The sequence below is a fragment of the Impatiens glandulifera genome, chromosome 5, assembly GCF_907164915.1.
Source record: "Impatiens glandulifera chromosome 5, dImpGla2.1, whole genome shotgun sequence".
Taxonomy (NCBI): Eukaryota; Viridiplantae; Streptophyta; class Magnoliopsida; order Ericales; family Balsaminaceae; genus Impatiens; species Impatiens glandulifera.
In genome coordinates this window covers 38,057,629-38,112,571 of record NC_061866.1, presented here as the reverse complement: position 1 = coordinate 38,112,571, position 54,943 = coordinate 38,057,629, and the positions used below count along the sequence as shown (strand labels likewise).

General features: G+C 32.9%; 4 protein-coding genes and 3 long non-coding RNA genes across 8 annotated transcripts in view; 3 read left to right on the top strand and 4 right to left on the bottom strand.

Annotated features, from left to right (window-relative positions):
* Window positions 1-10,701: 10,701 nt before the first annotated feature.
* LOC124939300 lies at window positions 10,702-11,301 on the bottom strand. The gene has a single exon (XM_047479785.1). The coding sequence runs from the start codon at window positions 11,299-11,301 to the stop codon at window positions 10,702-10,704; it is 600 nt and encodes a 199-aa protein (XP_047335741.1).
* An 879-nt stretch (window positions 11,302-12,180) lies between these two features.
* Window positions 12,181-13,038, top strand: LOC124937672. Of its 2 annotated transcripts, none has more exons than XR_007099388.1 (3): window positions 12,181-12,323; window positions 12,682-12,714; window positions 13,000-13,038. It is a non-coding gene; the product is annotated as an uncharacterized LOC124937672 (long non-coding RNA). The 2 variants fall into 2 exon arrangements; XR_007099389.1 differs by lacking the exon at window positions 13,000-13,038 and adding an exon at window positions 12,848-12,947.
* Window positions 13,039-13,957: 919 nt separating this feature from the next.
* Window positions 13,958-14,990, top strand: LOC124937639. Its single transcript, XR_007099382.1, has 3 exons — window positions 13,958-14,018; window positions 14,154-14,319; window positions 14,951-14,990. It is a non-coding gene; the product is annotated as an uncharacterized LOC124937639 (long non-coding RNA).
* Window positions 14,991-15,476: 486 nt separating this feature from the next.
* On the top strand, window positions 15,477-16,565 carry LOC124937629. Its single transcript, XR_007099380.1, has 4 exons — window positions 15,477-15,547; window positions 15,624-15,691; window positions 16,244-16,329; window positions 16,450-16,565. It is a non-coding gene; the product is annotated as an uncharacterized LOC124937629 (long non-coding RNA).
* An 11,297-nt stretch (window positions 16,566-27,862) lies between these two features.
* Window positions 27,863-28,462, bottom strand: LOC124939299. The gene has a single exon (XM_047479784.1). It carries the CDS (start codon window positions 28,460-28,462, stop codon window positions 27,863-27,865), a length of 600 nt encoding a protein of 199 aa, XP_047335740.1.
* Window positions 28,463-32,633: 4,171 nt separating this feature from the next.
* Window positions 32,634-33,233, bottom strand: LOC124939298. The gene has a single exon (XM_047479783.1). The coding sequence runs from the start codon at window positions 33,231-33,233 to the stop codon at window positions 32,634-32,636; it is 600 nt and encodes a 199-aa protein (XP_047335739.1).
* A 21,489-nt stretch (window positions 33,234-54,722) lies between these two features.
* LOC124939297 overlaps window positions 54,723-54,943 on the bottom strand; it is a 600-nt gene continuing 379 nt past the window's right edge. The window contains exon 1 of the mRNA XM_047479782.1: window positions 54,723-54,943. This exon is cut by the window's right edge and continues 379 nt beyond it. Coding sequence (XP_047335738.1) covers window positions 54,723-54,943 — 221 coding nt within the window.

Here is a 54,943-nt window from a genome sequence, read left to right as displayed (position 1 = left end):
ATGAATGATGTGTGATGATTTTGAGGAGGTAATGGTTTTTTTTAAATTTTTTTTAAAAGGTATTGATATATAAATAAAATAAATAATAATAATTTAAAATAAAGGGTATTTTAGTATTTTGGTTAATGTATTGAGTGATGTGATTGATGAGAGGGAAGTGAGATAATGTTTGATTTTTATTGGGTTATTTGAAAAACCCATACCGAACAAAGCTCTTGTAAGAGTCCATCAAATGTACATCTCGCAAGAATTTCTTGTCAACCACCAGCCAATCAATCTCTGCTTTTGATGTCTAATTGACGACCATAATAATTCGTCCTTCTAATTTTATCAATACCAGCTGACCCTTGAGTTTCTTTTATCACACTTATTCCATATCTTATTTTAAATGTTAATTTATTTTATTTATTTCTGTTATGATCTTGATGAGTAGGTGTTTGAAGTGTATTTATTCATAATGCTATTATTATAATTTTTTTTCTAAATTTCGTTTGGGAAAGTTGGTGAAGTCGGTTAGAGAGTTAATCGTTTTATCAAAGAGATATGAGCTCGATAACCTAGTGTGAAACGTGTTTGTATTCTTTTCATGTTTTACAATTTTGTAAATTTTATATTTATTATTTTATTTTTAATGTCATTTTTTTATCGTTGTGTTTAAATGATTTTTTAATAAAATTTGAGTATTTGAAATAAATATATTTGAAAAAAATAGAATTAATATGATTTAAACCTGTTATTCTATTAAAAAAAAAACTAATATCACTTGAAATAAAGCTTATATTTGTCTAGCTTGTACAAAATCACAATTTATTTTATTCTTAAAAATAATATTTCAATGAATCATATTTTTTTTAAAAGAAAATTCACAAGCATTATCTATCGATTGAATGCATCATAACCAAGCCTCAAAGTGTTACCATCAAGATGTAACATGTGCGTGCAATGGTGTCGTTTCACTCTATATTTTCCTCAATGAATGCAAATTCAAAGAGAAAAATAAATGGTTGAAACCGACATCATAATCCATTTTTCTAAAAAGAAAAAAATTCTCAACAATTCCAACCAACAAAACAAATAAACTTATCCGAAAACTTACATATAATACATATGGAACAAAAAACACTCTTACATGTAACCACAAAATACATTTGGGAGACTAAATGTCTAGAAGAAATATTTCTCAATCACTAATTCATCCTCTTGTTTTGCAATAACCTTCTTAAATAAAGAGAGGTGATTGTTTTGCAACATCTTGAAACAATACTGTCTCAAGAAACATAACATCTTAATTATAATAATGTTTTTGCCACACATATAATAATGTTTTTGCCACACATATATAGTGTCGGCAGTTTTTGTTGTTTGTTCATAAAGTAATAATGCATTATTAGCACAACCTCCAATGAGGGAACCGAAAACAAATATCTAAGATTATTCATTCATTTGATTTTTAACTTTGTTTCCTCTTTTACTTTATTTTTCCCTTTCACTTGGATGTAAGTGAATTGACTAAACTAATTAATTAATTAAGATGTTTGTAATGGAGGAAAATGTAATGTAGATCCTACATAGCTTGTTATTGCTATATTATAGAGTTAAACACGTGAGTGAATACTCTAGTTAGGATATTTAGAATTAAATAAACTCTTTCAAATTTCTTAATCTCCCTTTGAATAAGGGATGCGATCCACGAATAACTAGTTTGCGTTTCAATTTAATTTATTTAAATAGCGTCGAATTAATAATGTTTGTGGGCACATCAACCTCAAAATTCATATTATGGATGCTTCATTCTATTCTAGAATTTCACTTTATTCATATATTCATATGGTAGATAAAATGATTTTCTATCTCTAATAATACAAAATGACTAAAAATTTAGTTTATACATAATAACTGGAAGAATCGAAACCATTATGCTTTACTACTTTTTGAAGACTAAACATTTTGAGGAGGTATAAGGGATCTCTCAACTAGAAACATTGATTTTTTCTTTCATGAAATGGGTTTTTGGTTATCCTATTATGCAATACTTAGGGTTTCTGGTGTACCATGTTTTTTAATTTCTCTTCTTTATTGTTGTGTTTTGTTCTTCATTAAAATGGGAAGAAAAAAAAGTAATAAGGATAAGTAAATAAAAAAATCTGTGATAAAAAATTTAAGGGAGACAACTGAAAAAGAAATTATTCGGGAAAAACTTGAACACAATAAAGGTAAGGAACCAATTGCTGTTAAAAATTCTAACGAAAATGCAACAAAAAAACAGGAAAAAAAAGGAATTTGGAAGATTGATTACAATAAAAAACAAATCTCTTTGAACTGAAAAATCAAATAACAAAGCTCTTGATGCATGCAAAGAAATGAGAGATTGTGCTCAACAAAGATAAAATACAGTAAACAACCATCCAATTGAATGTACACTATCTTAAGGACTGTAATTTACTAAAGAAAGAAGAGTATGAAAAGATAGTAAATTGGTTAGTTGAAATAATGAGAGAACTGATGAAGTCCCTCTAAATTAAAGATTTATACTATTATTATCAATTCCAGTTGGAGAGTAAACAAAGTCTGAAAAAATAATGCAGGGAAGAAAGCAAATGATCATGTTTATAAATGAAAAATCTACTTGGACGATATTAAAATAAAAGTGGAGGTACTCAATTCTCCTTTTGAATTTAAACTACCAACTAATGTAGAGGAAAAATGTATTAAGGAATGAGAAAATATAGTGGTTGAAAACTACATAGGGAAGAACATAGTATCATTCTCAATCACCAAGAAAGCCTTAATGAAACAATGAGACCAAAAGAGACTAGAGAAGGTTTTTGCAAACATACATGATCTCTATTTTCTGCAATTTAAGAAGGGATCAAACTTACATGATATTCTGAAACATTGACATACTTATATTGGATCAAATTGTATGAAACTAGAGAGATGGTATGAAGAATTGGACCTACTAAGTAAACCAAAGGAAACAATCCAGATATGGTTTAAGCTTTGTAACATCCCAACACACATTTACAATGCAGAAACTCTAAGTCACTTTACAAGTTTATTGGGAAATCATTATACATTGACCCAATTATAGAAAAGGAGAGCAACCTACCTTTTCTAGAATAAGCATTGAAATGCATCCTCTAAATATGCTACCAAAGAGCATGACAATAGTTGATAGGAAAGGAAAGTCCACATTCATATAAATCTCATATGAATGGAGGCCACACAAGTGTGCTTTCTACAATATTTTCTAATATTCTAGCACTAAATATGAAAAAGCCTTGAAGTGCATCCTCGAAGTACGCTGCCAAAGAACATGACAATAGTTGATAGGAAAGGAAAGTCTACAGTCATAGAAATCTCATATGAATGGAGGCCACACATATGTGCTTTTTGCAATAATTTCTAACATGCTAGCACTAAATGTGCAAAAGCAATTGAGGAAGTGTAAAAAATCCTGAAAGCCCAAGAAGAAGGAAAGTAGAAAAATAAAATGAAAGAATCAAGGATCAAAGAGTATATTGAGAAAGTTATAGGCAATCAACAAGAAAAAAATGCAGAGAAAGAAATTAAGGAAGAATCAGAGAAGAAAGAAAGCAATGATATAGAGGAAGAAAACATAGTATAATTAGATAATGAAGAAAGCAATGAAATTGATGAAACATGCAATGCTGAAGAAGATAAATCTAAAGACAATGAAGAGGAAGATGCAGAAGATGAAAGAAAAGATATAAAAGGAGAGAAAATTGAAGAGGAAACTAAGGTTGTTGATCCTCAAATACGTAAAACTGAAGTAGAGAAAACAATGACAAAAGTTCTAAATTCCTAAAGAAGAATACATTTTATCATATTAGTACGGATTCATACAAAGAAAGATTAAACAATGGAAGCAAACATGCATCATCATCCGCTATAATTAAATTTCCCTTCATAAAGAACGAGAGAAGAATGGGACGTGGAAGAAGACAATATGGTCACAAAGACGGACAAGGAGACATCACAAGTTGGAATATATAATTGTACTCTTTGTTCATTGTAATATGTGTTTGTAATATGGTTTGACTGTTACCATTCAAAATTTTTTGGATCATTTGTTTGTTATCTTACCATCAAAATATAATTTGTTTAGTTTTAATATAATAATGTTTAGCCGTTTTCCCAATAAATAATAATAATAATAATTTAAAAATATAATAAAGTTTATTTACTTGTTAATTAATATTAATTTTATTTTTCTTGGCTAACTAAAAAGTGAGAAGACAAAAGTTGTTTATAAAAGATCACATCCATTCGATTTTCACTTCAAAAAGTTAGAACGCTTAAATGTGATAATGTTGCTTCTTATCTTACCCACACAAAGAAATAAAATAATAATAATAAAAATGAAAATGGCCACTAATAAGAGCACCGCAATAAGAAAAGAGTTCACAATTATTGACTATATAATTAATGAGCTCTATCATGATTCCAATTTGGAGGATCGTAGAAATTGTATATATTGATGTTGACAACAACTTGCTAAAGATGAAATTGGCTCCTAAACTATTATAAAGTTGAAAAATCAGGTCTTCAGGACTAAATGTGTAAACATTTTGCTGCCTTTTCCGTGATAGAAAAAAAGGGACCAAACTCGACCAAATAAAAAATTTAAAACTTGTCCATATTTGACATCCATTTAGTCACAAACAATGAGTGTTCTATATTTTTTTTCATACAATTTAATATATATTTTTTAAAATACCTAAAATAATATATATATATACCCACCCTCGATAAAATAATATTCGATAAAATTATAACCTTGATAAAGTAATAAATTTTTACTGTCCAATCTCGGGCCGAATAGTTAAAGTAATAATTTCAATAAATTTATTAAGTAATATAATTTTTTGGCGCATATAGATCCCAACCGATATATAAAGTAATATACTATTTTTTAAATAATTCAGAGTGGTTTAGTGAAATACGAGTTCACCGTTGTCTACTTTGTATACAAATTTATATCCATTTGAATCTTACCCCTCATTTTTTGCAAAGCTTTATGAAATTGTGGAGTGCTTCTATAATATTGTAGGAGAAAATCACTAAATTTCATTGGTGCTCTAATTGCTTCTTTGCGAGAAACAGACTTCAAAACACGACTATCATGCTCATTGTCTTCATCTTGATTGTTTTCTCTAAAACCCTCAATGATTTCTTCATCAGTTAAAATCTCGGTCGTGTCGTTTTCACCCGGATAATCCAAGAGTTCACAACGTATTTAATACAACATGAAAGAAGAGAGTATTATAAGATTGATTAGAGAAGAAAAGTAGTAGAAGATTGTATATTATATGTATGTACTTGGAATTGAATATTTTGAGATGAAAATCATCTTACAACATATGATATTACACAATTTTATTATTATACATATAAAACAATAAAATTATTATTTATCGATTAAATAATATGTTGATAATATAATATTTTTTATCTGGCCCAATGTTATTACTTTATAGAGAGTATATTGTATATATAGTTTTTTTTAATTAAAGGGTCATTTTATACTCATTAAAATAGGCAAAGAGAAAGTACCATAAAATAAAAAAAAAGAGTGATAGAAGAGAGAATTTAGGAGAAAGAATGAGGAAGAGAATGACATGTTATCATCATTGACTTGGAAAAAGATAAAGTGTGAGGAGAGAGAAAAAAAAGAAAATTTGTTATTTTTTCAGCGAATTAAATTGCGCAACATTATTTCTCTTTTCAAAACTCATTCTTCAATCATTTCTCAGATAAAAATATATAAAATATTAAAGTTTAAACAAAAGAAGTGAAGTGCCTATCAACATTTAAAGGTGACTCATAGATTTGAAGATATCCAAAGAGCACCATGTTGAGTTATGGAGCCTACACTTATAATAAACTCTACATTGTTAATTAGAGTTTACTGGGTTTATATTTTTTGGTTTTGGGCTTGGGCCTGACCAAAGTTATTTAGGTTTATTACCTGAATGTTTACCCTATAAATATGTGATTATTAAGGGTTTACATTTATAGACAAAATTCTAGAGAGATAAAGTGTGAGGCAAAAACTCTGTATTCCTTCTTCTTCTTCATAGTAAATCTGGTGGTGGCTGAAGTGGATGTAGCTCAATTTGAGTGAACCACTATAAATCTGTGTGTTCTTGTGTTCTTCTTTCTTGTGTTTTTACAGATTGTTTTCAAGCTGGTAGGATTTGGGAGATACAAATCCTAACAACTGGTATCAGAGCAGCTAGGCTAGATCTGAGATTTGGAAACAATGGCAAGTGAGAACAGTATAGGATATAGGATTGGAAGATTTGATGGGACAGATTATGCCTTCTGGAGAATGCAGATTGAAGATTATCTCTATGGAAAGAAGCTTCATGTTCCTTTGAGTGAGAAACCAGAGAAGATGGATGAAGCTGAATGGAAACTCCTTGATAGACAGGTTTTGAGAGTTGTTCGATTGACGCTAGCCAAGACGGTTGCTCACAATGTAGCAAAGGAGAAGACCACCATGGGTCTGATGAAAGCTCTTTCTGATATGTATGAGAAACCATCTACTAACAACAATGTACACTTAATGAAAAGACTCTTTTACTTAAGAATGGTTGATGGTACTTCTGTCACTACTCATTTGAATGAATTCAATACAATTGTGAATCAATTGCTATCTGTTGAGATTGATTTTGGGGATGAAGTTAGTGCCCTGATTTTGTTAGCATCTCTACCAAATAGTTGGGAACCTATGAGGGCAGCAATTAGTAATTTAGTTGGAAATACTAAACTGAAATTTGTTGAAGTTAGAGATCGTATTCTTGCTGAAGAGGTTCGTAAAATTGATTCTGGTGAAACATTTAAAGGTTCTGCTCTGAATGTGGAAAACAGGGGAAGAGGTAATGATAGAAATTTCAACCGAGGTAAGAGCAGATCTATGTCAAGGAGCAAGAGGAGTCAGTCCAAGTCTGGGAGGACATTTGAGTGCTGGAATTGTGGTAAATAGGGTCATCTGAAGAGAAACTGCAAAGCACCGAAGAAAAATGGTGATGATAAAAATGATGCAGCCAACGTAGTTTCAGAATCTTTCACTGATGCGTTACTTCTGTCTGTTGATAGTCCGATAGATTCATGGGTTTTAGACTCAGGAGCGTCTTTCCACACCACTGCTCACAAAGAATTAATGGAGAATTATGTGGCTGGAAACTGTGGGAAAGTATATCTTGCAGATGGTGAGCCACTGAATATTGTTGGCATGGGGGACATCAAATTGAAGATGGCAAATGGTTCCGTTTGGAAGATTAATAAGGTGAGACACATTCCAGGTTTAATGCGCAATTTGATCTCTGTTACACAACTTGATGAAGAAGGTCACAATTTCAGTTGTGGAAATGGTGCATGGAAGGTGACTAAAGAAGCAATTGTTGTTGCTCGAGGTCACAAAACTGGAACGTTATATACGACTTCAACTTGCAGAGAAACAGTTGCTGCTGTAGTTGATGACTCGAAAAACAGTGAATTGTGGCATTGTAGGTTGGGCCATATGAGCGAAAAAGGGATGAAAATTCTTTTGAAGAATGGACAGATTCCAGAACTGAAGTCTGTTGAACATCAGTTATGTGAAAATTGCATTCTTGGAAAACAGAAACGGGTGAGTTTCTTAAAGATTGAGAAGGAGCTCAAGAAAGAAAAACTAGAGTTGGTACACACTGATGTGTGGGGACCTGCACCTGTTTCTTCTATTGGCGGATCATACTACTATGTGACTTTTATAGATGATTCAACAAGAAAAGTATGGGTTTATTTTATGAAGCACAAATCTGAAGTATTTGTTATTTTCAAGAAGTGGAAGGCTTTGGTTGAAAATGAAACAAATCAGAAAGTTAAGTGCTTGAGATCCGACAACGGAGGTTAATATATCAATTCAGATTTCAAAGAGTATTGTGCTGTGAATGGGATCAGTATGGTGAAGACTGTTCCCCGAACGCCTCAAGAGAATGGAGTAGCTGAACGAATGAATCGAACACTGAACGAGCGTGCTAGAAGCATGAGATTGCATGCAGGGCTGCCTAAAACTTTCTGGGCAGAAACTATTAATACTGCTGCCTATTTGATAAACAGGGGACCCTCTGTTCCTCTTGAATTCAGAATTCCTGAAGAAGTTTGGAGCAATAAAAAGGTAAACCTTTCTTATTTGAAAGTGTTTGGATGTTTATCATATGTTCATATTAATGAATGTGATAGGAACAAACTTGATCCAAAGTCTAATAAATGTTTATCGGAAGATCATTCATAGCAGAAATGTTATCTTCAATGAACAGGTTCTCTACAAAGATTGTGTTGGGAAGACATCAGATGGTGATTCCAAGTTGGAAGAGACTGGTACGGTCGATTTGAGAGAATTTTCTGCTGAATATATACCGGTTGTCGAAGAAGAACAATGTGTTGTTGAAGATGAAATCGTTGAGAACGTGGCCCCAGAGGTAAATCAGCAAACACCGGTTATACAGTTGAGAAGATCATCAAGGAATCGAAAACCAGTTGAGAGGTGGTCTCCATCTCTAAACTATATCTTGTTGACAGATAGAGGTGAACCTGAATGCTATGAGGAAGCAATACAATCTGATGAATCGGTTAAGTGGGAGTCTGCGATGAAAGATGAGATGGACTCTTTGATGTTAAATCAGACTTGGGAGCTCACTGAGCTACCAAAGGGAAAGAAAATACTTCACAATAAATGGGTGTTCAGGATTAAAGAAGAATATGATAAAACCATGAGGTACAAGGCAAGATTGGTTGTGAAAGGATTTCAACAGAAAGAAGGTATTGACTACAATGAGATCTTCTCTCCAGTAGTTAAATTGATGACAATCAGAGCTATTTTGAGTTTGGTTGTGAAAGAAGACCTTCATCTTCAACAAATGGATGTCAAAACTGCTTTTCTTCATGGTGATTTAGATGAAGAGATTTACATGCGACAACCAGAAGGATTTAAAATCAAAGGAAAAGATGAGCTTGTGTGTAAGCTTCAGAAGAGTCTGTATGGTTTGAAACAGGCTCCAAGGCAATGGTACAAGAAGTTCGATAGCTTCATGAAAAGTAACAATTTTTTGAGGTTTGATAAATCGTACATTATTCTTCTTCTCTACGTTGATGACATGTTGATTGTTGGAGCAAACTTGTATGAGATTAACAAACCCAATAAAGAGTTGTCTGAAAAGTTTGCAATGAAGGATTTGGGTGCTGCTAAACAAATCCTTGGGATGAGAATTTTCAGGGATGAAGAAGTTCTCAAGCTTTCACAAGAAGAATATGTGAAGAAAGTTCTTAGCAGGTTCAACTTGTATGATGCAAAACCAGTTACTACCCCCTTAGCTAGTCACTTCAGACTATCTAAAGATCAGTCGCCTTCAACAGAGGAGGTAAAAAATTACATGGCCACTGTTCCGTATGCCTCTGTCATTGGTTGTATTATGTATGCGATGGTTTGCACAAGACCAGACATAACACATGTAGTGGGAGTTGTTAGCAGATTCATGAGCAACCCGGGTAGACAACATTGGGAAGCAGTAAAGTGGATACTACGATACTTAAGAGGAAGTACGGGTCTCGCTTTGTGTTTTCGAAAGTCTAATATGGGTTTAGAAGGATATGTTGATGCTGACAATGGTGGTGATGTTGATAGTAGGAAGAGCACAACATGGTACATTTATACTCTGGTAGGTACTGCAATCAGTTGAGTATCAAAATTGCAGAAGATTGTTGCTCTTTCTAGTTGTGAAGCAGAGTATGTTGCTGTGACAGAAGCTGCTAAGGAGATGATGTGGTTACAACCTTTTTTGCGAGAATTGGGTCAAGACTACGAGGGAAGTGTGTTGCGATGCGACAGTCAGAGTGCCATTCATTTGGCAAAGAATCCTGTTTATCATGGCAGGACGAAGCATATACAGGTTCGCTATCATTTCATCCGGTCAGCTTTAGAAGATGGAGTATTAACTCTTTAGAAGATTTCCGGGAGTGAGAATTCAGCTGATATGTTGACGAAAGTTGTGACAAATGAGAAACTGAAGTTGTGTGAAACTTCAGTTGGTCTTCTTCGTTAAGAAACCGAATGGAAAGCCACTACCGATCGAGAGATGATGAAGTTAGTCTCCAAGTGGGAGATTGTTGAGTTATGGAGCCTACACTTATAATAAACTCTACATTATTAATTAGAGTTTATTGGGTTTATCTTTTTTGGTTTTGGGCTTGGGCCTGACCAAAGTTATTTAGGTTTATTACCTAAATGTTTACCCTATAAATATGTGATTATTAAGGGTTTACATTTATAGACAGAATTCTAGAGAGATAAAGTGTGAGGCAAAAACTCTGTATTCCTTGTTCTTCTTCATAATAAATCTGGTGGTGGCTGAAGTGGATGTAGCTCAATTTGAGTGAACCACTATAAATCTTTGTGTTCTTCTTTCTTGTGTTTTTACAGATTGTTTTCAAGCTGGTAGAATTTGGGAGATACAAATCCTAACACACCAACATATGATTAGGGTTACTCTTGTAATGTTTATGTTGTGAATAAATTAATTTCAATAATCTAACTTTTTTCCTTTTTTTCTCTCATTTACATATAAACAATTTAGCAAGATATTTGGAAATCATTGACCACGAATTGTTGAGTAATATATTGTGTCATTTTCTCCCTTACAAGACCTCGAAGGCAGCCGCCATTGCAAGAACCTCGTACGAAAGTGAATTGCTATTGCACCCGCAATGTTCTTCAGCATTCACCATCCTATTTCTTCTTCTCCTTTTCCTCCTCAACTCTGAATCCCCGATCAAACAATTTGTAGCTGGTAGCGTTACCATCAAACTTATTTCAACAGCCGGTGTCTTCACATCATGACCATGCTTAGCCCCACCCGATGAATTCATGACGAGCCATTTCTCCATCTTCATGATCTTCGGGGAATCCATCGTAATATTCTCCCATTGGATCTCAGACCTACCAAGTAGTTTCGATCCTCTAAGTTTCCCAATCACCGGTACCACGCTTCTCCACCGAAGCTCCACCACTATAAGCATCGGACCACTCATTATAAAATTGTTGTCATGACATTCGAGAGAGAAAGATTGGTCCCAAACAAGAGGACTAGAACCCAACAAGATTTCACGGGTGTCTATTCGAACTCGACGACTATTTCCTGCTGGGAGAAAGCATCTCACAAATAATTGACCCTCGGACTTCATCTCGACGTTCTTAGCTCTAATAATTCTAAGATCGCAGTTTATAACACCTCCCATCGTGTTGATCTATGTTTAAATGGATGTATTAATCCACTCATATATATAGTGGATAGGTGGTTATAGTTTATTATGAAGAATGGGTGGGATTATTAAAGTAATGGAATGAATAATTATTGGGACATGTCACTTAAGTATCAAAAATATAATGGAGATCCTAGAGGTATATTATTGATATGTTATTATAATTAAACATGCAAGTGATGAATCTTTCTAGAGGATTTGGGTACAAAATCTTTATTAAATAAATCATTTCAAATCTTTGAAAAGCCAAATCTATCTTAGAGTTTTCATATCTACGTGGGAATTTATTTGTCCATTATGGATTGCATATATATATATATATATATTTCTCTTACATTTGTACATATTATAATCTTCAAAGAATTAATATGAGAGTTGATCATTGTCCATATCGGTTAATTTGTCACTATAAATTATTTGTGGAGAGTTATTGGTCGTAGGAATGTTGTGTTATTTTTTTAATAGATTGGAAATTTAACAAGATTATTTTAAGATTTTATTGTCAATATCTTTTTCTCCTTCATTCTTGTAAAAGTAATTTGTTCAAGTCATTTTTTCTTTTCTTATAAAATTGGTGTGATTTGTCACTACAACAAAATATATCTATAGTGACCCATAATTACCACTGTTTAATAAGGGTCGGTAAAAGTATTAAACAAAAATGGTTTTGCCAACCTTTATAATTTTTTATTTATTTTATTTTTTTCGCGGGTTATATGTTCGGACGGGTAAGATCTCGCGGGTCATTTTTAAGATGAGGGGTGGATAGGGTTTCTCACTAATTTCATATCCACTTCTCTCTCTAAAATCCCTCTAATCTCTCTTCTCTCTTTTTCTACACTCTCTTTCTTTCTTTGAATCTCTTCTAATCCATTCTTCTACCGCAACCCTCCCAAAACCATCTACATTCGAATCCATGTATCTACTCGATTGCTGACGGATCAATTATCAAGCAACGATCAGAGCATTCGTTCTCAAGGAAAGCATTTGTTCTCCAGGTGTGTATTCGTTCTTAATAGCTCACAATCTATGCTGAGAAACCTTAAATTTATTTCTTCACTCACCGATCTTCAAAAAGGTATAACTTCAGGATCTTTGTGTTTATTTTCCGTTTTCAAATGTCATCCCTTCTAGATCCACATCCGGAGGAGAAAAGATCTTTCCAAATGATTTCGTTATTCAGAAAATTTATATTATTAAGTTTTTGTTGTGCTTAGAAAATTTTTATTATAAAGTTACGCAATTTGTTTGTTTTCTTACTGTGAAGAACATCCACTTAGGGTTGCATTGTTAGAATCTCAATACGTTTATTTCTCCTACTTAGATATTCTTTCTTTTCATTTTCTTAAATTGCAGGTCTTCACTCCAATAGCACCACTAAGCCATCAGGTATGTTGGTTACTGTGTTTTTCGTTTTGTTTTTGAAAGTGTATGTTTAGTAAGATCTAGTTGGTAAAACTGGATTTGATAGTTGAAGAAGGGAGATATCATTGTGTGTTTGACATGATTGCATTCTTTATAGGCTGGATATTTCTACAATGTCTATGATTGTGTATTGTAAGATTCAGTAAATTACTTGGATCATATCAATAGAAAGAAACTTATGTACAACCCAACCAGCCTAGTTACAGATTTCTTTTGGTCAGGAAGATTATGCTCTCTTTTTTTCTACAGACCAAAGGGCTTTATATATATCTATGTGAATGGAACGGGAAACCCTTGAACAGATATGTGACAATTCGAGCTTTGAGTATGTCTAGTATGGATGCACTTTCATTACAAATATATATTATAGGAGGAGATATATTCAGAATAAGGAAGAGACAACTCTGGTTGTGTATGAAAACAAACTAATGTTCCATTTTGTACTTCTTCTAGTAATTAGTAGTGTTGATGTGTTGGATGTGCAGTTTTAACAGGGTCTACAAAGATTTGAAGTGCTGAAGAAAATGAAAGATTTAGAAAGCTTTATAGAACAAGATATTCCTCCTGCATATTAATCAACGAGCTTCGAAAAGGTACCACTTTCAGATCTCTGTGTTTAATTTCCATTTTCAAATGTCATCCCTTGTAGATCCACATCCGGGTGAGAAAAGATGTTTTCAAATGAATTCGTTATTCTTCAAATTTCCAGAAAAATTCTATTATTAAGAAAAAAACTTCTTGAAAAGTAAGATATATTTGACCAAATATCCACCTAGTATTTATATGTGGAGTCAAATTATAATTCATTAATATTTTATTCTACAACAATTGTGAGTTTTAGTAAAGTTACATCTGAACAAAGTGACACAGTAGAGAAAAGTAGGCTTTAGATTTGTTTCTTGAATATTTAGACTAGGCTTTAGATTTCTTTATTTAATCTTTAGACTAGGCTTTTTTTCTTGAAGAAGGCTATCACAACCTCTCATTATGAGCTCTCACTTCAATCAAAGTGCTTTCAGGTGAGAATTGTTAAGTGTTTTAATATTTAGGTTGCATTAAGGTTGATTGTTTCTGATTAACAAACAAAATGAAGAAGAAGAATACTCGCTTTCGTTCCTTTGTAATTACTGTACTTTTCATTTTGAATATTTGACCGAGCAAGAAAAAATAAAATAGTGTATTGTTCTTGGACTGTGAATTGAAGATACAAACCTTGTTTATTGTGCATTACTTCAAGGATCTCTTTGCTGCTGGATATTTGAAACGAGGTGCTATTCTTCTTCGCCAATCTATTATTTATTGCTATGTTTTTCATGTGTTCTGTTCAGGACAAATGCAATTTACTGGTAATGGATGGAATTGATTTATTATTATTATCTTCCATGTCTTTGTTCTATGGTTAGATAATAATAAGGCTGATGAGATTAATGATATAAAACAAGAATTGAAGAAGATGGTTGTTAACTAAGAAAAGATGCAAGCACAAATAAATAAATTGTAATCTTTGTTGGCTGACAAAGGGAGCCTTCGAGACATCTTCCACTTTGTGCAGAAATGAATCTACTTAAGGTATTTTTCTACCACTTATTTTCTTTCTTATTTGAAATAATTGTGCTTGTATCTAATGTTGAAGGTGGTATTTTGCCTATATAAATGATGATTTACTGTGTTCCCCTTTCTTGAATATAGGTTTAGACTATGAGCCCATGGAATTTGAATTATTAGACATAATTCACAGGATTGTTTGAATATTAGCAAATTATAATGGGCTTGAAGACAAAAAAAAGGGCTTAATACCATTAAGGATGGAATGACATTCCCTAATTTGGTCCGGCACTACAGTTGTAGTATTTCTCATTCCAGTTTTCTGAAACATAAAAGGAAAACACCTCAAAATTAGAAAGGCTACTATATATTCTCATGACAGTGTTATTATTATGAAAAATTCTGCATTTTTAATCTCTGCTTATTGACATATTCCTCTCATAATTTCGTTCTGCAAAAAAATGCTGGTTTTTCTGTTTGTTAGTAGATTTCGTGTTTCAATCCTATATAGATAATTTAAAAATCTGTATTACAATTATAAAATATAAGTATGTCTAAAGTTTTCTTACTTGTTCATTTTTTTATGTCATATATGGAAATATGTGCATATGATTGAATATTTCGGTAATGAAATTGAATTTTATTTTCTTATAAGGAATTGAGTGTGACATGGCGTGTGGATTTATACTCAGAATTGCTCAAGATTGGAGTGTATAAAAGGTATTCATAAATCCAATGTTTTTATCATTTCATATATTTGTAGGAGTAAAATTTAAATTTAATTTTTTTTTATTTATATCTACATACGCAAGATAAATATTTTATTTGACTAAATATGTTAAGAAATTCCATTACAAATCCAATTATATTGTGGTTGAAAATTAAAACACTGGATTCATCCAAATAAGTATGCAGATTATTAAAGTTTTGGTTTTACATATCAAATTTAATTGCTGGTCATATAATTTTTTGGAATAAATAAGGCAGTGAAGAAGGTTGAGTAGCTCAATAATGTAGAGGTGAGATTATTTTTATTTATTTTTTTCTAGATCTTGGTGATGGAACATTTGGTAATGTCTGGTGAGCTATTAGTAAAATTAGTGTAAAATTCTAGTGTTGAAACATAAATATATTTTAACATAGATATTTTTTATTATTATTCAGATGGTGTATGTTTGTGTAGGTTGATATCAATAAAATGAAGAAAAAATATTACTCCTAAGAAGAATGTCTTAATTTGAGAGAAGTTAAGGTATGTAATTCATCGATTTGTTCATACTTCTAATTTATATTGATGTTTGAATCTAATATTCTCTTAATATTTGTAGTCACTAAAAAAATGAAACATCCGAATATCGTAAAACTTGCGGAAGTCATTAGAGTGAACGGTGTATTGGTAAGATTCTTGAAAAAAAAACCTTGGTCTCTTATATAAAAAAATATTAATGAACTGATAAGTGTTTGTTGAATAATTAGTTTGTTAACTTATTATTATTTACATTTTCCAAGTGTCATGTCTGAAAAATAATTTATGTTGACAATATTGCATTTGTAGCATTTAAAAAAAATAGAGGTGTCTTCAACTTACTCGTATAAATAAATACTAAAAAAGTGGTAGTTACATATATGCTTAACTTGCATTTTTTGTCATTTTTTATACTAACTAGCTACATTGTTGATTAATGATTATGTTATCTCACTACACATTTAAAATCAATCACAAATTGGAAAAAAAACTAAATATTTCCCTTTTATAGTTCTCAAAATATCTCTCTTTCTAGTTATAAAATAATGTTAGTGCATTCTCTTGACCTGATCCCTACATATGTTTCTTCCTACAATACCTATATTGTTTTGTTTAAGAACAAGTTATTAGTAAAGCAATTTGTTTATAGATTGCTTACTATTGTCTCTTGCTTGTTGTTTCACTATTATATCCTTTGATCAGGTACCACCAAATGGATATGGTCATGAACTAGACAAGTTTTCGATTGGTACAAAAGTTAAAATTGTGTTGAATGAAGACGTTGAATGGTATGTTTTTGCAACTTAAAAGGGATTGTTACTCCAAGTAGCTCAATCTTTAAATTTTTATTTTAGTACTTATAATTTTAATTTTATATATTATTTGGTACCACATTGTTTTTTTTGTAGGTGATTTATTCAGGTACAATGAAACAATTAAGCAACATACTATTAATTGTTGCAATGCTGTATTTTTTTTTTCCTGTTTCATTGTTTCATTACGACTATTATTGTCTAACAAATAGATTTAAGTTAATTAATTAATGTTTTTTAATTAATTATTGAATTTCTTTATTATATTTGAATTATGGTGTTTTCATATGATTTATAAAAGAAATTAAAATATTCAAATAACATCTAAAAAAATTAAAATCAATTAAAAAAAGTATAGGCTTTTGGCGACGTTTGAAATAATATTAGCAACGCTTAAATAAGCGTTGTTAAATCTACTTTGTCTTTTGCCAACCCTTAAACTAATATTACCGACGCTTAAATAAGCGTGGTTAAAACATGCGCCCACCCTGCTTTCGGCGACGCTAGAATAAGCGTCGGTGACAGTTTTGGCGACGCTTTTAAGGGTTGGGAGAAACCTTTTTAAGCGTCGGCATAAGTCTTTTCTGTTGTAGTGTGTTAAATAAATGTAAAGAGTGTGTTTATGTATTATCTATTTGAATAGTTATGGAATTTTTTTCATACTTATTCAACATTTAATAGAAAGACATATAAGACCTAAATTTGATCATTATTAGAGGATCGCGTTTTCATATAAATACAGTTGTATTGCAGGATGATACAAAAAAAAAAAAAACAATTTTATTTAAGAGTTTTTGCATTGATAATATATATATATATATATATATATATATATATATATATATATATATATATATATATATATATAATATTATATTCAACTTTTACCTAGGGATGGATACGTACAATATCCGTCGGGTAATGAAATACTCATTTTCAAACTCATTTTTTATTTTACTACCCAACCTCATATCCAACGAATATCTAAGGGTGTTCAACCGATCGGTTAACCTGTTAGTCGGTTAAACGATTCTGGTTATGCCCGGTTTTGCCCTTCATATTACAAACCGGTCAACTGACTGATATTGATATTGATTTTACATGTTCGGTCGATTAACCAAATTTAACCAGGAATCAATAATTTAATTTTATTTAATTAAGTATTAAATTTATTAAATGAATTTCATTAATTGAAATGTCCACGTCTATGATAAATGGTGAAAAAGAAAAATAATTAAATTAAATTAAATTAAAAAAAACTAATAGTTAAACTCTATATTTTTTTTTAAACTCTTGGTTGAATGCTGATATTCTGCTATTATATATAGAATATTAAATAATATAATAGGTCTAATATTAAAAAAAATTATAATATAAATGATTAAATAATATAATATATTTAATATTTAAAAAATAACTAATATAAATTGTAAATATATAATTAAATTATTATTGGATTACTGGTTAAACAGGTAGAAAAATAGTTTAACCAAAAACCGAATCGTTTAACCGGTAAAAAATCAGTTAATCGGAACTGCTAGAATCGTTTAACCGATGAACCGGTAAAATGAAACCGATAAGTTAACTGTTCATTTATCGATTTTTCGATTTTTTTTGAACAACCCTACGTATATCTCTATTTCTATAATCATTTCCGATTCGTCGATTACCCGATCCCCAACAGTTACCCTATTACCCGATTAAAATATTAAATATTACTTTATTAAATAGTAAATAACTTTGAATATCAAAATTTTAAAAGCAAAAATATGAAAATATTACTTATTTATATGCTTATGTTATAAATATTAAAACTATAACAACTTTATTGTTATTAAATTTTTTTATTAAAAAATCATGTTGACTTAAGTGTGAATAAGAATAAATATATATTTATTGTAATGATGTGGCACCTTAAAAATCACCATAAGGCTTAACAATTTATTTTTTATAAATTAATATAGTCGAGTATTGAATTTGAATTTTGCACATTTTTTATTAATGACTCGAACCCAATCGAGTAACATTCTCCACTCCACATACCCGATCCGAACTCAATTTAAAATATATGAAAGAGTATCCAAAAATATTGGATATACCCTACACATTATTATCCCTGTTTGTAACAGGTGATTTTTTATTTAAAATTGAAAAAAGTTACCATATATCATTTTTTTGTTAGAATTTTAATTTAATTGACACTAGTAAAAAAGGAAAAAATCTGTCGCAAATAAGAAAAAATACCGACAGGATCTACATATCTTTCGGTATTAGAACATAATACCGAAAGATATGCCATATATCTTTCGGCTTTGATCCCTTTAAAATAAATTAAAAAAAACGGCTTAGTGTTGGGTTTTCTTTGAGGGATATACCGAAAGATATTGAATATAACTTTCGGCTTTGATCCCTTTCAAAAAATTTCAAAAAACGGTTAAGTGTTGGGTTTTCTTTAAGGGATATACCGAAAGATATAGACTATATCTTTCGGTTTTGATCCCTTCCAAAAATAAAAAATGGCTTAGTGTTGGTTTTCTTTAAGGGTAAAACCGAAAGATTTATATAAATCTTTCGGGTTTGTCCAATTCCCAGAAGCTTGATTTTTTTGGTTATTGAAGGCCAAAGCCGAAAGATTTAGGTATATCTTTCGGTTTTGCTATAGAATACCGAAAGATATAGAGTAAATCTTTCGGCTTTGGTCACTCTTCACAAATTTCTTCACCCTTTTCCAATTGGTGTTTTGGTTTCTAAATACATGAGTCTTGTTTAATTGTCCAAACATATCAATTGTGAGCCAATATTCCAAGTATAGGGGTTGTGATTGAAGTTACAAGTATATGTTTGTGTTTGATTATATAAAATGTATATAAGGTTTGTGTTTGATTATAAACTTAGAATAAGTGATTATGTTTTATATTTGTATGTGTAGGGGTTTGTGTTTAATTTATAAGTATAGGATTATGTTTAGGTTTGAAGGATAAAATATAATCATGGTTAAATCTAGATAAATAATAAAATTTAAAGGGTCAAATACCGAAAGATTTAGGATAATTTTTTTGGTTTTTAAGAGTAAAACTGAAAAATATATCTAAATCTTCTGGTTTTGCCCAATTCTCAAAAGTTTGATTTTTTTGGTTATTAAAGGCCAAAGTCGAAAGATTTAGGTATATCTTTCGGTTTTTTAAAAGATTACCGAAAGATATAGAGTAAATCTTTTTATACTTTGGTCACTCTTCACAAATTTCTTCTCCCTTTTCCAATTAGTGTTTTGGTTTTTAAATACATGAATCAAATAAAATTATCTAAACATATCAATTGTGAGCCAATATTTCAAGTATAGGGATTGTGATTGAAGTTACAAGTATAGGTTTGTGTTTGATTATATAAAATGTATATAAGGTTTGTGTTTGATTATAAACTTAGAATAAGTGATTATGTTTTATATTTATATGTGTAGAGTTTGTGTTTATCTATAAGTATAGGATTGTGTTTAGGTTTGAAGGATAAAATATAATCATGGTTAAATCTCGTGAAATAATAAAATTTAAAAGGTCAAATACCAAAAGATTTAGGATAAATCTTTCGGTTTTGAAGGGTAGAATCGAAAGATGTATCTAAATCTTTCGGTTTTGCCCAATTCTCAAAAGCTTGATTTTATTGGTTATTGAAGGTCAAAACCGAAAGATTTAGGTATATCTTTTGGTTTTGCTATAGAATAACGAAAGATATAGAGTAAATCTTTTGGCATTGGTCACTCTTAACAAATTTCTTCACCCTTTTTCAATTGGTGTTTTGGTTTCTAAATACATGAATCTTGTTTAATTGTCCAAACATATCAATTGTGAGCCAATATTCCAAGTATAGGAGTTGTGATTGAAGTTACAAGTATATAGGTTTGTGTTTGATTATATAAAATGTATATAAGGTTTTTGTTTGATTATAAACTTAGAATAAGTTATTATGTTTTATATTTGTATGTGTAGGGGTTTGTGTTTAATTTATAAGTATAGGATTGTGTTTTGATTTGAATGATAAAATATAATCATGGTTAAACTAGTGAAATAATAAAATGATTTTCTATCTCTATTTATACAACATGGTCTAAGAATTCATTTAAACCTAACAACTTTGAAATAATTGAAACCAAAATGCTTAACCCCTTCCACTTTTGAGGACTAAACAATTGGATCGCGACTACAAGGGCTCTCTCAATCGAAAACATTGGATTTTTCTTTCATGAAAATTTCTTTATTTTTTTAATCTAGGAATCTAGTTTGACCTCCACTTTAACTTATGGAGTAATTTTAAAGTGTTCTAAGTGAGAATCGATAATGTGACTTTTGGTCTCTTAGAGAATGCCCGTTATCATCAGTTAACCATTCTTTAAATGATAGCGTGCATCCTTATAAGGAAAGAGAAAGATATTATAATATATAGACATTACATTAAACTTATAAGGAAACTAATGATATAATATAATATTTATATAATATAATATAATTAACTAATGATATTATCACAATATATGTGATAATATCTTACATTATATATTATCTTATATTCTAACAAAATGCATAATTATATTTATATAATTGTTATTTTTTTGGATAGCTAAAAGTGAAAATATCCACTAATAGCATCACCACAATAAGGAAAAGATATCACAATTATTGACAATATAATTAATGAGCTCTATCACGACCCATTGAGTCTCCAATTTGACTACCACTTGTAAAGGTCAAGGCTTGATATTGGTTAGGATTTTGATCCCCAAATTTGACCTTTTTTAAACGATATGTAAATACGCAAGAAAAGAATAACACAAGAAGACACGGATTTATAATGGTTCACTCAAATAATTACGTCCACTTCAACTGTCATAAGATTTTACTATAAAAAAGAAAGAATATAGAGTATTTAACTCACACTTTATCTTTCTAAAATTTTGTCTTACTAATAAATATAAACCCTTAATAATAAAATATGTATAGGGTAAACATTCAAATAATAAAATCTATATAACTCTTGGTCAGACCCAAGCCCAAACCCAATAAACTCTAATTAACTATTGTAGAATTTATTATAAGTGTAAGATCAATAACTCAACAATCTCACACTTAGAGAGTAACTTCATCATCTCTAGATCGGTAGCGGCTCTCCATCCGATGACTTTACAAAGAAGACCAACTGAAGTTGCACACAACTTCAGTTTCTCGTTTGTCACAACTTTCGTCAACATATCAACTGAATTCTCACTCTTGAGAATCTTCTCAAGAGCTAACACTCCTAAAATTGATCGGATGAAATGATAACGAACCTGTATATGCTTTATCTTGCCATGATAAACTCGATTTTTTGCTAACCTAGTAAACAACTCAATAGTTTTAGGCCCACACACAATCGACTCCCTCCACGTTTCCCATACCACTTGCCTTAGTTTACCTACAATACTCGCAAATAATAACCCATTACTGTTCATCTCACGCATTTCATTAGAGACGTCTGGGTCTCTTATGTCAAGAATGATCTTTATCTCCTCAACGACCTAAACGACGATTGTAATGACGATACCAGACTTCCCTACATCGCTAGCATTTTTTCCGAACTATGATGCACAACCTCCCCAGACCTAGTTGCTAGAGATGACCTTAGGGAAGTTGAGAAAGTCTATTGAAAACAAACTATCGACACAACCAATTGGTTCCCGTTCGACTCTTTCTGGACGAATTGCATACCTCTCTTTTCATCTACATATCTCTAGTGAGAGTCCATCAAACATAAAGAGAGGTGTTTGTTTTCCAACATGTTGAAACAATACGTCTCAAGAAACAAAACATCTTAATTTTAATACTGTTTTTGCCACACATGTATAGTTGTCAACAGTTCTTGTTGTTTGTCCATAAAGTAGTAATGCATTATTAACACAACCTCCAATGAGGGAACCGAAAACAAATGTCTAAGATCATTCATTCATTTGATTTTTAACTTTGTTTCCACTTTTACTTTATTTTTCCCTTTAATTTGGATGTAATTGAAGTGATTAAACTAATTAATTAAGATATTTGTAATGGAGAAAAATGTAATGGAGATCATACATAGCTTGCTATTTGTATATTATTAAACATGTGAGTGAATATTCTAGTTAGGATATTGAGAATTAAATAAACTCTTTCTAATTTCTGACCCAAATCTCTTTATCTTAATCTCCCTTTGAATTAGAATGTGATCCACGAATCAATAGTTTGTGTTTCTACTTTATAACACTTAAATGTGATAATGTTGCTTCCTACCCACACAAAAAAAATAATAAAAAAAGAAATGAAAATGGCCACTAATAAGGAAAAGAGTTCACAATTATTGACTATATAATTAATGAGCTCACATATCATGATCTCTCCAATGTGGAGGACTTGTAGAAATAGTATAGATTGATGTTGACAACAACTTGCTAAAGATGAAATTGGCTCCTAAACTATTATAAAGTTGAAAAATCAGGTCTTCAGGACTAAATATGTAAACATTTTGCTGCCTTTTTCATTGTAGAAAAAAGGGACCAAAATATACAAAATTTGAAACTTGTCCATATTTTACAACCATCCAGTCACAAAAAATGAGTGTTCTGTGTATTTTTTTCATACAATTTAATATAATTTTTTTAAATACACATATAGTTTTTTAATTAAAGAGTCATTTTATACTCATTAAAATAGGCAATGTGAAAGTACCATAAATAATATATATTGTAACGATCTGCCTTTAGTATAGAAATTAATATCACATTTAATTCTATAGTTATGTTAAATTAAGTTAGTATTTACCTTTTCTTGTTTTCAGCATTTTTATAGTTGTAGTTTATTTCTTTTATTGTAATCTTTTCATCTTCATCTTTGACAATAAGAAATCTCACTTCATCTGTTTTTTCCATACTTCATTGTTCATCACTTTTTGCATTCCGCACAACAATTGGTATCAGAGCGGGTTAGATCCGATCAGATTATTACTATTTGTTTTCTGACGAGAAAATGTTTTCAATGAATCTGAAAATCGAAAAATTCACAGGGTGAAACAGTTTTGGTCTATGGCAGATCAAAATGCGAGCCTTGCTTAAACAACAAGGCGTTTGGGCAGCATTGTCGAAGGAAAAGGAGAAAATAGTTGCAGGTCCTGCAAAGGAGTCTTCCTTTAGTAAAATCACTGCTGAGCTTGAGGTCTTGGAAGAGAAGACACACTCAACGATTTTACTATGTCTGACTAATGAAGTGATTATTGAGGTATCAGATGAAGATACTGCAATCGGTCTGTGGTCGAAATTAGAGGCTTTGTACATGACAAAGTCACTAACTAACAAGTTGTTATTGAAGCAATGCCTGTTCAGTCTTCGTATGCTTGAAGGTAAGTCTCTTCGTGAATATCTTGATAAGTTAAACACTATATTACTTGAATTGAGAAATATAGATGTTAAGATCGAAGATGAAGATGCTGCATTAATTCTGCTGGTATCTTTACCCAACTCGTTTGAAAAATTTGTTCAATCGTTCATTGTAGGTAAAGACTCCGTAACTCTAGAGGAAGTTCGGTCAGCACTTCATACTAGAGAACTGCGTCATAAGGCGAGCGATGAAATTGTAGACAGTCAAGCATCTGGGTTGATTGTCAGCACAATCAACTACAAAGGGCCTAGAAAGAAGAAAGATCAAAAATACAAATCTAAGGGCCCTAGTGCTAAAGACATCTACAATTACTGTAAAGAACCTGGTCATTGGAATAATAATTGTCCTAAGAAAAGGGGAAAATATTCTACGGCTGCTATAACACATAAAGACAAAGACACCGACTCGGAGGAGGACATTACCCTTGTAGTTAACGCTTCTCTACACCCTATTGATACGTGTGTGTTGGATTCAGGGTGTTCATATCATATGAATCCGAACAAAGAATGGTTCGATACCTATGAAAATTATGGTGGTGGAAACGTTGTCATGGGAAATGATGCCATATTTAGAACGATGGGTATTGGGACTATCAAGATTCTGACTGATGATGGTAAGATACGGACCCTAACTGGCGTTCGACATGTTCCTCAACTGAAGAAGAACTTAATATCTTTAGGCATTTTAGATGCTAAAGGTTTCAAGTTTAGTGGTGAAGAAGGAATATTGTGCATCAGTAAAGGTTCAAAAATAATACTGAAAGGTATCAAACAAAATACCTTGTATATACTACAAGGTAAGACGCTGACAGGTTCCGCTGCGGTCGCATCCAAATCTGTTAATCGGCACCCTGATGTAACCAAGTTGTGGCATATGCGACTTGGACATATGAGGGAGTGGGGGTGCAAATTCTGTCCAAATGGGATCTTCTATCTGGCCACAAGGTTACCAACCTTGAGTTGTGTGAATACTGCATTTTCCAAAAAAAGCATCGCAATAAGTTCAGTAAGGGAGTTCACAAAACTAAGGGCACACTGAATTATATCCACTCTGATTGTTGGGGTCCTACTCAAGTTGAAGGCATAAGGGTTATAGTTATTTTGTAACATCCATAGATGATTACTCAAGGATGACCTGGTTGTATCTTCTCAAACATAAGAGCGAGGTATTTAAGACCTTCAAACATTGGAAAGCACTGGTGGAGAATCAAACTGGAAAGAAGGTTAAGAGGCTACGAACAGATAAAGGACTTGAATTCTGTTCATCTGAGTTTAATGAGTTCTGCAGGGATATGAGGATTGCAAGACATCACACTATCCGAGGTACACCACATCAAAATGGTGTAGCAGAAAGGGTGAATCAAACAATGTTAGAGAGAGTTAGAAGCATGCTCTCTAATGCTGGATTGGCTAGAAAGTACTGGAGCGAGGTTGTCTTAACGACTTGCTATCTGATAAATCGTGCACCACATACTGGGATTGATTGTAGAATCCCTTACGAGGTATGATCTGGTAACATCGTTGATTATTCTCATTTGAAAGTCTTTGGGTGCACATCTTACTATCATGTTAATGAAGGGAAGTTGGAACCAAGGGCAAAACAGAGTATTTTCATGGGCTATGGAGATGGAATCAAGGGATATAGAATCTGGTCATCTTCTGAAGGTGCAGTAATCCTCAGCAGGGATGTCACCTTTAATGAGAAATTTATACTTAACTCCTCTATCAAGCCATCATTTTCTGGAGAAAATAGTAATACCGAGAAACAGGTGGAGCTTGAGGTGGCTCCAGTTCAAGGGACAACTGACATGACACACGATACTGATAGGCCATCTGAGGAAGTTTATCAATTTAGAGCACCTGAAAGTCAATCTGACATTGTAACACGACCTAGAACGCAAATTAAAGCTCCTGACAGGTTAATTCATTCAATCGAGGGAAGAAAGATCTGAACTGGTCCTAAAAGTAGGACAATTAGTCCCTCTATGAACGATACTGAAGAAATGGTAAGGTATGCACTTCAGGTAGCTGAAGATGTCATACATAATGAGCCATCTTCTTACAATAAAGTTGTTAATGGTGGTGATTCTGCGCAATGTATTGCTGTCATGTGTGAGGAAATGGAATCACTTCACAAGAATAATACATGGGAGCTGGTTACTTTACCTAAGGGAAGAAGAGTCATTGGGTGCAAATGGATCTTCAAAAGGAAAGATGGACCTCTAGTGCTGAAGGGACCAGATATAAAGCACGATTAGTCGCAAAGGGATTCAGTCAAAAAGAAGGCATAGACTACAATGAGATATTCTCACATGTAGTCTGACACACTTCTATTAGGCTACTACTCGCTACAGTAGCACATAAGGATCTGGAACTCGAGCAATTAGACGTGAAGACGACTTTCTTATATGGTGAGATTGAGGATGATATACTAGTGAGTCATCTAGAAGGATTTCTTGTTCCTGGTAAGGAAACACATGTCTGTAGTCTGAAGAAGTCTTTGTATGGACTTAAATAGTCTCCTCGACAGTGGTATAAGCGGTTTGACAATTTCATGAGTGAACATGGTTACAATAGGAGTGCATATGATTGATGTGTCTATCACAGCAAAATCGGTGATGGTTCTTTGATTTATTTACTCCTGTATGTAGACGACATGTTAATCGCAGTCAAGAAGATGTCGGAGATTCAAAAGCTGAAAGACCTTGTCAGTTCCGAGTTTGATATGAAAGATCTAGGTGGAGCACGAAAAATTCTGGGCATGGAAATAGTAAGAGATCGAGTTCAAAAGAAGCTATTTCTTTCACAGAAAGGTTATATTTTGAAAATGTTGTCTCGTTTTAGGATGAGTACAACAAAGGCTCTCAATACTCATGCAGCTGTTACTGATCATTTGTCTGCATTCGCACCCCAGTCTGAAGCTAAAAGTTATACATGTCTAATGTACCGTATACTAGTACGGTGGGTAGTTTAATGTATGTCATGGTATGCACTAGACCTGATATTGCGTATTCAGTTAGTGTTGTTAGCAGTTTATGTCTCGACCTAGTAAGGAACACTGGCAAGCGGTAAAACGAATATTTCGCTATCTAAGAGGCACATCCGATGTTAGTCTCATTTATGGGAGTAATAATCAGTGTCTCATAACTGGTTATTCAGACTCAGATTATGCTGCAGATATTGATGGTAGAAGATCAATGACTGGTTATGTTTACACCCTTGGTGACTCTATGATTAGTTGGAAGGCAACATTACAGTCGACTGTGACGTTGTCCACTGTCGATGCTGAGTATATGGCGCTAACTGAAGCAGCCAAGGAGGGTATATGGTTGAAATGATTAATTAGAGATCTTGGCATCCATCATGATCAGACAATTATATTTTGTGATAGCTTAAGTGCTATTTGTTTGGCGAATGATCAAGTGCATCATCATAGAACCAAACATATTGATGTTCACTATCATTTTCTTCGTACTGAGAGGAGAATCAAGTTGAAGAAGATAAGCACACATCATAATTCTGTTGACGTGTTCACGAAGCCGGTCCCACTTAACAAATTCACTCATTGTTTGGATTTGCTAAATGTTGACAGTTGGAAGTAGTTTGATCAGGCTATATTGGGTGATACTAAGGCAAGTTGGTGATTTGTAACTATCTACCTTTAGTATAGAAATTAATATCACATTTAATTCTACAGTTATGTTTAATTAAATTAGTATTTACGTTTTCTTGTTTTCAGCATTTTTATAGTCGTAGTTTATTTCTTTTACTATAATCTTTTCATCACAATAAATAAATAAATATATATATATATATATATATATAATATTAAAGTTTAAACAAAAGAAAGTCAAGTGCCTATCAACATTTAAGGATGACTCATATATTTGAAGATATCCAAAGAACACCAACATATGATTAGGGTTACACTTGTAATGTCTCTGTTGTGAATAAATTACTTTCAATAATCTAACTTTTTTTCCTTTTTTTACTCATTTACATATAAACAATTTAGCAAGATATTTGGAAATAATTGACCACGAATTGTTGAGTAATAAATATATTGTGTAATTTTCTCCCTTACAAGACCTCGAAGGCAGCCGCCATTGTAAGAACCTCGTACGAAAGTGAATTGCTATTGCACCCGCAATGTTCTTCAGCATTCACCATCCTATTTCTTCTTCTCATTTTCCTCCTCGATTCTACATCCCCGATCAAACATTTTGTAGCTGGTAGCGTTACCATCAAACTTATTTCAACAGCCGGTGTCTTCACATCATGACCATGCTTAACCCCACCCGATGAATTCATGACGAGCCATTTCTCCATCTTCATGATCTTCGGGGAATCCATCGTAATATTCTCCCATTGGATCTCAGACCTACCAAGTAGTTTCGATCCTCTAAGTTTCCCAATCACCGGTACCACGCTCCTCCACCGAAGCTCCACCACAATAAGCATCGGCCCACTCATTATAAAATTGTTGTCATGACATTCGAGAGAGAAAGATTGGTCCCAAACAGGAGGACTAGAACCCAACAAGATTTCACGGGTGTCTATTCGAACTCGTCGACTATTTCCTGCGGGGAGAAAGCATCTCACAAATAATTGACCCTCGGACTTCATCTCGACATTCTTAGCTCTAATAATTCTAAGATCGCAGTTTATAACACCTCCCATTGTGTTGATCTATGTTTGAATGGATGTATTAATCCACTTATATATATAGTTGAGAGGTGGTTATAGTTTATTATGAATAATGGGTGGGATTATTAAAGTAATGGAAATAGATAATTATTGGGACATGTCACTTAAGTATGAAAATATAATGGAGATCCTATAAGGTATTATTGGTATGTTATTATAATTAAACATGCAAGTGGTGAATCTTTATAGAGGATTTGAGTACAAAATCTTTAATAAATAAATCCTTTCAAATCTTTGAAAAGCCAAATCTATCTATTTGGACAAATCGGCCTTTGAATTGGGTTCATATTTTAATATTAATTATTAGAGTTTGCATATCTACGTGCTCTGTGTCTATACTCCAATCGAATTAATTATTCTATTGGCCTTTGAAGTGGGAATTTATTTGTCCATTATGGATTGAATATATTGTCTCACATAGGTACTTATATTCAAAGAATTAATATCAGAGTTGATTATTGTACAAATCGGTTTGTCAGTATAATTATTAACCAGTATTTAACCCGTTCATTTACACGAGTAATAATATAAAAAATCATGGAAAAAAATTACGGATAACATTTTTTATTTTATTTTTAAACGTTTTAAGTTTATGAGTGGGTCAACCCACAATCCGATCCAAATATCCATTTACTCAACATATAGATTAGTTAGTTAAAAAATTGAATTTATATTAATGTTAAAATGTACCGGGTTTATCAAATTTGGTGTTGAATTTAAAATATAAAATCTTAGTAGCCTAGTTGGTAAAAGGTTATACTTATTTTTGTTAGGTTGCAAGTTCGAAACATACCTCTAGCATTTTTAATTTTATTTTTAACCGTTTTAAATTTAAGGGCGGGTCAACCCACAATCCGATTCAATTATCCAAATTAACCACAACTTTCGATCCGGCAATCCGGAAACTTTAAAAATTAAGCATCATTATATATATATATATATATATATTGTGGAGAATTTTGGTATTATTCTTCGCTAAAAGTAGGAGAAATTATAAAGAGCATATGAAGTGGATGAGTTTTGGTATTATTCTTCTAAAATAAATTTGTTTTAAGTTTTTTTCTCTCTTTTTTCTTATAAAATTGGAGTGATTTGTTAAAAAAAATGTAAAGAGTGTGTTTATGTGTTATCTATTTGATTAGTTATAAAAAATTTGACTTACCATAATTTTCAAAATAATATTTTGAATTTTTATATTCAAAATAACTAAAAAAAGGAATTAAAATCTAATTAAGAGTTAATTATTGTGATAATTAAACCTAAAAGAAATATTTCTCAATCACTAATTCATCCTCTGGTTTTGCAATAACCTTCTTAATAAAGAGAGGTGTTTGTTTTGCAACATGTTGAAACAATACTGTCTCAAGAAACAAAACATCTTAATACTTATAATAATGTTTTTGCCACATATATATATATATAGTTGTCAACAGTTCTTGTTGTTAGTCCATAAAGTAGTAATGCATTATTAGCCCAACCTCCAATGAGGGAACCGAAAACAAATGTCTATGATCATTCATTTATATGATTCTTAACTTTGTTTCCTCTTTTACTTTATTTTTCCCTTTAAAGGAAAATGTAATGGATATCCTACATAGAGGTGTAAACGAGCTTATCCGAGTTCGAACTAGCACTGACTTTAGTTTGTCTCGAGTATTTTTTTATTGGCTCGACTCAAGCTCGAGCTCAATCGAGTTTTCAATATTAAGCTTGAATTCGGCTCGATCATATAACCATAGACTCGAGTTCGGCTCGAAAGACTCAAATTTAAATATATTTATATATTAATTTTTTATATTTAAACAAAATATAATAGAAGTCGAGAGTACATTCATCGGACTGAACAACTCTCCGCGTATTTTTTTATGTTTTACTCCCCATAACTCTTCCTCAGCTAGGACTTACTCCACGTAAGAATGGATGTATTGGTTCACGTAAGAATACACATAGAATACCTAGGAGGGTTAATCATGTTCAAGAAAGTTTGAGAAAAATAATTTCAAGTCATGTATTGTATTTTGTGATGAACTTGAAAACATATTAGACTCTATTATGTTTATTTTAAAAAATAAAACACTTTATAGTGAAATAAAAATAATTTTATATCTTATAAGATATAATATGTTGAGATGGCATATATTAAATAATATTACATTATAATTTTATTTTCAAAAATCATATTTCTGTCATTTTATTAATATCAAATCTATTTATTTCCATATAACTTATAAGTATTATATAATATATATTTTTTAATTTATATATATTATTTTGGTATATCTTGATAAATACTTTATAGTAATAAAAAATAATTTTATATCTTACCAAATATAATACATTGAGATTGCATATATTAAATAATATTATAGTAGGATTATATTTTGATATGATTTAAAAAAATTATGTTTGTATAATTAAATTAATATCAAATCAATTATTTTCTTATAAGTATTATATAACATATATTTTTTAATTTATAAATATATTTTGAGAAGGCCTATAAGTAATAAGTCCATAAATAGTCTTATTGGTATTAAGGATGATAATTTGAAACCGCCCATGAAAACCGAACCGAATTATCCCGTTTGAGATGATTTTTCTCCAAAACCAAACGGGGATGGGGCGGAGATGGTATTTGTGTCCCCCTCCCCGACCCGTCCCGATCTCACCCCGATTTTTCCCCGAACACTATAAATATAATTAAATATATTAAATCACTAATATATTTATTTATTCATTAAATTTTATAAGAGTATTTTATAAGAGTAGTAAGTTTATTTTTTTATAATAATATAAAATTTCAATATATTACAATATATATTATATTAAAAAATTCGTTTATATAATTTTATTGCATAATTATTTTAAAATAATATATTTTATTAACGGTGCCCCGTGGGGATTCCCTGAAACTGAACAAAACCGAACGGGGCGGAGAAGGTATTAAAATAATCCCCAAAATAAAAACGGGGCAGGGATGGTAAATATATTCCTCGCCTCGAAGCGCTCCATTGACATCCGTAATGGGTATGTTTTTAAATTTTGATTAAAAAGTAAATATAATAATAAAAAATTATATATTAGGCTCGAAAAAGTTCGACGAGTCATCAAACGAGTCATACCTAAGCTCGAATTCGGCTCGAATCTTAAACGAGTTGCCTCAAACTCGATTTTGACCGAACTCGAATCGAACTTTGACCGACCCACTCACGAACGGCTCGACTCATTTACACCCCTAATCCTACCTAGCTTGCTATTCGTATATTATATAATTAAACATGTGAGTGAATATCTAGCTAAGATATTGAGAATTAAATACTCTTCCGAATTTCTGATCCAAATCTCTTTATCTTAATCCCCTTTGAATTAGGATGCAATCCATAAATCACTAGTTTGTGTTTATACTTTATAATGCTTAAATGTGATAATGTTGCTTCCTATCTTACCCACACACAAAAAAAGTAATAATAATAAAATGAAAATGGGCACTAATATAAGAGCACCACAATAAGAAAAGAGTTCACAATTATTGACTAGATAATCAATGAGCACATAGATCATGATCTCTCCAATTTGGAGGACATGTAGAAATTGTATATATTGATGTTGACAACTTGTTAAAGATGAAATTGGCTCCTAAACTATTATAAATTTGAAAAATCAGGTGTTCAGGACTAAATATGTAAACATTTTGCTCCCTTTTTCGTGAGAATAAAAAGGGACCAAACTTGACCATATACAAATTTGAAAGTTGTCCATATATATTTGATATCCATCCAGTCACATACAATGAGTGTTCTATGTATCTTTTGCATACAATTTAATATTATTATTTTTAATTAAAGGGTCATTTATACTCATTAAAATAGGCAAGGAGAAAGTACCATAAAGAATATATAAAATATTAAAGTTTAAACAAAAGAAACAAGTGTCTATCACCATTTAAGGATGACTCATAGATTTGAAGATATCCAAAAAACATTATGATTAGGGTTACACTTGTAATGTTTCTGTTGTGAATAAATTACTTTCAATAATATAACTTTTTTCCTTTTTTTTCTCATTTACATATAAACAATTTAGCAAGATATTTGGAAATCATTGATCACGAATTGTTGAGTAATATATATTGTCATTTTCTCCCTTACAAGACTTCGAAGGCAGCCGCCATTGCAAGAACCTCGTACGAAAGTGAATTGTTATTGCACCCGCAACGTTCTTCAGCATTCACCATCCTATTTCTTCTTCTCCTTTTCCTCCTCAACTCTGTATCCCCGATCAAACAATTTGTAGCTGGTAGCGTTACCATCAAACTTATTTCAACAGCCGGTGTCTTCACATCATGACCATGCTTAGCCCCACCCAATGAATTCATGACGAGCCATTTCTCCATCTTCATGATCTTCGGGGAATCCATCGTAATATTCTCCAATGGGATCTCAGCCCTACCAAGGAGTTGTGATCCTCTAAGTTTCCCAATCACCGGTACCACGCTTCTCCACCGAAGCTCCACCACTATAAGCATCGGCCCACTCATTATAAAGTTGTTGTCATGACATTCGAGAGAGAAAGATTGGTCCCAAACAGGAGGACTAGAACCCAACAAGATTTCACGGGTGTCTATTCGAACTCGACGGTTATTTCCTGCGGGGAGAAAGCATCTCACAAATAATTGACCCTCGGACTTCATCTCGACGTTCTTAGCTCTAATAATTCTAAGATCGCAGTTTATAACACCTCCCATTGTGTTGATCTATGTTTGAATGGATGTATTAATCCACTTATATATATAGTTGAGAGGTGGTTATAGTTTATTATGAAGAATGGGTGGAATTATTAAAGTAATGGAAATGAATAATTATTGGAACATGTCACTTAAGTATGAAAATATAATGGAGATCCTATAAGGTATTATTGGTATGTTATTATAATTAAACATGCAAGTGATGAATCTTTCTAGAGGATTTGGGTACAAAATCTTTAATAAATAAATCCTTTCAAATCTTTGAAAAGCCAAATCTATCTATTTGGACAAATCGGCCTTTGAATTGGGTTCATATTTTAATATTAATTATTAGAGTTTGCATATCTACGTGCTCTATATCTATACTCCAATCGAATTAATTATTCTATTGGCCTTTGAAGTGGGAATTTATTTGTCCATTATGGATTGAATATATTTGTCTCACATATGTACATATTATAATAATCTTCAAAGAATTAATATGAGAGTTGATTAATTATTGTCCAAATCGGTTTGTCACTATAAACGAATTGTGGAGAGTTATTGGTATTATTCTTCGCTAAAAGTAAGAGAAATTATAGAGCAGGAAAAATATTAATATGAAAGTCTTGTGTTATTATTTTAATAGATTGGAATTTAACAAGATTATTTTCAGATTTGCCCCTTCATTTTTCTAAAAGTAATTTGTTCAAGTCTTTTCTCTTATAAAATAGGCGTAATTTGTTAAATAAATGTAAAGAATGTATTTATGTGTTCTTTATTTGAATAGTTATGGATTTTTTTTTCCACTTATTCAACATCAATAGGAAGACAAATAAGACCAAAATATGATCATTATTAGAGGATCACGTTTTCATATAAATACAGTTGTATTGCATGATGATAAAAAACAATTTTATTTAAGAGTCCTCCATTATTAATATATATATATATATATATATTCAACTTTTACCTAGGGAGGATACCCTATTGTTGTCGGATAGTGAAATACTCATCCCTATCTTTAAATTCGTTTTTTATTTTACTACCTGATCTCATACCCAACGAATATATAGGGTATTCAACTGGTCGGTTAACCGGTTAAACAGTTCCGGTTTTATCCTTTATTTTAAAAACCAGTTAACCGACCGATATATTGATATCGATTCGGTCGAGAACTTAACCAGGAATCGATAATTCAATTTTTTAAATTAATTATTAAATGTATTTCATTAATTGGACAAATGAACATTTATGATAATTGATGAAAAAAAAGAATTAAATAAATATTAAGTTAAATTAAACTAAAAAAACTAATAGGTAAATTCTATATTTTTTTCAAAACTCAGGTTGCATGCTGATATTTTGCTATTATATATTGATTAATAAATAATATAATATATCTAATATTTAAAAAAAGAAAAATAACTAATATTAATAATTAAATATTATAATATACCTAATATTTACAAAAATAACTAAAATAAATTATAAAATATAAATATATAATTAAATTATTAACGGTTTACCGGTTAAACCGGTATAAAAATAGTTTAAACAAAAAACGAATTGTTTAACCGGTAAAAAACTGGTTAATCGGAACTGCTAGAACCGGTTAACCGATGAACCGATAAAATGAAACTAGTAAGCTACATGTTCGGTTATCAATTTTCCGATTTTTTGAACAGCCTTACATATATCTCTATTTATATAATTATTCATGATTCGTCAGTTACCCGATCCCTAACAGGTACCCTATTAGTCGATTAAAATATTAAACATTACTTTATTTATTAAGTAGTAAATAATTTTAAATATCAAAATTTTTAAAATAAAATTAAAAACATTTCTATATCAACTTTATATTTATTAGAATTTTTTTATTAGTATGAAGTGGGAATAAGAGTATATATATATTTATTGTGATGATGCTAATGATTTAGCATTCATATTCCCCAAATTTATATTTTTAAATATATTTGGAGCCTATCAAATTATTTTTGTTTTACCATATAAAATTAATTTAGGAGGAATAATATCGTATCTTTCAAATAAAATAAATAATAGTTTTATAAATAGGTTGATTTTTTAAATGATTTAATTTATTATTAAAAATTTAATTTTATTTTATATGCTAAAATAAATAAGCATATAAATAAGATAAATAAAATTAATAAATTTTGATTTTGATTTTCTTTTAGGGATTAAAGAAAATGATGAGAGAATAAAAAAGATTATTTACCGCCACAAAAATCCTAAATGACCGAGCAAAATTAGTAGTGGTGTAGTGGTGCAAAATTCTTTCCACAATTTATATCGAGGGCAAGAGACCACTATAAATATCTGAAAGCGAATAAGGAAAAAGGAAATAGATAAAAAGAGAAAGAGGAAAAAAAAAGACAAAAATCTTAAATCATATTCACAAAATTTTACTATTCATTTTCATGTGTGAGGTTGTTTAAGAGTTTCTTTCATACTCAAGAATCTTCTAGCACTTTAAGAGGCATTCAGGGGATTTTTAGTAACAGAGGATCCGGCCCCTCACTGAAAGCTCTTATTTTGACTTTATTCCATTTATAAATTTTAATTTGTTACATTTGAGTTTTTTATATTTTATTTACGATTTAGTTTTCTTAAATTTAAATGGTTCATTAAGAATCTTACTAACATAATTTCCATGTTATTTTTTCTTGAATTAAATTTGTTTAAATAATTTTATATTGAAAATATTCAAACTTTAAATTGTGTAATTAGAAAAACGGGTTTGTCGTTCTTGAGCAACTTCCTCAAGAACGAAGCTCAAGAACGACAAGATGATACCACAGGAAACTTTTATGTTTTATTTTATTTTTCTTGTTTGTTTCATTTAAAAAACATAAAATTTTTGATAAAAATAAGTTTTGGATTTATTTTTTTAAATATTTGATTTAATTTTTGTGTCTCTAATATAAAACTCTAAAATTCATGGGTTGATTTATTTATAATAATAAAATTAATTTATGAATACAATAAATTTTAATTCTCTTTATTTTTTCATGTTTATTTATTTGTGAATAATTATTAATATTATTATTTAATATGTATTACCTTTAGATTTCGTATAAACGTAAAAATTTGATATTTTAGATTGAATAGGAATGGGCAAATAAACGAATTATTAAGTGTAAAATATTTTCTAAAAATGACCAAAATATTAGAAGCAAAGACTGTTTCTAACAAGCATGTGCATAACGCCAAAGCTCTTTTTCACGTGTAACCTAGCACCAAACCCTAAAGATTCTCTTTTCCAATGCAGTTATTATTTTACATGCCAAACATTTATTTATTTATACTATTTTTTAAGAAAATTTAGGTGGCGACTATTTAGTCACAAACTGGTTTTTAAATAACTCTCCGTTTCGATTTAATTTAATTTCAAAAAATTTAAAGAGATATTTATATTTTATATTTATTTCTTCATAGTCAAAAAAATCATTTTTACGGGGCGGACGTTTTTTAAACGCATTCAATTTTCTTGCGACTCTGCTGGAGACATTTGATGCTTAACTTGAAAATAAAAAAAAAAGGCCATCCATTTTTAGAAAATTATATTTTACATTTACACGGGTATTAGAGACCTGAAATTTTGATTTTTTCAATGTGCATAAGCTCCAAGAGCTTATTTATGTTCATGTATTATATAGTGTGCATTGTGCGACGTCACCTATATACCTATATATTTAAGTGCTAAGATTCGTCAATGTGGAATGACGATCTCTATTCGCTTAGAAGACTTTTGTGTGAATTGTTCGATGAGTATACACTAGGAAAAAATTCGGATTAGCCCTCTCTACTTTACACAAATCCCCTACTCTTGAAAATGAGGGAATTTGAAATAGTGGTAAGAGGTACGTCCAATTGAGAGCTTCTCTTACATCGAGATATCCCTTTTGGGATAGTATCCTTGTCGGTGGAACAACTCTCTCTTAAGCCACGCCTAACTTTAGAACTAAAATCCAAAAATTCATTTCTACCAAGTCGTTGACTTGTCGTGCCCAAGTAACAAAACTACGTTGAAGAGTCTATTATGTGTCTACTATATATATTAAACACATGTATGCATATAGATGAGAAAGGCGTCCAAAATTATATTTTAAAATCCGTTTGAAAATAAAAGGGAAAAAAAATGTCTAGCATAATGAGTTGTTGTCTTTGAGTCTTTATTACACAGATATAAGATCATTAGCCAGGTAGACTAGGAGATCTAAGTGTTATCTGCGAGGTAAGAAAACTCACTCAAGAAGGCTAATAATCTCACGAATATTACGAAGAAAACAACATAGAAGTAGACAAGAGCTAGAAATGAAAGAGCGAACAAACGATGAAGAACTTAAACTAAATCGTTTCTTATTTTATTTTTTTTCCTTTTGAGTTATTAATGTTTATCTCACATCGAAATATAACACGTTTTAAAATGAATTGGAAATTGGACACATATTACGGTTAGGACACATACGTGCATAAGGGTGACACCATTTATCCCCACTATTTGTTTTGAACTCATTCTTCTTGATGGTTCCACACTCTTAACATTTTCACCACGGGTCGCACACGAGATCTCACCACCGAACGCTTCATTTAAAAAATGTTTGATACATAACCAACATCAAAATTTGCATCGCCCGCCATTCCTCCTAGACCAATGGTCGATTAGCAAACTACCTCTAGCGTTATCTTAGGGATCCAAGACAGTCTCAATGAGAAGATGTCATTACTACTGGATTGTATGAGACAGTTACTTAATCCACCCAATAGACAAATAAACCATTTGTTCAGGGCTACAAACAGACCCACTAACCCACCTGAGCCCAATATATCTGCCACTCATATGATACATGACCCCAAAGATGAGGTGCTGGTATAATCATGGTACGCCTTAGATGACAAGGAAGCTCGAGAAACTGCTCTTGACATACTAAGGCTACAACGGATCCGAGAACAGAAAAAAGTTGTGATTGAAGAACCAAGAAGATTGATTATGTAGTACTAGGCATACCTCAAGGATGGAGTACGGATACCAAAAATAAACAAGCTTTGAATATAGAAACCCCTTCATCTACTGGAGCAGAAACTACATCGCCACTAGTCAACCCATCAACATTGATATAGCTAGCTAGTTAGAGCGACGAACTAGCGCAACTCAGTGCTTCTCAAATCGAAATGAATGCACAAATAGATGCCCTAACTAAAGAGAAGTCAACACACAGAGCTGGGAGTTAGAGATTTGGGTTAGAGGCAGCTAAGAGGGTCTTGGTTCCTCACAGACTGAAATTGCCACATTTGACCAAGTATGCCGGAAATAAAGATCTAACAACCTTTATGAGCGTGTACTTGATGAACATCATGCCATTACAACTCAGGTAGCCCAGAATAATGTAATTGTTCCCTCGGTATCTTGAAGAAGTGGTACTTGAGTGATATTTTCATCAAAACATATCTCAACACCAGACTATTGAAGAGTTAGCCAAGGCATTCATAAGTCGGTTCAGTTTTTTCTTGAAAGTGGAAAAGCCTGAGAGAAAACTTAGGAGTATTAATCAAGGTCCGGGTGAAACTTTTGAATCGTACGTTGATAGTTAGAAGGCTGTGGCTTCGCTAATCGATGGACTATCGAATGAACAAACTCAAGTGGATATGCTCTACGCTAGCATGAATGTAGCGTACACCAAAGCCATGTCGGTCAACAAATATATTTTCATGGAGGACTTGATTGCTTCTGAATGTGGATACGATGATGCGTTAAAGAAAGAATCCATCGAGGGCATGTCGGCATACCAAGTCAATCCTCATTTTAATCAGAAAAAGGCTAAGGCACAAGTAAACTACATCGCCAATGCATAGGGTGGAAACATTGGAAATCATGAATGTCGGACCAGGGCCCGGGTGAAACTTTTGAATCATACATTGATAGTTGGAAGGTTGTGGCTTCACTAATCGATGGACTATCGAATGAAAAAACTCAAGTGGATATGATTTACGCTAACATGAATGTAGCATACACCAAAGCCATGTTGTTCAACAAATATATTTTCATGAAGGACTTGATTGCTTCTAGAGTGGGATACGATGATATGTTAAAGAAAGAAGCCATCGATGGCAGGTTGGAATACCTGGGTAATCCTCATTTTAATCAAAAAATGGCTAAGGCACAAGTAAATTACATCGCCAATGCATGTGATGTGGAAACATCGGAAATCGTTAATGACGGACAAGGGCACCTTCAGGGATCATTTGCTAACCGCCAACCGATTATCCCACACTATCTAAAGGAACTAGATCATTTACACCTAAGCCACCTAGGAAATTTGATGACCTAGGCATGGCTATCTGAAGCTCTCCATATTTTAAAGCAAAAGAACCTAATCTAGGTCCTGACTCTAAATCTTGATAGGCCTACATCAAGGAGGTTTTCAATTGAGTGGTGTGAATACCGCCAATCTAAAGGAATGATACTAATTGTTGCCTTTCACTAAGATGCGTGATTCAGAAACTTACGACAATAAGATCATCTCAGTCCCAAAGGCCAAATCGAAGCCCCTACCAATGCATGCAGTGAATCTAATCGAGGTGTGTGAAGATCTAATGGACAAAAGTGATCAGTTAGGTTTGAATATTGAAGATGAAAAGATGATAATCGTTACTAATATTTGTGGTGACGATATTGAAGAGTCGAGCTAAGTGTTTACAACAAACAATCGGGATTTGGGTTACACGTCAACAATATCAGAAACAAGAAATATAAGGCCAAAGGAGGAAGATGTTTCATGACAAAGATTGTTAGACTTCTTTTTATAAAATGAACTACGTCAGGTCTGATTTTCTCATATTATGAGAGTACGTAGGCAACCTCTCACGAGTAAACTACATCGCCAATGCATAGGGTGGAAACATTGGAAATCATGAATGTCGGACAAGGGCCCAGGTGAAACTTTTGAATCATACAATTATAGTTGGAAGGTTGTGGCTTCACTAATCGATGGACTATCAAATGAAAAAACTCAAGTGAGTATGATCTACGCTAACATGAATGTAGCATGCACCAAAGCCATGTTGTTCAACAAATATATTTTCATGGAGGACTTGATTGATTATAGAGTGGGATACGATGATACGTTAAAGAAAGAAGCCATCGATGGCAGGTTGGAATAACTCGGTAATCCTCATTTTAATCAAAAATAAGGCTAAGGCACAAGTAAACTACATCGCCAATGCATGTGATGTGAAAATATCATAAATCATTAATGACGAATAAGGGCACCTTCAGGGATCATTTGCTAGCCGCCAACCGGTTATTCCACACTATCTAAAAGGAACTACTTCGTTTACAGCTAAGCCACCTAGGAAATTTAATGACCTAGGCATGACTATCTGAAGCTCTCTAGATTTTAAAGCAAAAGAACCTAATCCAGGTCCTGACTCCGAATCTTGATAGGCCTACATCAGGGAGGTTTTCAAATGAGTGGTGTGAATACCGCCAATTTAAAGGGAATGATACTAATTGTTGAGAAAAACCTCCTTCTATATCTGATACGATGAGAAAAACTTTCAGAGCGATGGTCGTACATGTCCTTGACTATGACATCTCTACAAATAGTAATAAAGGCAAGCATGAGAAATACAACCACAACACACTTACCCCACACTATGCATCCTTCTAAAAGTGAATTGATGAACCATTGCCATGGTAAACATAGAATGTTCACGTTAACTTTAACACATGATTGATATGTCACTCCATAGGCTACATCTCACAAGGCAATTTCATATTTTATGAACTAATTAGATCAATACATTGTTAGGATTTGTATCTCCCAAATCCGACCTGCTTGAAAACAATCTGTAAAAAACACAAGAAAGAAGAACACAAGAACACACAGATTTATAGTGGTTCACTCAAATTGAGCTACATCCACTTCAGCCACCACCAGATTTCACTATGAAGAAGAAGAAAGAATACAGAATTTTTGCCTCACACTTTATCTCTCTAAAATTCTGTCTTAACAATGTAAACCCTTAATAATCACATATTTATAGGGTAAACATTCAGGTAATAAACCTAAATAACTTTGGTCAAGCTCAAGCCCAAAACTAAAAAGAAAACCCAATAAACTCTAATTAACAATGTAGAGTTTATTATAAGTGTAGGCTCCATAACTCAACATACATATCATATTTTCTTATAGTCATAATAACATAGAGACTTCCCTATTCCTAAACAAAATGACCCTGTCGACAATAAGGTCTTATTAAAAAACACATATCACGAAAGCCCATACCCCCTTCATCTTTGCATATTTTCACTATTTCTCAACTAACAAGATGTGAAAACGAAGACTTAATTGACCCTAAAAAAAATTATTCATCAACCTCTCTATTTTACTATCATACTTTCAGGAATAATAAATAATAACATTATTGAAGTATGCATATATGCCAACATGCTTTTGATGAGAACCATACGACCTCCTTTAGAGATTGACTTTTTTTTAAAATATAAAGTTTTTTTTTCATCTTACTAATAATTGAATCTTGAGAGGATTTAGAACGATCTTTTTAACCTAGTGGAAGACCGAGCTACGTGGCCGGAAAACATCTAATGCCCAAACCTCAAATACATTTATTTTGGCCTCAAGTACCTCCTCAAGATCATGGGATCTATTTTCATTTAAAGACGTATTATGGGTTGAGAATCCCTCACAAACTTCTTCATCAGCATCATACTCAAGTTCTGAGGCAACATACTCTTCTTCCGAAAAAAATATGCATGTACATAGAGTTTCTTATAGAAATGTTAGAGGCAACATTGACCACAAGAGACAAAAACTCTTCCTCAAACATATTCAATGTGTCTACATTAACAACCAACTTAAAGATAGGATGCGAGATTGTCGACCCATGTTCATTAAGCAATGTCACTTAAAGATCAAGACGCGGTGGAGATCCATTTTATGTAACTCTAATATCATAATCAGATAAAAAGGATGAAAGTGATAGCTTTGAAGCCGAAACAAATGCCTTAATAATTACACCAATTATCAGAGATGACAAAATTAAAGTAATCCCCATCGTGGTAGTGATCTCAAATGTGTTAGAATGCATAAATGATTACTCAACAAACAATAATTATTGACCAACCATAATTGAAACCGATGAAACTAGGTAAATCTTGTTTAGACACTTTTTGACATCATGAGAGGCAACTTACATTAGAGCCAAAGGGAAGTTCCCATGAGATTATGCAAAACCGATGTACCATTAAAGAGTCCAAAAGACATATTTCCCGCTTTCACTATAAGAATTTGACATGAGAGCAAGATTAATCATTTCGATAAAATATGGGATCCTGGTCAATTTAGGATCTTCAATCCCAAACGACGGAACATTCAAATCTCTCGAACAAACCTCCATAGTAGAAACTCGAACTCCCATACTACTTGACGGAGATTGTTATACATATTATTCTAGCCAAACAACTACTTCCACACAAATTTTCCCGTTATCCATGACAACCAAAAATAGTAATTTAACCTTGGGCTTAACAAGTTTAACCTGAATACACACCATCCCCATTTTATCGATGTCTAGTAATCGAGTCCATATACATAAAATCCCCTAGAATATTTCCCTTCTTTCTTAACATAATAAAACTCAAAATATCACGATGTAAACCATATCAACAAACCCACATATCAGGTCTAGATGACACCCTAAGAGAATTTGGGCTATCAAGCATTATATTTAAAAGTTGAAACTCATTCAAAGATAGTTCCACAATTGGCAAAACTAACGACACATGAAAAAATATTCTTGGTGGTTTCACATAAGGACCTTAAATGATGGCACCAAAATTGTTGCACATGCTTAAATAATCTCGGGACGAGTTTTCACAAGTTTATTTAGTCTCTTATCCAAGAAAGACAACAACAAAAAATCTACTAGGTAAAATAAAAAAATAGTTATATTCTTATGTCATAAGCCACATACTTACTACAATTATTGAATTCGGACAAAAAAATCATCATTTTTCAGACCTTTCCACGTTCCAGAACCCAAACGGCTATTGATGGGTTCATTCACCACTATTGCCTTCTAGAGTAGTTATAAATCACGAGCATTAGCTATAAATTCTCTACAAACTCTAAGGCTAGATTCAATCAAGCTGACAAGCTCTAAATCCGATAGCCTAGTAAACAACTCAATAGATTTAGGGCCACACACAATTGACTCCCTCCACGCTTCCCATACCACTTGCCTTGGTTTACACACAATACTTGCAAATAATAATCCATTACCATTCACCCCACGCATTCCGTTGGAGACGGCGATGTGGGGTCTCCTATGTCAAGAATGATCTTTATCTCCTCAATGATCTAAATGACGATTGTAATGACGAGAAACATACCTTCCCTTAACCTTCCCTACATCACTAGCATTTTTTTTTTGAACCATGATGCACAACCTCCCCAAACCCAGTTTCTAGAGACAACCTTAGGGAAGTTGAGAAAGTCTGTTGAAAAAAAACTACCGACACGACCAATTGGTTCCCTTGACTCTTTCTGGACGAATTGCATGTTGTTTTTGGCACAATTAGAATCCCACATCGGAAGATAATGGGAGTGAAAGAAGTTTCTTAGTATATAAAAGAAACTATATTCACAATTAGCATAAATCCCACATCGGAAGATGATGGGAGTTGGGGAAATTTCTTAGTGTATAAAAGAAACTCTCCCCTCTTTGGTTTATTGCACCCAATATTTGTATCTCTTCTTCCTTATTAATTGATAGCCTTAGTGCTCGGAGACGTAGGCAACATTTTGGCCGAACTCCGTTATCAAATTCTGTTAGTGTGTTCTTTCAGTTTGTTTTCTTCTTTTGAGTTTCTGTCAGGATTTTTTCCAACAAGTGGTATCAGAGCCGAAGGTTCGTCCTTGGCATGGTGGATTCATCAAAAGGGGCGTCAACTCCTTCGTCATATTGGACAAGGGCACCGATGTCGAATTTGAAGTTTGCAGTGGAAATCTTTAATGGAACTAGGCATTTCGGCATGTGGCAAAGTGAGGTTCTAGATTGTCTTTTTCAGCAGGGTCTAGATGTTGCTATTGAGGTCGGAAAGCTAGATGGTATAGAAGAAAAGGAGTGGGGTATCATGAATCGGTTGGCGTGCGGAACAATTCGATCATGCATGTCCAAAGAGCAAAAGTATGCTGTAAAGAATGAAACTTCTGCACAAAAACTATGGAAAGCATTGGAGGACAAGTTTCTGAAGAAGAGTGGTCAGAATAAGCTCCTTATGAAGAAGCGACTATTCCGGTTTGATTACCAATTAGGTACTACTATGAATGAACATATAACTAAGTTTAATCAATTAGCAGTGGATTTGTTTAACCTTGATGTTAAGTTTGAGGATGAAGATTTGGATTTGATGTTGCTATCGTCCATTCTTGATGAATTTAAACACTTAGAAACAACGTTACTTCATGGGAAGGGAAATGTTTCTCTTGATGCTGTAAGTTCTGCTTTATATAGTCATGAATTGAGAAAGCAGGATAAAAGGAAAAACAAAGTAGGTACAACAGATGAAGTATTGATGGTCAAGGGCCGTCAACAGAGCAAATCAAAAGGGAAAGGAAGAAGATCTGAAAGTAGAGTTGCCAAAGATGAATGTGCTTTCTGTCGTGAGAAAAGACATTGGAAGATTAACTGCCCAAAGTTGAAGAAGAAAGAGAAAGATTATGAAGATGTGAATGTTGCAGAAAATAAAGGTGATGCAGATTTAGAATACTCTTTATCGATGTCACACACAACATCACATCCTGATGCGTGGATATTGGACTCAGCCTGCACTTATCATATGACACCAGTTCGAAAGTGGTTCTTTGACTTTAAGGAAATGGATGGTGGAGTTGTTTACATGGGAGATGCTAGTATATGTAAAATAAAAGGGATAGGTTCAATCAAGCTGAGAAATGATGACGGATCCACCAGAATTATCAGAGATGTTCGGTACATACCGAATATGAAAAAGAATCTCATTTCTTTGGGGGCCTTGGCGTCAAAAGGCCTATATGTGAAATTGGAAAAGGGAATTCTTAATGTAATCTCTGGAGCGCTAGTGATGTTGAAAACTATCAAGAAAAGTAATAATTTGTATTATTATCAAGGTAGTACAGTTAATGGAACAACAGATGTATCAACTTCCGGGAGCAGTAAGGAGTTAGAGGCAACAAAGATATGGCATATGCGATTGGGGCATGATGGTGAGAAATCTATGCAAACACTTGTCAAGCAAGGATTGCTGAAAGGTACAAAAGTTTGTAAATTAGATTTTTGTAAACATCGTATTCTGGGAAAACAAAGGCGAGTAAAATTTGGCACTATTATGCATAATACCAAGGGTATTTTGGACTATGTGCACTCAGATGTCTGGGGACCTGCCAAGACTCCTTCTCTTGGAGGTAGACATTATTTTGTTACTTTTATTGATGATTTTTCCAGAAGAGTTTGGGTGTTTACTATGAAGAACAAAGATGAAGTATTTGAGATTTTTCTTAAATGGAAAACTCAAGTTGAAGACGAGACAAGAAGAAAGATCAAAGTTCTCCGGACTGATAACGGTGAATACAAGAATGATCCATTCCAGAAGTTATGCCAAGAGTGTGGCATAGTTCGACACTTCACAGTTAGAAAAACACCACAGCAGAATGGAGTATCGGAACGTATGAACAGGACATTGGTGGAGAAAGTTCGATGTATGTTGTCTAATGTTGGGTTAGACAAGAAATTTTGGGCAGAAGCTGTGTTATACGCTCAACATTTGGTAAATCGCCTATCATTATCTGCACTTTGTGGCAAAACTCCATTAGAGGTATGGTCTGGAAAACCTGCAACTAATTATGATTCTTTGCATATTTTTGGTTCTACTGCATATTATCATGTAGTTAAATCAAAGTTGGATCCACGAGGAAATAAGACTCTTTTTATGGGATTTAATACGGGAGTTAAAGAATATCGCCTCTGGTGTTTGGATGCAAAGAAAACCATTATCAGAAGAGATGTTACTTTTGATGATTATTCAATGTTGAATAAAGTAACACCAGACAAGATTGATTGTACTCTACAACAGGTGGAGTTTGAGCAGATAAAGATAAGCCCAACTAGAAGTGACTCTCCGACGACAGACGAAGAGTTAAATGTGGAAGAGGTTCTGACCCAAGAACCTTCAGAACAAAGTGAATCAATTGCTGTGAATAGGCCAAGACGAGTTATTAAAAACCAGGTCGGTTTGTTTACATGGCGGCCTATGCACTTCTAGTCGTAGATGATGTTCCATCCACTTTTTCACATGTCAGTCGAAGTACTGAAAATGGAAAAAGGAGAGGTGTTATGGAAGATGAGATGTAATCTATTCATAAGAATGAGACATGCAAGTTGACGCATCTACGAAAAGGGAAGAAGACTATTAGTGGTAAATGGATCTTTGCTAAGAAAGAATGATTTTCCGAAAAATTTGATGTTCGCTAAAAGGAAAAATTGGTAGCTAAAAACTACGCTCAGAAGGAAGGAGGTGATTATAATGAGGTACTTTCTCCTATTGTTAAACACTCTTCCATTGGAATTTTGTTGGCCTTGGTAGCGCAGATTAATTTGGAGCTAGCTCAACCTGATGTGAAGACCGCAGAAATACACGGTCATTTGAACGAGGAAATCTACATTTATCAACCAGATGGATTCAAAGTTGCTGATAAAGAAAATTGGGTTTGCAAGTTGAACAGATCATTGTACAGGTTGAAGCAATCGTCGAGACAATGATATAAGCGACTTGACAAGTGTATGATGAGGCACAAGTACACAAGAAGCAGATTCAGTTCATGTGTGTATTTGCGCAAATTTCAAGATGAGTCTTACATCTATCTACTCTTGTACGTTGATGATATGTTGATAGTATCAAATAGCCAATATGAAGTTGATAAATTGAAGGCTCAATTGGGTAGAGAGTTCGAGATGAAAGACATGGGGAAAACCAAATCTAATTGTTTAGATTTGGTAAACATCTTCCGCGTTTGAGTCGGCGCTGAAGAGCGCCAATTGGAAGCACTGAAGGTTTATTTTTTTAATATTGAATATTAGTATTTGGAAATTGTGCCAAGGTGGAGATTTGTTATTTTTGACACAATTAGAATCCCACATCGGAAGATAATGGGAGTGAAAGAAGTTTCTTAGTATATAAAAGAAACTATATTCACAATTAGCATAAATCACACATCGGAAGATGATGGGAGTTGGGGAAGTTTCTTAGTGTATAAAAGAAACTCTCCCCTCTTTGGTTTATTGCACCCAATATTTGTATCTCTTCTTCCTTATTAATTGATAGCCTTAGTGCTCGGAGACGTAGGCAACATTTTGGCCGAACTCCGTTATCAAATTCTGTTAGTGTGTTCTTTCAGTTTATTTTCTTCTTTTGAGTTTCTGTCAGGGTTTTTTCCAACATTACATACCTCTCTTTTCATCTACATATCTCTAATGAGAGTCCATCAAACGTACATCTTGTTCATTCTTGCCAACCACCAGCTAGTTAGTGTCAACCTGATAATGCTTTTGATGTCCAATCGACGACCATAATGACCCCTCCTAATTTTCTCAATATCAGCTAACCCTTGAGTTCCTTCTATCATACTCATTCCACCAGCATGAAGTTATAAAAAAGTGAAAGTGCCCTCTCATCTCTAGACATCTCCCTTGTACCTGATGATGCAAGATCTTTTATGATCGAATTACCCTGTGCATCCTCACAAAGGAGTGTAATGATTAAAAAATATATTACAATTTTACTAAAAAATATATTACAATTTTACTAAAAAATATATTACAATTTTACCCCTCTCTGGGAGAGGGCACAAAGGAGATTCGGTTACAGAGGACCCTAACTCCTATATGATATGCTTGTTTTAATCTATTTTGAATGTTAGTATTATTTCTTTGTTATTATCTTGATGAGAAGTCGATTGAGTAAGTTAGGAAGTTATCGTTCTTCTCAAACAATATGAGTTCTATAACCTATTGGAACATATTTGTATTCTTTTTATATTTAGTTTTTTTTGTAATTTTTTATTTTCTTCTGTAATTCTTTATTGGTGTGTTTAAACGATTTTTATATTTTTTTTAATATAAATAGACCATTTTAAAAAATTATATATATATATATATTTTGAAAAAATAGAATTAATATGATTTAAACCTATTATTCAGTTGCAAAAAAACTACTATAACTTGAAATGAAGCTTATATTTGTCTATCTAGTACAAAAATCAAAATTTATTTATTTTTATTAAAAATAATATTTCTATGTATCCTAACTCAAAATTTTCAACAAAATTCTCAAGCATTATCGCTCTACATCATAACCAAGCCTCTACCATCAATATGTAACATGTGCACGCAATGGTGTCCTTTTGCTCTTTATTTTCAAGAATGAATGCAAAATTCTTGTTGTTTGTCCATAAAGTAATAATGCATTATTAACACAGCCTCCAATGAGGGAACCGAAAACAAATGTCTAAGATCATTCATTCATTTGATTTTTAACTTTGTTTCCTCTTTTACTTTATTTTTCCCTTTAATTTGGATGTAAGTTAAGTGATTAAACTAATTAATTAAGATATTTGTAATGGAGAAAAATGTAATGGAGATCATACATAGCTTGCTATTTGTATATTATTAAACATGTGAGTGAATATTCTAGTTAGGATATTGAGAATTAAATAAACTCTTTCTAATTTCTGACCCAAATCTCTTTATCTTAATCTCCCTTTGAATTAGAATGTGATCCACGAATCAATAGTTTGTGTTTCTACTTTATAACACTTAAATGTGATAATGTTGCTTCCTACCCACACAAAAAAAATAATAAAAAAAGAAATTAAAATGGCCACTACTAATAAGGAAAAGAGTTCACAATTATTGACTACATAATTAATGAGCTCACATATCATGATCTCTCCAATGTGGAGGACTTGTAGAAATGGTATAGATTGATGTTGACAACAACTTGCTAAAGATGAAATTGGCTCCTAAACTATTATAAAGTTGAAAAATCAGGTCTTCAGGACTAAATATGTAAACATTTTGCTGCCTTTTTCATGGTAGAAAAAAGGGACCAAACTCGACCATATACAAAATTTGAAACTTGTCCATCTTTGACATCCATCCAGTCACAAAAAAATGAGTGTTCTGTATTTTTCATACAATTTAATATAATTTTTTTAAATACACATATAGTTTTTTAATTAAATGGTCATTTTATACTCATTAAAATAGGCAATGAGAAAGTACCATAAAGAATATATATAATATTAAAGTTTAAACAAAAGAAAGTCAAGTGTCTATCAACATTTAAGGATGACTCGTAGATTTGAAGATATCCAAAGTATTAAATAAAGATATGGAGGCTATTAAAGATAAGGATGCCTTTTTATATTCTAAAGAGACTAGAAAACATAAAGTCTCATTCATTCCCAAGGAAACGTCAACACCTACCAAGGGTCTGCCAATTATATATCATTAGTGTTGTCATTTATTCTTTTAATCTTTCAATGAATGTAATGTATATAAATAGTGTTGATGTAATATCAAATACATATATAGAAAATATAATTTATCTTCTATCATTATTCTATCTTCTCTAACTTTGTATCAGAGCAATCAACAGGGAAACCCCCCTTACATCGATCCCCTTCTCAAATGGCTCAAAATAATGCCTACTCTCTTCAACATACATCTATTATCAAACTCGACCAAAAGAACTTTGTTCTCTGGCGTTCTCAAGTTGTACCTGCTCTCAAAGGATACAGATTCTTTGGATTTGTCAATGGAGATCTCCCAGCTCCTATTAAAACTGCAGAAGCATCGACTTCCACTGAGCTTCAGGCCTGGGAACAACAAGATCAACGTTTGTTAAGTTGGCTCCTCGGAACACTATCTAAAAAGTGGTTGCACAGGTCGCAGGTGAAAACTGTATTTCATCTCAATACCTCTGGGAAACACTTGAGCGACGTTTCGCTACTCAATCCAAAGCTAGACTAATGCAGCTCCATCTTCAACTTCAAACTATCAAAAAAGGAGAATCATCCATGGAGTCTTATCTCCAAGCTATCAAGGTCATAACTGATAACCTTGCGGCTTCCGGGCAGAAAGTTGCAAATGAAGATCTTATTCTCTACGTTCTCGGTAGCCTTGGACCTGAGTATGAATCCCTTCTAGTCGCAGTTACTACATGTCCAGATTCTATTAATGTCGACGATCTTTCTGGATTACTTCTCACACATGAAATCAGACTTTAGTATCTCTATGTCAACTCGCCAACTGCTAATGTTGTATATAGCCGTTGTGGAACTTCAGCGACTGCGAATCATACGGATAAAGGTATATTTTCTCCCTCTTTTGGATCTCTTACTCGTCCATCGACACCAGGTGGATCTTTTCATTCACAATAGAGTGCCTCTACTACATCTTCTATTTTAGGCCAACCATCAAATTTCTTTAATTCAAGGACTGGCCCATCTCGCCCTCATCGTCCCTATCGTGGTCCTCAAAATCAAAATAGGCCTAAATGTCAAATATGTGGTCGTTTTGGACATCTCTCTAATATGTGTCGTTCTGGTTTAATTTGTCAACTTTGTAATATTCCAGGACATTCTGTAGGAACTTGTCGACGCAGATTCGACCGGAATTTTTGTTCATCTTCCTCATCAGCAGCTATGATGGCAACTCCATCTATTGTATCTAATTCAGCTTGGTACCCTGATTCTGGAGCAACTGATCATTTGACCGCTAACTTGGACAATCTCTCCATTAATTCTCCTTACAATGGTGAGCAACAAATTCTAGTTGGGAATGGAAATAGGCTAAATATTTCTAATATTGGACATTCGTCATTTACTAGTACGCACAGATCTATGCATCTTAAAAATATTTTGCATGTTCCCATGATTACGAAGAACTTGCTTAGTGTGGCTCGATTTACATCCGACAATAATGTATTCTTTGAATTTTATCCAACCTTTTGTGTTGTGAAGGATTAGGTCACGAAAAAGGAAATTCTTCGAGAAACCTTGCATAATGGATTATATCGACTACTCAGTTCAAAGAGTGTACCCAAACAAGCATTTATTAGTTCCCGATCAACTGCATCAGTTTGGCACTCTCGATTGGGTCACTCGTCTCCTGTAACTTCTACTTATGTTATGTCTCATTTTAAGTTACCTTTATTGAGTAATATGCATACTGAATTTTGTGATGCTTGTCAATTTGGGAAAGCTCATAAACTTATTTTTGTATCATCCAAAACGTGCTCTTCTGCACCTTTAGAGCTTATTCACTCAGATGTTTGGGGACCTCCTCCAATTTTTTCCTCTAATGGTTTTCGGTACTTTTTTATTTTTATTGATGATTATAATCGATTTACTTGGCTCAATCCACTCAAACGCAAATCTGATGTGTTGACAGTATTTATTCAATTTAAAGCATTAGTTGAAAACCAGTTCAGGAAAAAGATAAAAACTCTACAAGCTGATGGGGGAAGCGAATATCGTACCTTTGGACATATTAGCTCTCTTAATGGTATACATCATAGACTCTCATGCCCACATACAAGCGAGTAAAATATGGTAGCCAAACAGAAAATTCGTCATCTTACTGAAACATCTCTTACTCTACTTGCTCATGCATCTATGCCCCTTTATTTTTGGGATGAAGCCTTCTCCACAGGTACATATCTTATCAATCGATTACCTACTCCTGTCTTGGGTAATCGATCTCCCTATGAAGTATTGTTCAATCAAACTCCCAATTACAACTTTTTGCGTACTTTTGGATGTCATTGTTATCCTCTTATTCGAGCTTACAACAAGCACAAACTTGACTTTCGATCCCAAAAAGTGCTTATTTTTGGGCTATAGTCTATCACATAAAGGCTATCGATGTTTTCACATCCCCACGGGATGCATGATTATTTCACGCCATGTCATTTTTTATAAAACCACATTTCCTTACAACTCATCCTCTCCCCCACAAAACCCACAACCTATATATATACATCACCAACAACAAATCCTCATTCTTTATTACATATCACATTTACTATCCCTAGTCCACCTGAACACACTAGTCCACCTAAAACCACATCACCCTCTTCATCACCTCCACCTTCACCTAATCCAAGCGCTTCACCCTCTTCATCACCTCCACATTCACCTAACCCAAGCGGTTCACCCTCTTCATCACCTCCACTTTCACCTAACCCAACCAGTTCACCCTCTACTTCAAATGTTTCATCACCCACTCCATATTCTTCACCACCTACTACCCCCTCACCCATCATCAATCAACGTCATACTCCAATTCTCAAAGCCCTACTTGCTCCAATCATCCTATGCGCACTCGTGCCAAATCCCGTCTCCCTTTTTCTTCCGCCCTTTTCACAGCCATCACCCCTAAGCCGACATGCTTCTCCTCTGCCAATAAAGATCCCTCTTGGCGTTCAACCATGACCTTAGAATATAATGCTCTTATTCAGAATCAGACATGGTCTCTAGTTCCTCCTAACTCTGGACAAAATATTGTGGGTTTCAAATGAGTTTACAAACTCAAACGAAAAGCGGATGGCTCAATTGAGCGTCATAAAACTCGTCTTATGGAAAAAGGCTTTCATCAACAACTTGGTGTTGACTATGTTGAGACTTGAGACTTTTAGTCCAGTTATTAAGCCAATAACCATAAGGACCATTCTTGCACTTGTTGTGTCCCGAAATTGGCCTATTCACCAACTTGATGTTAGCAACGCATTTCTTCATGGAAAATTGCACAATGAGGTATATATGACTCAACCTCCTGGTTTTGTTCATCCTGAATTCCCTAATCACGTGTGTCAACTCCATAAAGCCCTATATGGTCTAAAACAAGCACCTCGTGAATGGTACTCTACGCTACGATCCTCACTCTTGTCGCTTGGATTCTTTGAAGCTAAGTCTGACTCCTCCTTATTCCTCTATCATACATCTACAATAATTGCATATATCCTTATGTACGTAGATGACATTATCTTTACGGGAAACTCAGCCTCACATCTGTCTACAATCATTTCTCGCCTACAAGACAGCTTCCCACTTAAAGATCTTGGACAACTCCATTATTTTCTCGGTGTTGAAGCTTCTCACTCATCTGATGAGCTCTTTCTGAGTCAGTCACAATATATTCAGGACATTCTTATTAGGGCTAACATGCAATACTCCAAACTACTTAATTCTCCAATCTCTACTGGTTTTTCACTTTCTAGATATGATGGTGATCCCCTTTCTGATCCCTTCTTATACAGAAGTATTGTGGGAGCTCTACAATATTTAACTCTCACTCGTCATGAATTAGCATTTGCGGTCAATCGTGCTTGTCAATTCATGCACGCTCCAACATCCACCCATTGGGTTGTGGTCAAACGTATATTACGATATCTTCGTCATACTCCACACCATGGGCTTGTCTTTCGTCCATCGGCATCCCTCACCCTTGAAGCCTATTCTGATGCTGATTGGGCATGTTGTCCTGATGATCGTTGATCCACTACAGGATATTGTATCTTTCTTGGTAATAACCTCGTCTCGTGGAACTCCAAAAAGCAGCATGTTGTTGCTCGATCAAGTACTGAATCTGAATTTTGAGCCTTAGCCATGCCACTGTCAAACTTTGCTGACTTCAATCTCTTTTGAGTGAATTACGAATTTCATCAATCCATCCACCGACTTTGTGGTGTGATAATATCGGCGCAACATTTCTCTCTGCAAATCCAGTGTTTCACGCTCGTACAAAATATATTGAGATTGATTTCCACTTTGTTAAGGAGAAAGTGACTCAAAAATCTTTACTTATTTAGTATGTCCCGACTTATGATCAAATTGCTGACATATTTACAAAAGGATTATCATCACATCGGTTCATTTTTCTACGTGACAAGCTCACGGTGTGTGCCTCTCCGTTTCGCTTGCGGGAGGGTATTAAAGATATGGAGGCTATTAAAGATAAGGATGCCCTTTTACATTCCAAAGAGACTAGGAAACATAAAGTCTCATTCATTTCCAAGGAAACGTCAACATCTACCAAGGGTCTGCCAATTATATATCATTAGTGTTGTCATTTATTCTTTTAATCTTTCAATGAATGTAATGTATATAAATAGTGTTGATATAATATCAAATACATATATAGAAAATATAATTTCCCTTCAATCATTATTCTATCTTCTCTAACTCAAAGAACACCAACATATGATTAGGGTTACACTTGTAATGTTTTTGTTGTGAATAAATTACTTTCAATAATCTAACTTTTTTCCTTTTTTTCTCATTTACATATAAACAATTTAGCAAGATATATGGAAATCATTGACCCCGATTTGTTGAGTAATATATTGTGTCATTTTCACCCTTACAAGACCTCGAAGGCAGCCGCCATTGCAAGAACCTCGTACGAAAGTGAATTGCTATTGCACCCGCAATGTTCTTCAGCATTCACCATCCTATTTCTTCTTCTCCTTTTCCTCCTCGACTCTGCATCCCCGATCAAACAATTTGTAGCTGGTAGCGTTACCATCAAACTTATTTCAACAGCCGGTGTCTTCACATCATGACCATGCTTAGCTCCACCCG

Excerpts from the sequence above, each read along its gene's own strand:
- LOC124939300 (XM_047479785.1), bottom strand. The coding sequence starts at position 11,301 with ATGGGAGGTGTTATAAACTGCGATCTTAGAATTATTAGAGCTAAGAAC.
- LOC124939299 (XM_047479784.1), bottom strand. The coding sequence starts at position 28,462 with ATGGGAGGTGTTATAAACTGCGATCTTAGAATTATTAGAGCTAAGAAT.
- LOC124939298 (XM_047479783.1), bottom strand. The coding sequence starts at position 33,233 with ATGGGAGGTGTTATAAACTGCGATCTTAGAATTATTAGAGCTAAGAAC.